This window comes from Sturnira hondurensis, unplaced genomic scaffold (genome assembly GCF_014824575.4).
Source record: "Sturnira hondurensis isolate 20B ecotype Veracruz unplaced genomic scaffold, ASM1482457v3 Scaffold0022319, whole genome shotgun sequence".
Lineage (NCBI taxonomy): Eukaryota > Metazoa > Chordata > Mammalia > Chiroptera > Phyllostomidae > Sturnira > Sturnira hondurensis.
The window spans coordinates 2,903,767-2,967,499 of NW_028094950.1; the positions used below are offsets into that span (position 1 = coordinate 2,903,767).

The following is a 63,733-nucleotide window of genomic DNA, read 5'->3' on the forward strand; positions in this document are numbered from 1 at the left end:
CTGCCTCCCGCCCTTCCCCAGGACCTGGTTTGGCTGGATTCCCAGCACTCTCAGGCTTGGTACTGGGACCACGGGGACAGAGGCTGGGGGACACGGAGGACATTTCCTCAAGCTCTGGCTGACTCAGGAACTTCAAAAGCAAAATCACCGCCAGCTTTTGTCTGCGTGAAAAAAGCTAGTGTGGGGCGGATTTAAGTTTTGTCTGCTGCCGGACAGGGTCAAGGGCATGCAGGATTTCCAGTGAATGGATCTGTTCCAGAGGTGACCAGGCCTTCCCACTCACATGCCCTGGCAGCTTTGCTGGTCACAGCATGGCTGCAAATTGCATGTTGTTGGAACAGTCTGAATGATGAAGTCACTGCTGCCCTAATCCTATTTATTTCAACGACAGCTTTGGAGGAGCAGTTAATCTTGCTTCCAGCTGGGTCCCTGGTGGCTGGTTCCCCAGTGAGTCTACAGGGAAGGGCCGTTGTTAGGGCCTCAGTTTACCACTTGTTGATTGTCCCCTTCAAATGAAAAGTTCTTCCTGGAAAGCCTGCCATGTGGCCGGCCGTGTTTTTTCAAAGAAGGTTTATCCTACATCACATGCTCTTCTTGACCCTCTCCCGTAGGGTAGTGGTCTGCGCCCCCTCTCCTTGAACTGGGTGGGGCTTTGTGACTGCCTGGATGAGCAGAAGTCACTGCACCAGCAGCTCTGTGTGAATTCCAAAGTCAGGTCGGAAACATGCCACTCACTTCCACCCTATTTTGGGGGGACTCTTGTTCTTGGAGTCCAGCCACCACGCTGAGAGGAAGCCCAGGCCACACGAACAGGCCATCATAGGTGTTCTCATCATAGGTGGCCCGTAGCTCCCCGAGGTCCTGGCTGACCACCAGGACCATCCAGCAGCTGGGGGAGCCACGAGGCTCTGCCGGTGACTCTGGCCCCAGCCAGCATCTTACTGCAGCTACGTGAAGGACCCCTGGGGAGGTCTGCCTGGCTGAGCCCAGCCAGCCCCCAGAGCTGCGAGAGATAATGATACATCGATGGCAGTTGTTATCGGCCACCAAGACCTGCAGTGGTTGGTTGCATGGCAGTAGATCCCCAGAACAGCCCAGGATGACGGCCACGGACAGTCTTTGCCTCGCAGGTCTCTCTGCTATTGGAAAGCGGGAGTGCACTCCTTCCTCTCCGACTCTCTTCCCCGAGTTCTTCTGAGACTATAAAACCTGGGTGATTCAGTCTCTCGGGGCAGGATTGGGGAGTGGGAATTCCAGTTTCCAGAAGCTGAAAGACTCCTTCCTACCCACTTTCCCAAGGAAGTTTTCTGGAACACTCCTGCCGAGAGGGGGCAGGAGTGACTCAGATGTCAGCTAGGCCCCGTGTCTTAGTCTGCCCAGGCTGACACAGCAACACACCGGTGGCTGAGAGGCCTGCACACAACAGACGTTTCTTTCTCACAGTTCCGGGGGCTGGGAAGTCCACGGTCACGGTGCCACAGATCTGCTGTCTGGCGAGGGCCCACCTCCTTGCTACCCTCTCACAGGTATAAGAGACAGTGAGGCCTCTGGGGTCTCGTTCATGGCCACTACTCCCGATGATGAGGGCAGAGCCTTTGTGACCTAAGCACTTCCCCCAGGATCCCCTTCCTAATGCCCCATCTTGGTGGGGAGTGGGGCACAGACATTCAGAGCATAGCACCAAGTTCAAATCCCAATTCTGCCGCCTCCTGGCACTCGGTCCTCGAGTCAGTCACTTCTCCGTGCTTCAGGAGCCTGAGCTACAAAATGGGAAATCTCACACCTTCCTCATTAGTTGGTATGACAATTCGAGATCCCTCGTAACCAGACTTATTCTTTAAAAAAAAAAAGATTTATTTAAAGGGTTTTATTTCTTTTTTTTCTCTAAAAGGGCAAGGGAGGGAGAAAGAGAGGGAAAGAAACATCAATGTGAGGTTGCCTCTCATGTGCCCCTTGTTGGGAACCTGGCCTACAACCAGGATGTTCCCTGACTGGGAATTGAACCGGCGACCCTTTGGTTTGCAGGCTGGCACTCAACCACTGAGACACACCAGCCAGACCAAAAAAAAAGGGCTTGAGACAGGTTACGGAGACGATCCATGTGAATCGCCTGCATTAGCAGTAACAACTGGTATTTGCTGGGGGCTCACTGAGTGTCAGGCACTTGTGGACTTACTTGACGCCAAACAACTCTGTGAGTGTAACCAGTGCTATGCCGGCATTTTCCAGGTGGGAAAACCAAGGCACAGAGAGATTAAGGAACTGTCCTAAGGCTACACAGTTAGTAGGTAGCACAGCCAGAATTTGACCCTGGAGCCCACTGTCCTGCACTGCCTCCCTGTAACTGGCCAGCCCTGGGTCAGGGGGGCCGAAGGCATCCGTTCCCAGCCCACACCCTCCGTGAAGGACAAGTCCGGAGAGATCCAGGGCTCGAACCAATGTGCTATCAATGGCTGAGGTGTGCTAATGGGGGAGACTCAGAAAAGGTGAAAGTCACACTCGGCAGCCCTGGGCTGCATGGGGAGGGGCATCTGACCCGGAGGGAAAGCAACAGCTGAGAAAAGAGGACGTTCTGCAACATCAGGACCGTACTGCCTGTCTGGAATTCTCGGGGTTCTGGGGGGTACAAATCATCCCGGAGAGAGGCAGCCGTGGGGAAGTGGAGCTGGTGGAGGGCGCAAGGCCCCCTGACATCGAGACTTGCCCTCTTACTTAGGCCCTGGGACCCTTGGTGACTCACTGGCCCTCCTGTCTAAAGTGCTGGCAAAGTGCGCAGCCTCCCAGATGAGTGCTTGTGCGCTGGGGACGCCAGAGACGAATGGAGCCGCCACTCAGTGTTCTAGTTAGCAGAGCATGGATCCGTTTACGCTTCCTCTAATAAATCTGAACCGCTTTGGAGGGAAACTCACTGAAAATGAATAAGGTGCTTCCTGAACTACTTAAACAGAGTCTTGAACGTCACTAAACTTTCTTCGTGACTCAGGGTGAACCCACACTTAGCTGCCAAGCGACACGGGCTCAGAGGGCACTGCCTTGTCTAGGTGTGGCTCCGTGCCCCAAGCCAGTGCCTGCAGCAGGCTGCTGGGCTCTCCTAGTCCTTACAGAATCTGTCCCTTGCGGAGGCCATCAGCTGTCACCTCTCTGAGCTGTCAGAATGTCGGCCAGAGCAGTTTAACGACACTGATTTGTTGCTCCTAATCTGCTGCGGATTTGCGGACCAGATGCCTGCCTTTGTTAGAAATGTTCATAAAGGCGAGGGCGGGGGTTCCGGAGTCCATAGGCCTGAGGGTTCAACTCTGGGTAAAGTGCATGGGGTGTGCGACATCCGTCTTGGCTGCTCCGAGACAACTTTCATGATCCCTTTGAGGGTTTCGACAGCCCCAGGGCCGGGAAGCATCGCTGCAGCTGGGGACCCGCTTTTATTTAAATTATTTATCAGCGATCCTCTTTTCTCAGTTATTTATTTTTATTTTTTACGTAGAACTGTTTCCTTTTCTTCCTGCAATTGGTGTTAATTGTCATTCGCAGCAACTCCATGGCCACCACTGCTCCCACAGGCCCACCGCTCGGCCCCCGGCACTCAGTGGGACTGCCAGGGCTCGCTCTGGCTGAGGAGGGAAGGTCCACGTGAGGGAACTGCTGGGGGACACACAGGAAGGCCAAGAGCAGGGGCTGGCTAGGACCCTGTGTCACCAGTGCATTTGTGCTGGGGCAGCTGGGAGGGCAGGCTGCAGGGAGACCTCCAGTGACACATGTTGCAGGGACAGCTAATCCTGAGCAAATGCCCAGGTTCCAAAACAGGCTGACAGGCATGAGGTGCAGGCCACGCCCACCCGGGGCCCCTGAGAGACATGAGCAGGTTGGGGGGCACGCTGGGAGCCCCTCGGGATCACTGGCTGATGGAGACCTTGTGGGCAACGTGGGCACTGTCCACAGCCCCCCTTCAGGGGAGTTGGGGTGAGGAGAACACCAGGAGACGAAGAGCAGCGTGGAGCAGGTGGGAGACAGGAGGGCAGAGATCCAGTACGAGGACTGTATGGGGGTGGGCAGGAGGGAGCTGCCCTGTTGGGGAGGCTGCCCCAGCTTCCCCAGCACCCCAGGGTTTGGCTGTGGTGCCCACCACTCAGCTTGTTTTACTTTTAAGTATATTTTATTGATTATGCTATTACAGCTGACCCAATTTTTCCTCCTCTTTATACCCCTCTGCCCTGCATCCCCCCACCCTCCAGCATTCACCCCTCCCCCAACCCTTAGTTCAGTCCATGGGTTGCACATATAAGTTCTTTGGCTTCTCCATTTCCTATACTATTGTTAACCTCCCCCTGTCTACTTTGTACCTACCAATTATGCTTCTTATTCCCTGTACCTTTTCCCCCATTCTCTCCCCTCTCCCTCCCCACTGATAACCCTCCATGTGATCTCCATTTCTGTGATTCTGTTCCTGTTCTAGTTGTTTGCTTAGTTTTTGTTTTTTAGGTTCCATTGTTGATAGTTATGAATTTGTTGTCATTTTACTGTTCATGGTTTTGATGTTCTTCTTTTTCTTAGATAAGTCCCTTTAACTTTTCGTATAATAATGGCTTGGTGATGATGAACTCTTTTAACTTGACCTTATCTGGGAGGCACTTTATCTGTCATTCCATGGTAAATGATAGCTTTGTCCAGCTTGTTTTAATAGGCACTTATCAAGGTGAAATGTAAACCGGAAGCCTCTCATTCCGTCACCTCAAAATTGCTTTCAAGCAACGCTACTGAGAACAGACACGCTCCCTGGCACACCTCATCCGTGAACACCGCAGCCAGAGAAAGTTTTCTTCTTTCCAAATTCACAAGTGATGGGAGCCCTCTTCCAAGGAGGGCAGTGAGGCCATCCCCCTCGCTCCTCCTCCATCAAAGCAGTGGGTTTGAGGGCAGAGGTGACCCAGGAAATACGGTCCTCAAAGGTCCCACGGGAGGCCCTGGGAGGGTTTCAGGAGGTGCCTGACACAGTCCTGACTGTGTTGGAACTCAGGTTGTCAGTCAGGGCCCCTGAGGCCTGGGCTTGCCCATCATGCCAGGCGCCCACCCACAGTGCTCTGAGATCCTATGGGGCGACACACTCCAAGTGTGGAGTTGGGGTCCCAGTGGGGCCTCTGGGAAGGCAGGGCCGGCAGGGGATTCTGACCTTCGCTCCAGAGACCACATTGCGCCCACACCCCCATCACCTTCTATTAAATCCTCTGGGCAGACAGTTGCATCTCTGCTTTGCTCACACGTGGCCCTCTAGCCCCCCAGTGGTACGGCCTCCACAAGGTGCAAGGGCCTCTGGTCATCCTGCATGTCCGTCTCTGGGTCCCATCCAGGGAGGACTGCCTTCCCAGGGATTATGCCTCTCTTCCCTACCCTTGGCCCCCTGCTTTCTCAAGACAGCCCCTTGCCAGGGGAGGTACCCTGGACTGGCGGGACACACGGAGAGGTCTGCGGCGCTTACGGAGCCCGGAGCAGAGCCCGGTGCCCCACCGTGCGGCTGGAGCAGGAACTGCGGGCCAGCGGGTGCGCCCTCGCCTCTCTGCTGGCTCCGCAGTGCCCGGCTGCACCGACCTCTCCCTGTGTTGACCTCTCCACTCCGCAGACCTCATCTTCGCAGAGCACCACCTGGTGCCAGGAATCGGGCTTCCTCCCAGCTGCGCATGGCAGAATGGGCCGCAGAGGGAGCGATGCCAAATAGGGACAAGGACAGGCGTGTTGGGGGGAGGGTACCGCAGAAACCTGGGAGGACCCATCCCCATCGGACAAGAGCCTCCCTGGAGAGAGATCAAGAATGGGGCCAGAGATCGGAGGGGCGAGGCCCCCGGAATCCAGGACAGGGAGGAGTCAGGGAGGTCAATCAGTGCCTTGTGGAGATCGGTGTTTCTCAAAAAAAAGGGGGGTGTAGAACCCCTGCTTCTAGCAACGTGTGTAGAACACATGCTTTGCCGTGCCTGGCTGTGCCTGCAGTCCACACTGCCTGAAAGCTGGGGGCTTGGGCTTGGTCGTTCTCAGGGGCCAGTGGCAGTTTGGGGGTTGGGGAGCCAGCCTGGGGCGGGGGATTTCACCAGGCCCCCTCTTCCACTACATACACTTTCATCTGTACCTTGGTGTCCCCATCTGGGGACAGGAGGACTCTGCCGAAGACCAAACAGTCTTACTTTATAAACTTACTACACTTCAAAGAGGTTCTCAGTGTGAAGACTTTGCTTGGATCGCAGTAGCTCATTCGTTGCTCACGTGTTTAAATCAAATGGTCTACAAACTGGTTTTCAAACAAACAAAGAGACGACACGCAAGGAAATCCAAATGTCCCAGGATAACCATGACTTGCCTTTTTTGAGTTTGCTCGAGTCCGTGATTAAACACGTGAATTTAAGTTTTAAGAAATGGCGATGTTAGGCAACCTACAATGCAAAATCCCCGTGAGCTTGAAGCAGAAGCAGGAGACTCCCACGCCACGCTCACTGAGCTGGGCTGCCTCAGGGTGTGTCCCACGGAGGGGACCCATCCTCTCTGCCTTGCAGAGAGGTGTTTGGGGAAATACCAGCAAAGCCCCGGAAGTGCAGGGGGGAGGGGTCAGGTGACCTTTGACAGATCACGCATGCGCCTCCAATGGAGGGGAAGGCCAGGAGTCGAGGAAAGGGTCACAGGGATGTTCCCCCGGGCCAGGGACTAGGTTAACAGACAAGGGGCCTCTGTTTTAGTCTCAGGGCTCCCTGAGAAGGTCGTGGGGACTCTCAAGAGGCCCGGACCACCTTGAGAACTGCTGAATTAAGAATATGGTCACCTGAGCCATGGGCCAGGTTATAAATCTGGAACCTAAACTTTTTAAAAAATGGTTGCCTTAGGAGCTCAGGGTCCCCTTTCTCCGCTCATTCAACTGACCCGCAGCGCTGCACGCAGATGGCCAGGGGTGTGCTCCTGGGACGCCCCTCAGGTTGAGACTGTGACGGGGCTCCTCATCGCTGTGTTCAGCAATTCTTCAAGTGCAGGCAGACGGACTATGTGCAGATTCCATTTTGTTCTCACTTACAAGCCATTTTCCAACGCAGGGGCATAAACAGAGTGATGAGACATTAGAGCGAGTCAGACCCTGAGAATTCTAGTCCACCCCCCTCATTTTAAAAATGGAAAAAGCGTAGCCATGATAACCCAAATTCAACCCAATTCGAAGATCATGGAGCACCTATCATGTGGCCCAGTAGAATCAACCAGAGTTGGATACCAGGGAGCGAGGACAGCCTCCTGGGAATCTCAGCTGAGGCTGCCCTGGGACCAGCCCCTGGGGACGAGGACTGTGGTGGACACACCCCAAAGTCCCCTGCCCTAAAGTGCCCCCTTTGGCAGCTCTTCCATCCGTCTGCAATCCCCATCACTAGAGGGGTAAGGCATTGCAGGCCACTGTGTGGCACGTGAAAAGAGTGACACATTGAATCCTGGTGAAGTGGAGGGTGCAAGGAGTCCGCAGGGCCCCTGGAGGAGGGGCGCAGAATGCAGAGCACCTGGGCAGAGCCCTCTGAGCGGTGCTTTCGGGTATCAAGGGTTGGCTCAGGGACAGGTCTGTGTCTTGGGACAATCCAGAAAATCTTCCCAGCGTTCTTGTTTTAGAGGAAAAAGTGGCTGTCCCCACTTCTGCTCCAGGGTCCAGGCGTGGCTCGAACCAAAGGCAGGGCTCTCTGACAGTGTCAGGCCCCGGTGCTTTGCGTGTATTATCTTGAAATTTCCAGGCTCCAAGAAGCAGCCCAGCAGAAGATGGCTGAGCAACACTGTGAGAAGTGCTCAGACTGAGATGGTAGTGGAGCGTCCCTGGAAGGCTCACCCTTCTGCCGGGGACAGGCCTGCAGGCCAGGACCTCACCGAAAAGGGAGGGCCCATTTGGGGCCATTTCCTCCCTGCTCCTGCAGCCAGAACGCCGCTGCAGGAGCATGAACCCTGCCCGTCCCAGTGCCAGGCTCGCTCTCTGGACAGCAGAGGAAAGGGAACCCGCCCGTCAAAGGGTTTGGGTTCTAGATCTGTACCCAGGCCCGTGGGTAGTTCCTGGGACCCTGTTCTCAAGCCAGCAGTTCACAGAGTCGTCTGGGGACCCTGGGGGGTTCCCAAGACCCTTTCAGGGGGTCATTGAGGTCCAAGTGTCTTCATCTCAGGGCTAAGATGGCGCATGCCCCTTCCACTCACTGTCTCACGAGTGTCCAGTGCTTTTCCGAGGCTGTGTGGCGCGGCGAGGGGCCAGATGTGGAAGCCAATGTAAGAATCCAGCTCTGTTCTACTCAGCCAGGCACAAAAAAGATTTGCCAACGTGTAAAACAATGCCGCCCTTTTTACTGCTTTTGGTTTTTGTTTTTAAAAGTCTAGTTATTTTTCATTAAAATGTTGTATTATTATGGGTTTCTGATTGTTATTTTAAATGGATTAATCCATATCCTTAAAACTCTCAGCTTTAGCTTCTAATATGAAACAATGGGTAGCACCCACACAAACATATCAGGATCCTAGGTAATTTCCAGGGTATCACCGGGTGTGGACTGTAACGGGACAAACCTTCGGTCTGCCAGAGGGGCTCTCTCGCCCGCAGCCGGCTGCTGCTCCGACCCGAGTTTCTCAGAGCACGCAAAGTGGTGTAACAGGCCAGTGGGAAGGAGACAATGACAAATGCAGGGAGGAGACCAGCCCCAGGGGAGTTATTACCGCTATGAAGCCCCAGCTGACATTGCGCTGCAGTGACACACGAGGGCGCCATTACCAACTGGCAGATTCCCTGTAAAGATGGATAGGTACAGGGATTACCCACACAAATAACAGTTTTCTCCACATTTAAAGAAATGTAGTCAAACAATCAATGGCAAGGGTAGAACAAAGACTTTTCCTACCACTACACTGTACACCTGAAACTAATATAATATCGAATGTAAACCGTAATGGAAAAAAGAAGATTTTTGCAGATATCCGAGTGCCAAACAGTTTGCCTCAAACGTTCCTTGTCTCCGGATGCTACTAAGGGATGCGCTCCAACAAAATGTGGGGAGACACAAGAGAAGAGGGAGGCAGGGGAGAGCTCACCCAGGAGAGAGGGGCGCCAGGGGAATCTTCCAGATGCGAGCAGGGCTTCAGGAAGGACTCCCAGGAATCCCGGGAATCCTGGGAAGATCAAACTTGTAGGATGCAACAGGCTTCGGAGCATCTCATACTTGACAAAAAACTTTGAAGTTTAATCAGTGATAAGTACTTTGAAACCTAAACAAAGCAAATCAACCAGCCAACCGACCAAACAAACCCAAAAAAGATTAATTTCAGGGAAAGCACTCAAAGAAAAGCAAGAAAGAAAAACTTGCCCCAGCACACTGTATCACTCAGTTGTGAATATCATTGAACAGTAATAATAATAATAATAATAATGTAAATGCAAAATAATGGTCTAACTGCAATTATAATGGAACTATATTGGAAGGGATAGGAAAAATGTTTATGCATAGTGGAAAGGTGTGAAAGCCTCGTCTTCTGTAGTGGAAATTCAGTGAATGACATTCAAAATCAGAAAATCAAATAGTAGTGATATAAGTGTAATACTTAGAGCTACGGAGGAAAACACTGAAAGAACCAGCTGGAAGTGTGGGGAGGAGGTGAGGGTGTGAGCTGGGACCAGGGACCAGGGTCTCTACACTCTAAACATGTGTCTCTCTCCATAACTCAGTCTGAAGTTAGACACACATCCCGCTCTGTCGGGCATTCAGTGTTCTTTACGATCTGGCCAAAAGCTGCTTTTCTAAGCTTATTTTCCACTGCCCTCAGCCTTACTCACATCCTTACGCTGTTCCAGCCTTCATTGTATCTCCTACCCAGACGCCAGCACCTCTGTGTACAATGCATTTCCCGGTCCATCTCCTGCCAGATTCCTTACCAGAGACGGCTTAAACCCAGCCTCATCCAGGAAACTTTCTAAGATGCCATCGGTTCGCCCCGCCCCCCAACACAGGAATCAACTTTTTGGACTTCCTTATCCACAAGTCGGGTTGTCCTGCCCATCACAGCCTGTGAGTCAGTGCACGGGGCTGCCTCCCGCCAGGCTGTGGATCCTGAGAGACCATCTGTCTTCTAGGGCCCAGCGCATCTGTCTGGCCCCCACTGGACTTGTTCAATCTCAGCACTTGGCATTGGGGGCAGACGTACGTCTATGTGGGGTGATCCAGGAGCCACAGAAGCCCCAACCTCTGGGCTGGGTGAGCAGCTGACTGTGACTTCCTCCTGCCCCTCCTTCCCTTGAACTGCCCAACAAGCTCCCCGCACGTCCCCCCATCTACTGACCACCCCCAGTGCTCCCCCTCAGCTCTGGCCCTACACCTCCAGACTCGCCCTTGTTAGGAAGCAGGCTGGTAGAGCATGAGGCAGATTTCCTAGGAAAAGGCAGGTGGACAGCGTTAGTACGTATTCTCCCAGCGTGTCCTTTTCCCAATACCAGCAAGTAGCCAGACCCATGGCATGTTCTTCCCTGAGAGGATTTTGCAAAGCAGGCCTGATGCGTCTCGAATAATAGCCCAAGCTCACGGACGAGATTGTGTCCATGTCCTGCAGGGGAGCTCTTGAGGGCAGTACCCACCCAGCCTGAGGAAAATCACAGTGAGGCTCGTGGGAACGAAAGGCTGGCCTCAAGGTACAACGGGCCTCCTGGCCCCGAGGTCCTGCGGCTTCGGCTCTGCCAGGGTTCCTGCGCCGGGAAGATCACACAGAGCACAGAGCCACCTGACCCGGAGGGTCCGTGGTGGACTGCCTACGTCAGTGGGTGTGTGTCCCAGTGGTGCACAGAGGGGGCACGTGACTGAGGACAGCAGGGAGTTCCTGAGTTCCCACGCAGACCCTGTGGGGGTGTGAGAGTACTTGGGGTAGATTAAAGTTGATTTGGAAGGATTAAAGATATGAGTCAGTGGAGCCATACATACCCACCACACAGACCTCGAGGCCTCCCTGTGGGGAAGGCTTGAACTCCAGGGATGGCTGGGCCCAAGATGATGGCTGGGCCAGACCAGAGACTGGAGCCCAGGAGTCCCGAGACCATGGGCAAGGGGAAAGGACTTACCACAAATGTTTTAAGCTAGTTAAGGTTCATTTGTTGAGTCTGGGGCAGGGTCCTTGACTTCATGGCCACCTGATACCTGACCAAGACAGAAAGGTGGGCAGGCGGGCTGTTGGGCAGGAAGCCGCCATGTCCGCTCACAGCTGTTGGCCTGCGCTCCACCGTGAGACTTTCTGGAGTTGGTTGTATGTTGCCATTTAGCCTGGAAGGAAGGGAGGAAGGCAAGAGGCCCAACCTGGTCTTTGTGCTTATAAAAGTAACACAGGAGGGAGGAGCGCGGCCGTCCTCAGGCTGGGAGCAGCTGTGTGCGTGCGCCTTTCTGGGCCACTAGTAGAGAGGGCCCTGGGACGCTGTCTGGGGCACCGAGGAGCCTCTGGGGAAGGGCTCAAACCTGAGACAGAGCCCGTGCTCGAGAAGACAACCCAGACACGACGAGCTTGAGTCAGCACGAGTCCCCCTGTCCCTGAAGAGAAGGGACGACCGATGGTCAGCAGAGTATTCCCTTGCCCAGCACCCCCTGTCCCCAACAGTGAAGTCAATCCCACAGTTGAGTTAAAACAGGACGCGAGGCCCTGGCTGGTGTGGTTTAGTTGTTGGGGTGTCGTCCGTAACTGAGAGGCCCTGGGTTCCATTTCCCATCAGGGCACGTGCCCACTGAGGCGCACGCAGCAGGCTGCCAACCCGTGTTTCTCTCACACATGGGTGTTCCCCCCCCTCTGGTCCCCTCTCTCTAAAATCAACATGCATGTCCTTGGGCAAGGGTTAAAAAAGTAACAGAGAAGGAAATAGCATGTGGGGATCACTAAAGCTGAGTAACTGAGGCCCAGGATTTGACATCACGTGGTAAAGGGTAGCACTTTTCCTTGGATAATGTGGCTTTGAGGATCCCAGAGAAGACAGGGCCACGGTGGCAGCTCATGGAGAGCCTGCTCATTGTCACCTGGTGCCCTGGAGGGATGGCAGGGGACCTGGCAAAGGCCGCTCAGCCCGTTGGGATTTGACAGCATGTCCCAGGAGTGGCCGCCTGGCCTCGGCTAGCACGTGCAGTACCTTCGGAAGAATTCGAGGTGGGCGCCTCGTCTGGGCAGAGCAGTGATGGGAAGGCTCCCTTCCTTTGCTCTGGAGCGTGGCTGCACCAGGGGGCTCAGGCTGAACCCAGCCTCGAGACCAGGCGCCCTTGAACAATGACCCTGGACATCAGGGAAACACCGTGGGAGAGCCAGATGTGCAGAGCAGAGAGAATGGGGGCTGGTGAAACACCCCGATTAGAGCAAAACGTCTCTGAAATCCAGAAAAGTCTGAAGAAGAACATTGAAATCACCCAGCAGTTCCATATTCGATGTTCGAGTGTCAGAAAGTGGATGCAGAGCTACATCGGGTCCAGAGGGTCCTTTAATGCCCTTCCTTCGGGCACTGATGTTCGGTTCGGCGGGCTAAACCAGGGTGTTTGCTGGGGGCTGGACCCAGCCATTCGCACGCCAGGCGGGGGCCCAGCCGTGGGGACAGACAAGTCGTGCTGTGAACTCTTTCCGCCTCCTTGTCAGCCCAGACTCAGGAATTCCATTTCTCATCTTAAGATTCTACTTGTTGGAGCCCTGGGCTTCCCAACTCCTGGCACTCCCCAGCTTCTGGAAAACGATTCACCGATTCCCTGAATTCAGGAAAAACAATCACAGTGTGTGGACCGGCCCACAGAGACCCTGCCCTCTGGCTGCGTGGACAGCGGCGCCCCTTCCTTGGCGCTGCCCCTCCTGCGCAGTGCCAGACCTCCCAGCAGAGGGGGGTGTTTTGGCACAGAGGGCCCATGGGCGGAGCAGATGGGTGCTCCCGACACACCGGTGTAACCCTGCACCCTGCTTCAGCACACGTAACATCACGTGCCTGCTAACGTCAGCCCCTGCAAGCCCATGCCTGTGTGCGGGGCTCCCCGCTAAGGCCACACCCTGGTCGCTTCATACTTTTACAGTGGCACCGGGGGAAAGTCGCTTCTGACATCAGAGGTGACACCTTCAATTAGCCTTTAGGGTAGATCTTTCTTCTCCCTTCCTTTCCCCCTTCCCTTTCTCCTTTCCTCCTTATCTTCCTCCCTTGCTTATCCAAAAGAATGAGTCCCACATATGTACTACAACCACTCGTCTTGGGGAAAACAGTAACATTATTAACTTATAAAGGGTTACACGTGGATGTGTCTGGACTGCGTCCCCACGGCTGCTGGCAACGTGTGTGGGGGTGAAGGGGTGCAGAAGGAAGGGAAGAGAAAGTTTCTAGAAGCAGGTAGAACAGATGACAACACTGTACCTTGTTTGTTCCCAAGGAAATAGGGGATATATTATGCCAGACATCCTGTGATATTTTTTAAGTATTTTGGGGGGATATAAAAATTCAAAATCTATAAATACACACAAGCTGACGGGTAATTGCCTAGCATTGTTTTGAACTAAAAGAACGGTTTCTAAAAAATAAAAATATTATGCAAGGTGCACCACCCACAAGCATAAATCGATAGCTGATATGTACGTTAGAGGTTTAACCTCTCCCCAAACTGGTGCTGTGGCGTGTGTAGGGGGAACAGCTGGCACCCCCGAGGGCTGCTGAGCAGAGGGAAGAGGCCCCACAGAGGGCCCGCAGTGGACACCAGAGCACAGCAGCCTCCGTACTGTTTAGAAGAACCAGCCAGGGGCCCACGTTAAGAACAGCAAAAACTAAGGAAAATGCTTTCTTCCGTGGAAAAAGCACATAAATCATTTGAGTCAGCAAGGCCTTGTAAGAAAAAAAAAAACAGTAACGGTGTTTGGAAATCTTGATCTTAATTTAAGAATTAAACCTTATATTGAAAGTTCCTCCTGCTCAAAGGCTAGCATGTCCTAGGGGAAGCGGTGGAGAACGCAGAGGAGTCCAAACACCCACCAGAGGGGTCCTCCCTGTACCAGGACAGGGCATGGGTCTTCGGTCCCATGGATGCCCCCAGCTGCAGCAGGAATTTCTTTCACCAGAGTAGATTCAACAAAGACTTACTGGGAAACAATGTAAACAAAGCCAGGTTATCTGATCCCAAAGCTTGTGTTTCTGTGTGTCTTTTTTTCATGGTGCCGCAAGTACCCAATCAGGCAGATCTTTAGCTGTTTAATAACTGTGATTAAATTGTTGTACTGTAATCAAAGGATATAATTTAAAAAGAAAATCATGGGGTTTACATTCCCAGGGCTCTGCTGAAGGGAAAGTGTAGAAAAAGAACTTTGTATTCTGGTCAGGGAAGAGGGACTCCGGGAGACAGGCAGCAAGTGGGGACAAGGCATCTGTGATGAAAGGGGTGAACCAAAGCTGAGCCGTCGGCTGAGAAGACGGGGGTCGGTACCCTTAAAAGCCAGGGAGGGTTGATGGGCTGGAGAAATGGCCTAGAGAATGTCTTTCCTCGGGCCAAGCCTGAAGTTCCCTTTATGGCCCATAGGGGGCGCAAACAGATTCCCATGAGGACCTTTCTCCGTCTGTAAATTCCAAGGCTGCCCAAAGGGAAGAGCACAGGCAAAGCTCCAGTGGGTGGATTCAGCCACAATGGAGTCATTGTTCTCCCAAGAATCCTGCCTGCTCACCTTGGAGACGTGTTTCAGGGGAAGAGAGGGGAGACTCCTTGAATGCGGGAAATTAAAGTTGGTGCCGTAGGCCGTGGGAGCCATTGTGGGTCCGGAGGGAAGTAATAGTAAAATGAATCTGAGACGCTGAGGATGCGTGAGAAGTGGACAGAAATCTGTGAGCCACGGTGGATTATTTTCTGCCCCTCTGCCTGGCCCTGTGCCGAGGCTCCCCAGATGATGGCATTGAGGGGTTCCCTTGCTAGAGGGAGGAACGGCAGGAGATCAGAGGTCGGGAGAGAATGAGATGGGGTGTTTACATGTCCCCCCACCCCACCCCACCCCACCCCCACCCCCACCCCCACCCCCGCACCCCTCTGCCCATTCCCCTCCCTGTCTTGCTGAACTCTGGCGCTGGCTGGCTGCGTTTCTCTGCCCACGGGAAGCTCCAGCTCCACCAGATCCTGGAGGGGACAGTCCTCCACCCCCCCGCCCCCCCACCCCCGGCCAATCCTCTCACCAACCTCCCACTGTGTACTGTCCTTGGGTGTTCTTACCTTACTGTTGCCAGAAAAAATTACAAGATGCTCGACTAGATTTGCCTGTTAGATCAATAATAAACAACTTTTGGTATAAGTAGGTGTCAAATATTATAGCTAAAAATTGGGTTTTGTTTAGATAAAAATCAAATTTATCTGGTCACCCTGTATCTTTATGGGCTCAATCTGGTGACCCCATTTTTATCCTCCCAATCCCGTTCACATGCCATAATGGTTCTTTCATGAAACCGTTCCAGGGAAACCCTTCGGTGGGATCCTCCATTTCCTGCCATTTCTGGCCCCCACCAAGGTGGAGCCTCTGCCAGGCCCTGAGCCCCGGTTCTCGGGTCTGCCATCATGCACCCCCTTTTCCCGCTGCTTGTCGAAGTGCAGGATGCAAGAAGTCCCTGAGGGAGCCCCAATATGTGACTCAGGAGACCCCAGTGACCTGCACAGGCCGGGCCCACACTGGCCTGTGCCTGAGAACAACAGCCAGCCAGCTGGCCTCCGGCACAGGACTGGGCCACCCAGAGGAGACCCCACAGTGCCTGAAGCATTGTGGCAGGAGGAGATGCAGGCGGTGGGGGGCTGCCAGGTGCCTCCACTCACTGGCTGGGTGGCCCTGACCATGCTGAGCCTCAGTTTCCCCGTCCATAACTTGAAGATAGACTCACCCCTCAAGGTGGTCAGGAGGAATAGAGACACTACATGTCAAAATGTTGGCACATAGAAAGCATTCCCCAAACAGTAATCATTGGAACTGTCCCTGGCCGGACACATCCGCCTCCCCTTGTGAGACCTGGAGAAGAGGGTGTCCGTCAGCAGCACCTGCCCGGGGCCTGCAGAGGGTCGTGCTCAGGAATGTCGACCGGGTGTGAGTCAAGCTGCATTAACCGCCTGGCAAAGGTTAGACGGTTGGTGCGCACAGCAAGTGCGGGCCAGGCTTCTGAGAAGGGAGAGCTTATACGGAGGGGCCAGGTTTGGCCCTTTCAAGGCCCTGAAGCCTCGTGTAGAAGAGTTGTAAGGTCATTTTGATGATTTTTGTCAGCTACGGATGCCTCTCATCATCTTTTTGTGTGCAGGTGACCTAGCTCTGCTGATGCACCAAGTGCAAGATTCACGTACGACTGTGATTACAGGGAGGGAGGCCGGGGGCAGGGTGTTTCTGGGGCCGCAGCTTCGTCCCAGGCTCTCAGGCGCGGCGGGCAGTCAGGCCCACCCACAGCCCTCTGGCTCAGACTGTTTCAGCAGAGGCAGGATTTCTCCCCCCAAGCCCCTACCCCCACCCGGGGCCACAGCCTGGCAGCATCAGTCTAATCTCGCTGGTTTCTCCTTGGCCACAGCCACTGACCAGCTCTGGGAGGCCCTGGGACAGGAGCCCAGGGTTCTGAGGTGGAGCTGAAGGGGTCCATTTAGGAAGTCCAGAGGCACAGCTCACACACCCTATTCCAGGTGACAGTGGGGCTCTGAGGGCCGACTCCTGGTTTGATGTGGGGCTGGGTGTGGGCTCTGTCACAGACCACCCAGCACAGGCCTCCTCTGGGCTTTTCAAAATAAACACATTAGCAACAGCCGGCCACACAAAGGCAGAGCCCTCCTGGACCCAGACCTCCAGAGCTCCACAGGTGGCCACCTCCCTGAAATCACATGCTTGGAGCCAGGCCAGCCCAGGCCAGAGGTAAACCTGTGGACACCAGGGAGGATCAGAGCCAGCTGGCCCACCCCAGGGCCCACCCCTCTGCGGTGGTATACAAACCACAGACCCACCCCTCCGTGTCCCAGATGCCATTCTGTAGAGGCCCGTGGAAGCTGAGGCCCAGCTGCCTGGCGGACACCCCAGAGGGGTGATGTAAGGGCGTGTGTCGGGTAACCTGCCTGGAATGGATGAGAGGAGTTTGCATCGCTTTCTGCTTGGGGTGGGGGTGGGGGGGTAGCTTGTTAGGAAGATTAGATCTACCCTGTACAAAATTTACCAACTTGTTTTCTCTGCAAGTCCGAGTTGGGCTACAGATGTCCTATGGAGCCTGTGGCAAGTGGAGAAAACCTTTGATAAAGTCAAGCGTTAGAGTCTGTAGGCCACCGAGGGCACCGGGAGTGACTCGAGGACAAGGTTGTGGCTGACCTCCAGGGCAGCAGACTGTGCATCTGTTACCAAGTGGACATGAGCCATGACGGAGAAATCGTCTGGGTTCTTCTCCCGCGGTTGTTTCAGCGACTAGCTGTCTCTCCACGGCAGCGAGTCAGGGCCAGAGGGCCTGGGCTGTGACTTCCAGCGGCTGCAGCTCTGAGGGTGCCGGCACCTGGGTGTGGCTATAGACCCACTGCGGACCCGGAGAGCATCCTGCTGACCACTGCGGAGACCCTGGGCCTGTGTGGGTGTCTGGCAGGATCTCTGAGAGAGATGCGTCATCCTCTTTCAAAGAATGGAAAGACTCTTACACAGAACTCTGGGCTGTTCTTGGGAAGGACCTTGGAGATCATGTGGTATCTGCCCCCGCCCCCCACCAGTTCGCAAGCTCTCTCACTCAACAGTGGCTTCCCCTCCCAACCTTCCCCATTCTCACTCTTACATCCCATGTGCCACCCCTCTCTGCCCTGATCTGCCCAGGAAGGCTGACGAACAGAATTGGGTCACCTGTGTGCCTTGCTTTCTGGCTCCCAGTCGGCTTTGGTCAAGGAGCTGGGCAGGAGGAGAGGAAAAGCTGGGTGTGCATCCCCATTCCTGCACACACATGGCCCTTCCTCGCAGGTAACACAATTCTCTCCCCTGGTCCCTTCACTTTCTCTGATGCTGCTTCCAGGGCGCTTTGACATCCTTCAGCTTCCTTAACTCTGCCTGCACTGCAGGCCCTGGTCCAGTCCTTTCATAATTCTCCATTAAACCGTTATGAGCTGTTCCTGGGAAGACGGCCTCAGAGAGCTCCTCACCCCTCCCCGAACACACGGGACACCCCAAGGCCTCCACAATGGTCCTGGAGAAGCTCCAGGCTGAAGATCGGGTCTCGGGTGCTGGGTGACGTCAACGCCTGTGGCAGTTCTCAGATTCCCCTCACCCCGCCACCCAAGGGCTTTTGTAGAAGTCTGAGGATCTGAGAAGATTTGGGACTTGCAGTGTCGGTTTGGGCCTTTCTGCACAGGGGGGTCACCTTCGTTCTAGTTCTAAGACCCTCCTGGTCACTGGATGCTGTCGTAGAAACCCTCACAACGGTCTAGGAGACAGACCCGCCGCATCTTAGCCCAGGGCCCTGGGGGGATTCGCACCACCTTTATAGTCACCAGCCCCACTGCTGCCTCCCCAGTGTGACTAGCCCAGCACTGGGGTCAAATTTGGGTCGCGGGTGGCTGAGGCCAGGGTGAACCCAACCCCAGAACAACCGAGGGAACCTTACACCCTGGGCACCTGTCAATTGGAAGCTGAGACTTTGCTCACTTTCCACCCTACAAAATTGTTGTAGGCCCAGCTCAGTTCTCCAATGTCAGCTCCCCTGTGAGGTCTCCTTCCATCAACAGCGTTAGTTAGGGATTGTGCTCCCGGGTGTTTGGGGGTGTACCGCACGGGGTCAGGCATTTGCCTGCCAGTCCTCACCTCTCCCCCCAGCACCATCCCCAGCGAGACCGGGAGCTCCTCAAGGGTAGAGCTCATCTGGTTTGTTCCTCGATATTAGTCATATGAAACAATGAGGTCATGAATGACTAGTTTCCGAGTAAAACTTATGCTAATGCTTAGGACCAAGCAAGACAGCATTTTCTAGATGGCCACTGAATAGATATGACCAAATAGGCCTCAGATATAATTTCCCCAGGATCAAGAATAAGAAATTTACCCCATCGGGGCCACTCGCCTCCCCTGAAGACCAGTGGGAAGCAGAGACAATCCTAGGATTTTTGATGGTTGGGAAAGCGACTCACTTCACAGGCATCTCCTTTGCTGAGATTATTTAAATGAGTGGAAGGAACACTTCGCTTCAAGACAGGAGACTTCAGCTAAAGCCCAGGCTCTACCCTTGTAGCTGGGTAACCTCAGCAATGACCTCAGCTCTCTGCCCCTCCATCTTCTCATGGCAAGAACTGAATACCCTCATGGATTCAGAAACCTCTGGCCCTGGCTGGTGTGGCTCAGTGAATTGAGAGCCGGCCTGCAATCTGAAAGTTCACTGGTTGGATTCCCAGTCAGGGCACATGCCTGGGTTTCGGGCCAGGTCCCCAGTTGGGGGGCACGTGACAGATAATCAATCAATGTATGTCTCACGCATTGATGTTTCTCTCCCTCTCTTTCTCTTTCCGTCCCCCTCTCTCTAAAAACAAAACAAACAAACAAAAAATACAAACCCTGGAGTTGGAGAGCGCGCCCGTGAGGAATCCTGGCAGGACGGGAGTCCAGTTGGGTGAGTCCTAGTGTCAAGCGCTGCAGAAGCTGCAAGACCAGCAGGGAGCGGTGGCCCTGCAGGGATAAGTTTGGCGAAAAGTAGGTGGACTCTGTGGTCTGGTTTTGGATTTGCTGAGTGGCGTGCATAAGTGGCCCTGGATTTGGAGAGAGAAGGTTGGAGGAGGGTGCCTGAGCTGTTCAGTTTGAGAAACCACATAAGGAGCTCCGGGGAGCAGAGAGAGAGAAGGAAGAAGCAGCTGTTCTAGGGTGAAGACCTCTGGGGAAAGAATAGATGTCTAGTGGGTTTTCTGGGTGAGTGCAAATAGCATTGTTTCTCCACAAAGTCCTCAGTGCCTTGGGGTGGATGTGAAGGGCTACTGTGATCACTGAGCAGGTCACTAGGCAAATGTGGTGAAGGGCACAACGATCCCAAAGGGCCCAGTTACACCGGGCTCCACAGGGCTGGGCTGATCGGGAAAGGAGCAGATAACCGAGGGCATAGCAGCCCTCCCTCCGTGTATTCGAAGCCTGGCCACTGGGCCCATGCTCTCCCTGAAGCGTAGCTGTGGTTTCCCTGGAGACACCTAGATTTTCATGCACCAGGAGACCCCGTGCAAGTTCACTAGGAATTAACTGTGAGGTGCAGAATTGAGACCTAAGTGTGTAGCTGGTACAAATTGCCCCGGAAACATGATAAGCCAATTTCAGAAAAAATAGAGCTGATCCAAGAGTAATTAACCATTGGTAGCTCTCAGAGGAGGGAGGATGAAGACATGTCATTCTCTGAAGGTCCCTAAAACATGAGTTCATAACAGGTTAATCAGTCAGATGATTGCTGACTTGAGCTGTAAGAAAATGGTTAATAATACAGATTTCATTTCCATAGGCGCTTAGGTAAGTGCCTTGACACGGAAATACGAATTCACAATATTTGTTTTCCTGGGCCTGGTCTTGCCTCACCTCCGATGGAGAAGTGACCCAGTGTGGACCCACAGGGAAGAGGCCGCCCTGCAGCGCCGTGGCTTCCTACCCCCCCAGGGCACGCAGGGGCCAGACGGCACCATCTCTCAGATGGGCTTTTTGGTTTTGTTTTTTTTTAAAGATTTTATTTTATTTATTTTTAGAGAGGGGGAAGGAAGAGAGAAAGAGAGGGAGAGAGAAACGCCGGTCGATTGCCTCTGGCACAGGTCCTGGCCGGAGACCAGACCGCTCACTCAGCCTTAGCCATGGGAGGCAGCTACAACTCCTGAAACCAGGCAGGGCGGTTCCCAACGTTAAATGTCTTTCACGCGGCAGGCACTGTGCTAGGTAATTTGGACGTGTTCTATGTATTGTTTGAGAAGACGGTCTATTGTCTACAGTTTGGTGCAAAGCTCTGTGCATCAAGAACTATGAGGGCTTTAATATTTTGTTCTACTTGTGCTCCAACAACTTAGCTTGCTACGGTTTCATGGATGCTGACGGAATACATGAGACTCCTGGATCAAAGACAAAGGACTTTATTACTCACAGCACAGCAGGCGGCAGGATCTTCATCCTCGGGCCGATTCTTCCTGCCCCTCAAGTCCCACAGGGTGAGATGGAGGGGCCCAGGTGGATGCTGGGCATGCGGAGGGTTTGTTTCAGGGCTGAAGAAACTCAACCTTAGGAAGCCCCCCAATCTTTCGTAATGGGCCGCAAGCAAACCTGCTTAAACTTTCCCTGGAGAGATGTTTGTTTCTATTGTATTGGACAGCACACAAATTTTCCTCTGCTCCAGAGGGACACTGTCTCTCTATTCCAAGGCTGTTTACTACACAAACCTCCTAGAGCAGATATTGGGGGGGGGGGGAGGAAAGCTGCACTTTCAAGATGTGCCAACGCCTGAGAGATCAATGAGAAATTGTCTTCCGGCCCTGACTGGTGTGGCTCAGTGGTTTGGGCATCATCCCACAAAGGGAAAGGTCTCTAGCTCGATTCCTGGTCAGGGCACATGCCTGGGTTGTAGGTTTGGCCCAGACAGCACACGTACGAGAGGCAACTGATTGATATTTCTCTCTGCTCTGATGTGTCACTTCCTCTCCTTCTCCTTCCTTTTCTCTCTCTCTAAACATAAATGAACAAAATCTTTAAAAAAAATAAAGGGGGAGACAGACAACAGACAAGTGCATAGACGTGCTGATTTCTGCATGTGATAAGCAGCATAAATAAAGAGGCTGATAGTAGAGAGACCGGGGTCAGGGTGGAGGAAGCTACTTCAAGGGCACGGTGAGGCTCAGTTTCTCTGAGCTGAGATCTGCAGGAGGGGAAGAGGTGGTCATGGGAAGGGTCAGGAGGAGGAGAGGGAGGTGGAGCAGGCAGCAGCCACAGCAGGCCATGAGCTCAGAGAGAGAAGGAAACTTGGTCCTACTGAGGGTAGGAGGCAGGCAAGGTGGCCTCTACTGGGAAGGGATGGGGCCGAGAGTGTCCAAGAGCAGGAGCAGATAAACAGGGAGGGAGGAGTGTGGCAGAGGCTGGCCAGCAGGGTCTGCCTGTTGTGACTCAAGACGAGAACAAATGCACAGGCTACAGGAATCCTGCGGAGAAAAGAGGGACGGCAGGGCCACTCTCTCTAGGGCAGAGCACCTCTGAGTGTCTCGACCACTGTCTCAAGAGGAGAGCGCCCTGGCCCTTGACTAGACGAGCTTTTATTGTTTTTCTCGGGTCTTACATCAAAGAAGGATTTATTACCCATTACGTAGAATATTATTGTCTATATTTTAGGTACAATCAAGGAAATGAAAATAATATATGCAGAAGGGAAAGGCAGTGAGCTGATTAGCTCTGTCCTGGGCAAAATTCACACAGGCTTTGGAAATTACCTTGAAGGTAGATAATACATATCTACTGTTTCAGATTAGGGTGAGGGAGTTTTAGCAAGAGCAAGCCATAACAGTCTGTACGCATTTTCGAGGCCTGATTCCCACAGGAAAACCCAGTTTGAGGGCCTGGCTCCTGCCCACCACTTCGCTTCTGTAGGTTTTCTTTCTTTTTTTTTTTTAATTTTTATTTATTTATCTTTAGAGGGGAAGGGAAGGAGAGAAGGAGAGAAGTATCAATGTATGGTTGCCTCTTGTGAGTCCCCTACTGGGAACCGGCCTGCAACTCAGGCATGTGCCCTGATTGGGAATCGAACTTCGATCCTGTGGTTCGCAGGCCCATGCTCAATCCACTACACCAGAGCTACACCAGAGCTGAGTCACATTTGCCAGACCAAAACGAACCGGTTCTCTACAGAAGAGAAATACAGATCACAGAGGGCTTAGAGGTCCTGGGTAGGGATTCAGATTTGAGTAAGAAATGTAACATGATCTGATTTTGTTTTTAATTTACCATTTTGTAGAAGAAACTTTGAATAGGGTAAACAACCCACTCCAGATTGCTTTTTAGAGCTAATGAGTCCCACGTCCTGGGAGACTTCCTCAGGCCTGAGCAAACTGGGACAACGGGTCACCCTAAGCCTATCGTAAGTATGAATCTCGGTCTACATTTGGGTCATCAAAAAACATAATTTTACTTCCGGTAGCTCAGCCTAATTCTGCCTTAAGTCCCTTCCTTCATGACGGGTCGTTACTGAGACCCCACGCCCTTTCAGGACCACAGGGGAATCACTAAGCACTGAGAGAACTGGGCAAGGACCTCCAGTTGTCATGGTTACAGCGAGAGCCGTGATGGTTAAGAGGAGGGTGGTTCCTTCAATGACTCTCTGCCCCAGTCGTGGGTAGAGTCCCCCTTCCTCGGCACCCCAGGCTGCCACACTGTTCATCTGCTGACCTTCCCCCCGAGAACTCTGGCTGGCCCCTCACTGCTCCCAGGAACCACAGAATCCTCTCTCGTCCCCCAACCTGGAAAACCTCATCTCTGGCTCTGCTGCAGGGTCCAGGCACACTCTCGCCGCACACCGTCCAGGGGCATCTACAAAAATCCATCTCTTCTGTAAACAGAGACATCACTGGGCTGTTTACAGCCTTTCTGTGATTTCAGGACCATCAGATTACAAGATCCATCTACCTGCTTGAAGTGTCAAACGGAGGGCGGGGGAGGGAAGCAAAGAAGGAAAAAGTAGGGAACTGATAGATATTTGTTTTCTGCCCCAAGCAAAAGCTAAGCGACAGATTAGAAAGCTAGGGAATGTTCCAGGTGATAGAAAACGGTGGCTTGGAGTAGAGTCGGGGCATTGGGTGCGGAGAGAAGGGGACACATATTTTGGAGGTAGGACCAACAGGACATACTAAGGAAGGTGGGAGAGGAGGGAACAGGGACCCAAGGGTCATGCCTTGAGTAATCCTTTTGGCTTAAGCTCTCGGCATAAATAACTCCTGTGTGATTCGGAGACCAGGGGCGTGTGTCGGCATGCCGGACCGTGTGCGGAGCAGGCACTGTGTGTCTGCCTTGAGTAGGAACGCTCTGGCGGAGGGTGTGAAGTGGGAACGTTCATCTGAGGGACAGGTCTGTGACGGGAACAGAGGGTGGCACTTACAGGAATGGAAGGGAGCCGCCAACGCAGGGTTTTGTGTTAGAAGCTCTCAGAGGCCTGGGTTAGATATTTGTCTTTCGGAATCTGGTGCCCGACACACGTGATGAAAGACAGTGAAGAATACAAGTTGTACTTTTCTCAGAAAAATGCACAAGAATGTGCTTAGACATCTTAAAAGAATTCAGGAAGTAAATAAGATTTTAGTTATAATTTACACTAGAAAAAAAACCAATCCATACATTTTGAAAGACAGCTTGGCTGGGGAAAAACTCCTTTTGTCCGTAGATTTTACTGGGACTTACAGTTGATTCTTGACAGGGTCCTGAGCCAGGAAATGCTGGTTTTCTGGAAAGAAAGAAAAAAGAAAAAAGTCTATTAAAAAATTCCCATCCCCCACCTCCCCAAAGAAACTCCAACAGAACAAAAACCCAAAACTGTACCATGTGCTCTTTGGTCCACTAAGTGTGTGGCAGTGGAGGCGGGAGTCTGTCCACTGCTTTGAACACATGGGACAGAAGGGTGGGCTGGGAGGTCAGGATGAGACAGGGACGTAGGGGATCAAGCGGCCTAGAGTTTGGGGGGAGACTGGGGGAGGTGGGACAGGGGAAGAGGAGAGAGGGCTGGAAGAATTTGGAACCGCAATGCAAACGACAGCACGCTATTAACTACTACCATATGTTGACGGTGAATTTGCAACACATGCTTGATTTTTTTTAAAAGCAAAACCCTATTTTTGTGGAGTGTGAATTTTAAAGAGCTGGCATAGCAGAAGGCTTAAATGTCCACCCCATGCAGGGATTTATTGTCTCCAGGCCCCCTGTGAGGAGGGGCTCTCTTTACATGATTTAGTTATCCCCAAATGTCAGGGCAGAGTCTGGTTTGCCCTGTAACCAGAAAGAGATCTCTTGGGGGGTGGGTGTTAAAGACCTCTGGACCTGTGTCCTGGGACCAAAAAGTGAGCAGGCCACACTTCACCGCAAAGCAAAAGGCACTGTGTGCTGGGGCCTGTGGCACTTCTTGGTGACTGGGCTTCATCCTGGCTCTCCCAGGTGCCCCCAGGCCCCAGCCCTGTCTTCCCCAGTCCCTGGCCTGGGCCATCCACCCCACAGGATCTGCCATCTTGGATACTGTCTGCTCAGGAGCACACTCTGGCCTCAGCCCTGCCCACCCCACCTTGCCATCACTTTTGATGTAAGGTTGCCCTGTGCCTGCAGCTCTCACAGGGGAAGGCTGGGATGCATACTATCCACGGAGCTGGGATTTAAAGCCAAGCACAGGACATACAATGTCAACAATATGCAAGGATACAGAGTAAAAATAAAAGTCTTTCCTCCCTATTCCTTGACCACCCAGTTCCCCTCTTCAAAGAGGGGAACTTCCATCAAGAGGGGAACTTCCCCTCCTGTTCCTTCTACTTCATACCAATATCTTGTATGTCCTCTAAGATGTATATCATGCATCCACTATCATAACCACATACATATTTCTATTTTTTATAATGATAGCATGTTTGATATACTGTCTGTATCTTGATTTTTCCACTTAATATATCTTGGAATAAATTTATTTCAGTACATGTAGAGCTGCCTTTCTTTTTCTAAAAAATTTTTTTCAATTTTTTTTAGAGAAAAGGGAAGGGAGGGAGAAAGAGAGGGAGAGAAACATAGTGATGTGAGAAAGAAACATCACCTAGTTGCCTCTCACATGTGCCCTGACCAGGACTGGGCTGTAACCCAGGGATGTGCCCTGACTGGGAATCGAACCAGCAACCTTTCGCTTATTTTAGGAGGATGCCCGACCATCTGAGCCATACCAACCAGGGCATGCCTTTCCTCTTTAATGGCTGTGTGGTATTCCATTCATAGCTATGACGGCTGATTTTATGTGTCAACCTGGCTGGGCCACACAGTGCCCCGAGAGTTGGCTGAGTGTTATTCTTGATATTTCTGGGGTGAGATTTACATTTAAATTGGTGGTATTGAGGAAGCAGATTACCTTTATAATGTGAGTGGGCCTCATCTAATCAGTTGAAGGCCTAATTACAACAAAAGCTGACCACCTGTGAGCAAGAGGATTACAAACAGACGGCTTTTGAACTTGAACTGCAACTCTTTTTTGAGTCTGCAGCTTGCTGGCTACATCATCAGATGTTTGATTCACCAAACCGCCGCAATTTTATGAGTCAAGTCCTTAAAATCTATCTGTCTATCTGTCTGTCTCTCCATCCATCCTACGGTTCTGTTTCTCTGGAGAACATGACTAATATGATAATACAATTTATTCCACCAGGCCTCTATTAATGAATACTTAGGTTTTCTATTCTTCTGTTATTAAAAATGATGCTACAAGGAACATTCTTGTATATTGCTATTATGCACATGCCAAGCCCCTTGTTTTAACCACTATGGTATTTTGCTTCAGTATAAAGGAATTGAGGAAACCCTCACCCCAAGCAATGGCCAGGCTAGCTTGGGTGACGTCTTTCTACATTTGTACTTTGAATGCATTAGCTGATGCAGCAGTACAAAGCGTGTCATATGAAGCACCCCTATACACCCGGGGCAACAGCGGAAATTCTCATACCCTGCTGGTGGGGGTATAATATATTGCACCTCTTTGGCAAAATGGTTTGACAATTTCTTGAAAGGTAAGAATACAGTGATGTTATGACCCAGCCATTGCATCATCAGGACTCTTCCCTGGAGAACCAGAAGCACGTACATGCATAAGGCCTGGGCACAAAGCCATTTCCAGCGGCTTTCTTTGTAATTGCTCAAAACTAGAAACAACCGAATGCTCACCAAGGGCTAAATAAACGTGTTGTGGGGTATCCATGCAATGAACTATTACTTGGCAATAAAAAGGAATGACCTCCTTTCCATGTACCACCAAGGATGCGTCCCAAAATAATATGCAGAGTGAATGAAACCGGGTAAAACATGTAAATATTTCATGTACCCCAAATTCTAGAAAATAACAAACTAAACCGTAGTGACAGAAAGTCAGGGGTTGCCTGGGCGCCGAGTGAGGGAGCTAGGACATTCCTGGGGCGACAAATATGCTCTCTGTCCTGACTGTGGTGACTGTTCCACAGGTGTCTACACGACACGGGGAAAGTCGCATTCATGCTGCCTGTCACTGCCAGAACCAATCAGTAGAGAAAAGGATAGGACCTTCACGGGCGCTCTATTCAGGTGGGCGGCGGTGTGAGAAGACGGCAGGTCACGCACCCTCAAAAACTGTCTTTGCATCTCGTTTCAAGCTGACCTTTCTATATGGAGAAGAAAGAGTAGGTAAGGGGTTTGGGGAAAATTTAATCAGGTAAGAGTCGCAGTCCAGTGATTTTCCTGGTACTTCTTTATCTGTTGATCGGCATTTCTCTGTCTGCATCGCTGGCATTCCTCATAGCTCAGATGCCGGCTCCAGGCCTGCCGACCCCTGGGGCACAGAGTCTGAATTGCTTGTGGACGTTTTAGAGTCATGTGGTCGTGCATGCCAGCCCCTGGAATAACAGCTTTCCACCTGCGTAGATCACGTAAGCCTATCGACTATAGCAAAGGCTAAAGTTTTTAACTCTGGACTTCCCCTATCATACGTATGTCAACACTCATCAAACTGCGTGCCATTCTTGTACTTCAATCACATAGCCACGAAGCTATACAAATCTTATTTTGAGTGTCAAAAGTTGAATGTAAGGTGTTTTTTTTCCCTTATATTCCTTCTAGAACAAGCTTAATCTCCCCCATGTAAATGAATGTCTCGGGAGGACTAGAAGGTATCACACACTCAAAAAGACAAAAAGGAAAAGCACATTAATATCTTTCCAAAGCATCACCCCGGTGAGTTATAATTTGTATTGTCATTATGCCCCGTACCCAACCTCCCCCGAAGCCCCTGCCACTGCTCTTCGGCCTCATCCCTTATCACATCCAAAATGTCAGGCTACACACCCCCTGAACTGTCAGTTCCCCAGGTACACCAGCCGTGGTCACTGTGACCTGTGGAGTGGGCATAGCCGAGGCCAGCTGCAAAATCTCCAGAGCAGGAGCTCGCTGCCACCCCAAGGGCAGAAGCCTTGCGAGGGTGTCTGAGGGGCTGGTGCCCGTGCCTGCCCTGAGCGGAGCCATGCTGGCTTGGCTGTAAACTGTGGGAGGGGAAAGATGAGTCAGTGCCACAGTGCAGCCCGAGACAGGCCAGCTGGGAGGCTGGGGCAGCCCCCGCACTTGGCAGCCCCGAGAGGCCCAGATGGGCCCTCAGCAGCTGCCCGAGATCTAGGGCTGGAGGAGTAATCAGCAGCTCCTGTGGTGAAGCAGCCAGCCCGCTCCTGTGTCAGCACAGGCCGGGAACAAGAAAATGGATGCACACCGAGTGACGGGGGAAGCGCTGTGTGCTGCAGGCAGGGCCCAAAAGGGTTCTACAGGAGCTGGTCCAACCCTCCTTCGAGGCTGCATACCGAGAGGGCCGGCGGCCTTCTCAGTCTCACGTTCACTGTAATTTGCAAGCCCTGCACCCCACAGCCTGGGATTGTCTGAAAGCGGGAGACTCTGGTACACTTTGCTTGTGTCCCATGTAATTTTCACTGTCTGTTGTTAGTGCAAGGAAACCCCTCGCTCCCCATCCCAGCCCCCCAAACCCCGGAAGAAGGGTCTGCTGGTCTCCTGTTTCTCTTGGGCTTCAGAGGACAATATTCTCCATTTTATGAGCTGTAGGAAAAAGGTCAACACAGCCTGCCCATCCCCTGCTCACCCAGAAGGGACAAACACGAAAGGAATCTGCGTTGTTTTGTGATTTTTAAAATTATGGCCCAGGTGTTTGGCAAGTTTGTATACACAGGATGAAGAGAGAGATGCTTAAAAGCTCGGTTCCTGAAAATAAAAAGGCAAAGGACTCAGCCCTTTGGTTTCACTTTTCCGAGATCCCTTTCCAGCCCTGATTCCATGACTCTTCTCATTTGCAGGATTGCTTCAGCTCAGACACAGCTTCCTGTGTTCTCTGGACACCCACATGCTCAGTTAACTTGGCTAATTGTCTTCATTTCAGATGTGCAAGAAGAGCTGAATTAAACGGTGAGAGTGTGGAATGTTCCATTCTCAGGAAGAGGTAGTTACAAGAATCTGCCGTTAAAAGCAGTACTATTGGGTAGTTCTGGCCAGGTAGATCAGTTGGTCGGGGTGTTGTCCCCACACGCCAAGGTTGCAGGTTTGATCCCCAGTCAGGGCACATACCAGAATCAGCCAACGAATGCATCAGTAATTGGAACGACAAATTTCAATCTTCCCCACTCCTCTCTTCCTCCCTCCCCCTTTCTCTCGCTAAAGATCAACTTTTAAGCAAAGTAACATCAGGTAAATGAAGTATACAAAGAATCCCAAGATCAAGTACTCATGAGTCAGTAAAAACCCAGCAAAAGCAAAAGAGTTCAAGAGCCTCATTTGCTTCGGCCAGAATGGGGCTCTCTACCTAGGCAGGAAATGTTTGACGCACATTGTCAAGGTCATGAGGGTAGGCACTGGACAACTAGGGAACTGGGAACTCGAGAACTGGTGGGCCAGAGGGTGAGTGACAGCTGAGGCATCTGAGAGATGAGGGCCCCACCCAGATGACGCAGCGCCACCCTGCTGCGCACCCTCTGGGTTTTTCCACACCGACTTCCCAGAAGATGAGAGCATCAGAGATGGGCAAGCCCTCGGAGACTCTTTGCCAAATTCCTCTACTGTTCATTTAGAAAACTGGGGCTCTGATCATGAAATAGCAAAGACCAGGCAGAAAAAGAATCGAGATCTCCCATCTGCAAGAGTGGGGAATGTGAAGACTGAGAGGATAAGAAAGGAAGACTAAAAGCCCAATGGAGAAGGAGAGGCAAACAGATCCTCTGTGCTCGGAGCTGAGCTACCAAAGCCCACCCCCCTCGTCGTACATGTGGGGAACTGAGGTCACTCTGCGACTTAAAAGTGGACCTGGAACTGAAGCCAGACCTCTGCCTCCTGGGACAGTGCTGGGTCCCCACTGCCCACCGGCCCCCTGCCCTCCTGGGGATCTGGGGACGAGAAAGGCTGCCCCTCTCACCCTCAGGCCTTTGGGGTTTGGTGGACTCGACAAAGAACACTCGATTCATTCTTCTTGATAATTCTTTGAGAAACCAGAGGGCTGGGGGACTGTGCCAGGAGAACAATTCCAAATTCAGTCTCGGCCCTAAAAAAAATTGAACCAACTTTGTCCTGGTTCACAGGCAACATCCCCACGTTGGCCATCCAATTCCAGGGCACCAGGGAAGGGCTGAGCACCCCCTGCAGGCCACCCCTTTCCTGCCCGCCCCTGTTTTTATCCCCAGAGGAACATGGGGCTCTGGACGGGTGCCCCGTGGATGGCGGGCCAGAGACGCCTTCCCCTTGTTCCTCTCCTGCATCTTACAAAGGGCAAAGGGGAAACACAGACATACTCAGCCTGAGGCCCCCAACAGGCTGCTGACTGAAACTCCAGTCCTCCCATCCTCAGTCATTGTTTTCACTCCTGGTTTTTTCCCCTCCCGGTTTTCACTTTTTTTCAACGGATCGCAGCCGTGTAGCCGACATAGAGACAACGCCACGGGAGAGTTCCGACGGCGCGTGAGTGGCCAGATGGAAGGTAGGCAGGCTTTTGAATGCCCAATAAGGTAGAATTTAGCTCCTCAAATGATTACGTTAAGGGAGAAGTATTCAAGTATGGTTTTGATGATTCATGCTTCAAAACAACCACACGGAGCAACAGTGTGGGCCTCCGGGAGAAATGTGAGCCTCGGCCCAATCTGAGGCTGCATGAACAGCGGCTATGACCGTGACTAATCCAAACCAGTTCTGGGTTTTGCAGGGTCTGTCACTTCTCCCTGTGGCTCACAAAACCCCTGCTTAAAACTGAACCCTGTTAGGGAATAGGAAAAGCACCCTGGTAGCAGGGACAGAAAGCCGCCACAGGTCGAGTCACACTGCTGCTCAGAGACGCCTGGTGTCACGAAAGGTCACATTTCTAAACAACTGATGTAAACGCCAGATGCCAAAGCTGGGCAGAATCAGGTTTGCAGAGCTCTGAAATAGATGCTCTTGCCGGATGAAAGAATCCATTTATCTGTGATTCAGGGTCAATGACCCTGTTTCTGGTCTGCCCATCCATCAGCAAATATTTATCAGGCTGGGCTTGGTGCTAGGTGGGTTTGGTATATTAAAAGATTTATAAACACGTCCTGGCCGACCAGCAGCTGTCTGGCCGAGGCAGTAAGACAAATTCACACACAGATGCTGCAGAAAACCAGCCAGGGTGAGCAGGGAGGGTGGCCTTTGTGGGGTCAAGGCTGGGTGCTCAGAGGAGGGGCAGGTCCCAGTGCGCAGGGCGGGGCAGGGAAGCCGGCTGCCAGTGCCCACATCCTTCATCTCCCTTTGTCCTGCTGGCAGTCACTGGCGGGGCCTTTGGCCAGCGACAGAGGGTGGAGCCGCAGAAGGGCACCAGCCGGATGGGGGCGGCCCACTGACATGCCATGTTCTCCTTCCATGCAGGTCTCCTTGTGCTTGTCCCCAGCATCAGCCTGTCATTGGCTGCTGGCCTCTCACCCACTCCCCCAGCCCCTTGGCCAGTGCCCGACCGCAGGGTTACCCAGGCAGCCCTCCACTGTGCTGGTGCAGGCCACTTGCCAGTCCCCAGTTTTCTAGCCTTCCCAAATACCTCCCCGAATGCCTTTCCAGAGCGGAAGTTTTGCCTAAAAATTGTACCATTATGTTACAGAGCAGATACACACGTACTGGGCCAAGGAGGGTTACGATACACTATTACCAAAAGGACCTCCTACCAGGTTCATCATGTCTGCCACCTTATAGGAAAGACATTGCTCAATGCCAGAGATTTGTGAAAAGGAAAGGAAAGGTTTATTTAAAGCTATACAGACTTAAAATAGTGACCTAATGTCTTCATTAAAGTATCAGAGTCCTTTTGGATACCCACCTACGCCCACAGTGCTTCCTTCTCTCCCTGCCCTAATTCAGGGTGCCGTGTCTCAGGAAGAGAAGCAAACGTTCATGACTCAGGGTCCTGACACCGTCAGCTGTGATGCCACCCAGGCAGGATCTCCAATTAATCCAAAGCCATGTGGCATCTTCTCATGGCCTACTGGCAAGAATTCTTTCACCCTTCTCCCAGGCAAAATCCCTCCTGCTTCCCAGGCCATGTGGCAAGAGGGAGCACCCCAAAGCCACGTGGTCCTCATTCTCACCAAAGCTGCGTGGTGATTCTCTACACTGCCACAGCCACGTGGTCTCTCCCAGTGGCTACTGTGTCTGGGTTTAAATTCCCTCACCAATCTTCCTCTGTACCCCCATTTCCGACCCCCCCACAATCAGCTACACTTGCCAGCACTCTGGTATCCTTCCAGCTTTACTGGGCTGCCATTGTGAGTCTGGGCAGTGTGGCCCCATGGTGTGGAGCCAATCTTGTCCAAACTGTCAGAAAGGTGCTGTCACCTGGGGGAACCTGCCCCCAGTTACATATTTTAGGGGAAGTCCCTTTCTATCCCCCTGGCTCAGAGCAGGATCACAGCTATTTAACATATCTATGCAACCAGTTAAAGGTTATAGATATGTTAAATGACCATGACAGAGGTTAGCTGCAAAGTTGTTGCTGTACAAAACAGCTCTCAATGACCTTGCTCCATTTGTCCCTTCCCCCAACTCACACCTGTGAGGGGAAAGGGTGAGGATATCCTAATATTTGCTGGACACCTTGAGTTCTGAATCCCATTCCAAATCCCTATTTGGGGCCTCCCTCTTGGCTGCACCCTGTATCAATTTGAGCTGAATTCTGCTGGAGTTAAGTGGCACCCTCCCAGCCTCCTCTTCTGAAACACCTCTAGGGAGGCGGGGGTACTGAAGTTGCTATTACCTGGGTGCGAACTGCATGTTCAGGTTGGCCGTGTCAGTAGAAACAGGGTCTCCAGAAAGACAGACGGTCACCCCGGTGGGCCTGCCTTGCCTGGATCACACTGGGAAGTGTACCTTCCCAGAGAAAGAGAGGAAACCAGGAGGCAGGGAGGCTGGAATCTTCTCCTCCGAGGACAGGCGGGAGGAAATTGGTTTTAATTTTGAACCTGGTGAATGTATTTCCTGATTTAGGAAATTACATTTGAAACTATTTTGAGACAAAGAAATGTTGTTCCAATCACAATTATGTTGTAATGACCGGAACCATATGACCAAACCAGGCCCTTCGCAGACAAGAGAAGCGTGGGAGCCCGCGGAGGCAGGACAGTGGGACCAGTTCACGTCACACCCCATCACCAGACTCCAGGGAGATGGACACGGGGAGGTAAGGTTGGTGGAGGGACCGGCAGGACTCTATCAGAGAGCTGCTATGAAAATGAGTTTCCCATTTTGGCCCTCCAGAGGTGTGCTGGGGTCTGGCTGGGCTCAGGTTCCCTCAGTGGTCTGTCCTGTCCAGTCTAGTCCACTCCAACAGGTGGACTCTTTGCCATGAAGACCCGGAGGCGAATGATGTGCGTGTGAATGGGTGGGCTCAGCCCACCTTCTCCAGGGGCTTCCATGGGGCCACCTCCCACCTCCCATGGTGGCGCCGCCTCTCACAGCTCAGAGGAGTTTGACTCCACTCGCGTGACACAAGTTTGCAACGCTGAGCTTTTATCACTTTGCCTCTGCCTCAGGTGGACTCAGGTGCAGCCAGATCACACCGGTTACTTGTCCTTCTAAAGGAAAGTGTGGAGTCAGATGCTGACAAATCATTGATGAAATAAGCTTTCAGACTTTTGTGTTTTTATATTTTCAGGTAGGTGATGCGTTCACATTGTCCAACCCCCAGAACACTATAAAAGTACTCGGTGAAAAGTCTTTCTCCCGTACGTCCAGTATCCTACGCTCCACCCCCTCCCAGCTTACTAGTTATTAGTTTTGTCTTTTTTGCAGAATATACCTATGCAAATACACATAAAAACAAGTGTATATTTCCCCCCTTATTTTTGGTTTACAAAATGGTATGATATGTTGTTCCATGCATGTGTCCTAATATCTTGGAGATCTTTCCAGCAAAAGGACACAGCACTGTTCATTGAACCAGTGCCCACGGGCGGCCATCTAACCAGCTCGGGTGGTCTCTGAGTGTTGCTGTCACTAATGTTATCCAAATGATGAATAGCATTGTTTGTACGTCACTTCACAGCAGCACAAGGGCATCCACGCTGTATAAGTTCCCAGAAGTTGGACTGCTGAGCCGAAAAGCGTGAGTTCATTTGAAATTCGAGGCATTTAATCACATCGCCTTCCGCCAGGGTTGACGGTCCTACTAGAAGCAGACGAGGGGGCTGTCTTCCCACAGCCTCGTCGAGAGTGTGTATTCCCATTGTTTCGGGCTTTTGCCAAGCTGTTAAGTCAAAAATGGAATTTCAGTTTAATTTTGGGGGGAGGGGCTTTTGATTTTGATATAATTTAAAACTGACAAAATTGGTAACAACACACAATAACTTCCTGTATATTCTTGGTTGAGCTTAATTTGCATTTTTTTCTCATTGAGAGCGAAGTTGTGAGTAAAGCCTAAGAACCAATGGGTGACGTCATCCACAAAATTAGATGCAAGGTGTTCCTGTGGATGCCAAAAATGCAGGCAGGTGGGACAAATCCCTGAGAGCAGCGAGACCCATGTGGGACGGGTTACTGGGGGGGGTAGGGCCGAGGGACTGCTAAGGTGCTGCTGGCTCCAGAGCCCACACTCACCAGCAGGTAGGCACAGGAAACTCGGCAGGCCAACCTGAGTTCAGCCCCCAAACTGGGAGGGTGCTTTGCAGGCTCCAATTGTAGGAAAGTGTCTGACAAGGCTGGATGGCGCTGGTACAACCTGGGCCCTAGTAACTCTTGGAGACAAGGGGGTGTCTCCTGGGCACCCCCTTGGAGACAAAGCCCCGTGTTAAAGGGAATGGCTAGGACAGTATCCAGATCAAACGGAGCAGGGGCGCAAGGGGCAGAGAAGCCTGAGTTCTGATGAAGGGCAGAAACAGAGCCAGCAGAAGGCACGGGGCCATGTTTTTCAACACTTGGTGATAATGTGGGAGAGGAAGCCTNAGGGCCGAGGGACTGCTAAGGTGCTGCTGGCTCCAGAGCCCACACTCACCAGCAAGTAGGCACAGGAAACTCGGCAGGCCAACCTGAGTTCAGCCCCCAAACTGGGAGGGTGCTTTGCAGGCTCCAGTTGTAGGAAAGTGTCTGACAAGGCTGGATGGCGCTGGTACAACCTGGGCCCTAGTAACTCTTGGAGTTGACCAACCCAGCACCCCCTTGGAGACAAAGCCCCGTGCTAAAGGGAATGGCTAGGACAGTATCCAGATCAAACGGAGCAGGGGCGCAAGGGGCAGAGAAGCCTGAGTTCTGATGAAGGGCAGAAACAGAGCCAGCAGAAGGCACGGGGCCATGTTTTTCAACACTTGGTGATAATGTGGGAGAGGAAGCCTGAAGACATACCAGCAAAAGTACAAAAAACGCATCTGCAAGGACAGTCATTGTGGCTCTATTTGTAACAGCAAAAGCTGGCAATAAATCCCAAAAAACCATCAATAAGAGGCTGGTTGAATCAACCACGGCACATCCACACAGTGGACTCCTGAGCAGCTACAAAAAAACCCAGCGATATCTCAGTTTACTAGCGTGTGGTCTCTGAATATACCACTAACTGGAAAAAAGAAAGTGGGAAGAGTTGACTATGCACCTATTTGTTCAATAAATGGGGCTGTTGGACACTTTAGTACATATGTGCTTAGGTTAAAACTCTTAATTAAAATATATATACCTATGAAGGGGAGAGGGGGTGGTATATTGGAACAGGAATAAACGCTGGATAACTATGAATATATTTTGTTTTGTAGATTAGACTTAGAAACATGTCAGTTGTACTCAATTATTTTTAAAAATCAAAATAAAAAAGCAGTTCTTAAAAGTTGAAAAAGCTATATGACCCAACGATTCCACCTCTGGGAATTCATCCAAAGAAACCCGAAAGAACACTAATTCAAAAGAACATATGCACCCCAGCGTTCACTGCAGTGTTGTTTACGGTAGACAAGATTTGGAAGCAGCCCAAGTGTCCATCAGTAGAGGAGTGGATAAAAGAGCCATGGTGCGTTTACACAATGGAATACTACTCAGCCATAAGAAAGAAGAAAATTTTACCCTTTGCAACAGCATGAATGGACCTGGAGAACATCATGCTAAGTGAAATAAGCCAGTCAGAGAAAGACAGATATCATTTGATCTCACGAACATGTGGAGTCTAATGAACAAACTGAACTAACAAGCAACATGGGGACAGACTCATAGACAGAGAGCAGGATGACAGCTCTGGGGGGTGGGAATTGGCGGGTGGAGGGATTGAGCGAAAAGGAAAGAGGACTCTTGGACACAGTTTACAGTGTGGTGATTGCTGGTGGGGGCAGAGGGCACTGGGTGGAGGCGGAAGAGCGTAGAAGGGGGATAAATAGCAGTGGAAAAATACAATAAAAAGGATTTAAATAAAATAAATAAAAATTAAAAATACTACTAAAAGAAAGTTGAAGAAGTCAATAAATGTAGCTGTACTTTCAGCTGATGACATACTATGCAGAGAGGAATTGCTTCGCGTCACTTTAAAACAGTGACTGGACTGTGGGGAGAGGCCCCAGGCAGCCCTGCAGGTTGCCTGATGGCTCTCCTCTGCTATCGAATCCACAGGCTGCTGCCCAAATGTGTGGTGTTACGAGCTAAAATGTGTATTACCCAAATTCAAATGTTGAAATCCAACCCCCCAGCATCTCAGCACGTGAATTTATTTAGGAACTGGGTTATTGCAGAGGTAATCATTTGAGTTAAGAAGAGATCATTAGGATGGGTCTTCATCCAAAAGGCCCTGCCTCCTCTTCCCAAGGGGAGATCTGGACACAGGCATGCGCACAGGGAGAATGCCATGCGAAGATGAAGGCAGAGATTGAGGTGGGGCTTCTACAAGCCGAGAAATGCTAAAGATTGTCAGGAAAGCACCAGAAGCTAGGCAAGAGGCATGGAACAGACTGTCACAGCTCTCAGAAGGAACCCACCCTTCTGAGGGTCATGGTTACCAAACTAAAGAAGTTTGTTCCCCTGGACGGATCAAAGCCCAATCCAACTCAACACAGGCATTTTGCTGAAATGGCGCCACAACCGAGTTCCGGATGAGCTAAGGCTCAGAGACTGGGCTCCCCGATGGCTTGAGGGGGATGGGTCATGTAGGGAAAATTCACTAACCATGGCAGACTGAGGGCTGTGGTCTCTAAGGATGGGTCAGTGCGAGGGTAGAGGGCAGTTGATTGCGTCAGCCATGGGGCTGCTCTCTGGTTTGGCAAGGACATGGTCTGCAGGGCCGGTTAGCTTTCGTGGGCACGGGGCTGAAACACCACTGTAGTCCAGATGTTATCTTCAGTTTGACCAAAACCCTGTTTCTGTGGTCAACGGGATTGAGGCTTTGTTCTTAAGGCAGGTTGCTGTTAACCAGTATCTGATGTCCTAAGGGCTCACTGATGAAGGAAGAGGGTGGGCGGGCAGAAAACAGAAATGGCGTTCGCGTGGGTGATGCCACCTTGATCTCAGACTTCTGAGACCAGAAGTGTAAGACACATATCTGTTGGGTAAGCCACCCAGTTTGGGAGCCCTGGTTTATGATTTCTCTATTTAATTATTTGTGCAGACCACTTCCTCAACGACTTTATAGTGGATCAAGTTGTCCCAGAGGGCTACTGCCACCCTTCCTGCTCGCCAAAACCCATCGACATGAGGAAGCACACACCCTCCCTTCAAGGGGAGTCCCTCACCTTAGGAAACACGTTTGCTGACGCATTTTAGACTCTGCTGTCGCTGCAGCCTTTCGTTCTTCCCCACTTCCTCCTTTATGGCTTCTGTCTAACCTCAGCTGCTCTTAGCAGCCCGGATTTGTACTGTGAAGGTCATGGCTATTCACTCCCACTTTTGCTGAACATCAAGTTCACTGACTTGTCATTCTTCTTTATGTTTTTGTAAGATTCAAAGCAGAAGAAACAGGAAGGTACTAAATCTATGTTAGCATGTTCATACCAGAAGTCTTTAGGGTTAAAATTTAATTCTATACAGCCCCAGTAGTGATTTCAGCCAAGTGTATGGAAAGTAGTCTTCCCATGGTGATAATTACAGGGTGCTTTTCATCTTCAAGGTACTTGGACAACACTTACTAATTACTCCTTCCAATACCTTGGAACAATTAAAAACAAAAACCACATGTTTATTTTGTCTAAAGGAGATAATTACCAATATCAGCAGATAAGAAATACCTTAAGGAGCTGGAGATGAGTAATTCAATTATGAAATATTTAGTAGAAATATTTCAAGGCATGATTGCCTTCTGCTTTCATCAGAGCAAAGAGATTAAAGCTTCATTGGGAAGCACATCTTCATGTCCATTTTACAGGTGAAAAAACAGATCCTGACAAGAGGCAAACATGGATTAGCCAGCAATCTAAACTGTTAATGTGAGAGTTGTATAAACCTTCAGTATTAAGAATTTTGAAAATCCTAAATACATTTTCCTTTTCCGTTAAAAAAAATCTGCTGAGGGCGGACCTTAGGATTTCCAAATCTCTATTTCAAATATCATAACCATTGTCCACGGCGGTGGTTTAGAAAGTTTAGGTTTAGACTTTTTGGTCTCAGAACCCTTTACACTTTCAAAAACTAGAGGGGACACCAAAGAGCTTTTATTATATGGGTTATAGCTATGAATAGTTATCATATTAGAAAATAAAATTAATTTTAAAATAGTTATAAGTTGATTTCATAGCAATAATAGATCTATTATCTGTTAACATGGCATACTCTTAGAAAAATAACTACATTTTCTAAAATTTACAAGAGTAATAAAATGGTATTATTTTATATTTACATGAAATCATATATGGAAATCTCTTTAATGTTTGGCTGAATTCTCACACCTGCTTTTGCATTCAGTCTGTTGTGCTACGTTCTTTGGTTGAAATAAACCAGGAAAACTTAGCACCCAGACATGTAGTTGGAAAAAGGAGGGGTCTTTGACTGGCACTTTAAGATATTTGAAGGCTTCCTTCTTTGGATCTACCTGAAAACTTAGTAAGTGGTTGTTCCTCAAAAGTCAGTTACAATGTAGACTAGGAAACCATACCAATGAACTTTTCATACTGTTACACAAAAAGTTATTGGTCTGTCTTATATTTTGACTGGCTCTTTTACTACCCATAATTTTGTGACATTAGGCATTGTTTATCTGGGAAACGTTGGTTCACTGTGTCAGGCAGATGTTCAAATGTTGACATTACACAACATCAAAAAAAATCACAGTTTATTTCACTTCCATTCTCATCAGAAAAATCTGTTACCATCGAGCTCACAGTGGTGGATATAATTTTTCTTTAAAAGCCCACTTTTATCACTGGCAACAAATATTCCAGTTAGAACAGGCTTAATTTCATTTGTTTTCAAGAAATTGAATACCAAATAGCACGCCTGTATTGTATTATTTGCTGGTCAGTCATTCTTGCAAGTAAAAATGGTGCTATGTGAAAAAAGCGGAGAGTTAAGTTCTCAGATCTTGAAAGCCCTGACTCGGTTGTGGTACCTATCATTTCTGCTCATATTTAATTGGTAATGACTATTCCTATAGCCATCTGATGTAAGGGATCCTGGGAAATGTAGTCCCTGACAAGAAAGGCACCATTTCTGCCATATACAACACCCCCCTCAACACACACACACACACACACTCTCTCTCTCTCTCTCTCTCTCTTTTATGCTACTCCATACTATTCCCTCTGCCTCAACTCACCCTTTCTCTTCTTGTTTTTTTCTCCCTACTATCGGCTTAGGCGTCACTTCCTCTGGGAACCCTAACCTGATAGGCCCTGTATTCTTGTTCTGTGCTCCGAACACACTTTATTACCTGTGATAGCAGCTGCTATCTCTACCATAACGGCTGGTTAACATCCCTCCCTTCTAGGCTATGAAAACTACAAGGGATGCTGCAGGTCTGTCTCGTTCATGCTTGTATCCCATTACATGGTGTAGAGTAAACCCTCAAGAAAAACTTGCTGAACTAATGTGAATAAGACTAAGCCTTTAGTGGAAGAGAAAAGTAGGTTAAACTATGCTACTTGAAGAACTCACCCTAATTTCTTTTCCTGTGGAAGTTTCTAAGTTATTTTCTTCTAGAAATACTGCCCACTTCCCAACAAAAAAAAGCTCTTTGCTAATAGCACCTTATTTCCCCCCAAAATGGTGAGTACATTTGATGAAAACTATCCAGATAAAACTCCATAATATTGCTCCCTTTAATCCACAGCTGTGTACACTTTCCTGTAATTGACCCTTAGCCACAGTCCCCCATCCCGTTCCTGGAACAGACCATCTTAGCCCAGGAAAACCTTAAGAGCTGATCTGATGCCACGTTAAACATACCTGACTTAGAATATGGATTGATTTTGGCTTTTAGAGAAACCAGATAACTTTCCCCATCTTATCAGTCTCGTTATTTTTTATTGTATTGTACTAATTTTTGTCGGCCACATTTTATATCAAGACGGAATTACAGTGCTGCACATTAGCATAACCTGGAGAACTTAAAAAAAATCCCCATGCCCAGGTCTGATTCCATAACAACTAAACCAGAACGTCTGGGGGAGTAGCCCCAGGTGTCAGTGCTTTTCTAAATATCCTCCTGTAACCCCACCACGCGGCAGTTTGGAAGCCACTCGTGTGGTAGGTTTTAATCTCAGTTCCGACACTTGCTGCCCTTGTAAGCTTGGCCATGTAATTTAACTTCTCTATGGAATTAATACAAAAGCACTGTTTTGCCCTGGCTGATGTGGCTCAGCAGACTGAGCACCAGCTTGGGTCCCGGGCCAGGTCCCTCAGTTGGGGGCGTGCAAAAGGCAACCGATCAACCTCTCTCTCCCACATTGATGTTTCTCCCCCTCCCTTTCTAAAAATAAATAAGTAAAATCTTTTTTAAAAAAGTACCTGCCTTATAGGGTTGTTGTTATCAGGATGTAATGATTCAAAGTCAACAGTGGTCCATGCATTGAACATAGTGAGGGCCACGTGCTTTTTTTTCTTGGGGGGAGGGGATGTTATTATAGTGTACTCGTTGATAAGTGGAAAAGCGCCCACATTCATTATGAATTAAATTACTACCACCCCATCCTTTAGCGTAGTTTGCTTTAATGATGGCCTCCCAGGTATTTTGAAATATTATCCAAACTGGGAAAACTGTCCACGGGTAATTCTTTCACTGTTGTGGGAAAAAAAGTCTCTGCTTTTCCAGAATTCACATTTTAGTAGGTGAGGAAGATAATCAACAAATCAATCTATAATTTCAGGCAGTGTTCATGGAAGCTGTACCAATGCAATCTTTACTCTGAATTCATTGTGGTCTCTCCAGGTAAGAATACATTTGGCAGAGGAGGCGGCCTTTCTATTCCCTAAGAAAAAGTACTTCCAAAGTGTTATAGTGTGGATAAAAAAGGGTTCTAGGAAGAGTAACCCCCGTGTGTCATAAATTTCTTACTGGGAAGGTGTTGGTGGGTAATTCCCACCCAGGCATATACCTTTTTAAAAAAAAAATTTAGAGAGAAATCCATTTGTTGTTCCACTTATTTATGCATTTATTGGTTGCTTCATGTATGTGCCCTGACCCAGGATGGAACTCACAGCTTTGGTTTGTCCGAATGCACAGCCACAGTCAGCATGGAACTTAAGTAAAAGGTTTCTTTGCATTAAGCAAGCCTTGTCCATTGTTTTCATGCATCTCGGTTAACCCACCTTTGAAATCAGTGTAACTACCCTCGAGAGAACAGTCTCTACTATCCTGTAATCCAATCTCAGCCTTGCTTTCTCCCACCTTTATATAATCTTTACATTCCTTCCTTAATTTAAAAATCATAAAAGAAACTGCAAAACTCCGGATCATTTGAGATCCTGCTTTCCAGCGGTGTCATCAGTTTGGCTCAAATAAAATATTATAAAAATTCCTTACGTGTTTGGACATTTCTTAATTCAATAGTACACTTTTTAAAAGGAAAAAGTCTTAAATCTCTTACCAATACAAAATCAACACGTGTCAAAGATTTTATTTACTCATTAATTGAGACCACTAAGATGTAGCACAAGTTTACAGGACAATTACCCACTTATTTGTCCTATAAAAATCACTCTGATGACCTGTAAACATCCAGCACCCAAATCCTAAGCAGTTCTCTTTGCCTTTCCGGTTTTACCCTCGATCCTCTTGCCTCTTAGTTGCTTTCGGCAGAGTTGAACAGTCCTGAGGAACAAAGGAAACCTGATCTTTTACCCCTCCAGGAAGCCAATTTCCGCCCTAGCAGAGAGAGCCCAGGAACAGACATTAGCCCCGCCCCCAGCCAGCCCAATAATGAGCTGTGCGCAAAAGTCACGTGAGCAGCCGCCCCCGAAGCACTTCTTGGCAAAGGTGTCGCTCAGAAAAGTCCTTCGGCCCTTTCTGCCAGCTTTGCGTCCTGTCTCTCTCCTTTTTTTCTATTAAATGCCTGTTTTGTGGTTGCGGAGATAGTGACCTACCAAGCTACACCCAACTCCAACCACCCTAGGCCTCCGCAGCAGTCCTCACCCTCACGAGCTGAGGCGAGTTGAACTTCTGATTGGGCCTGACGTCTTGTCAATCTCCAAGTTTTTCCAATCAGAAGTAGAGTCCTCCCAGCTTCCAGCTCTCCATTGGCTTGTGTTCAGGGAAGGAGGAGAAAGAAGGGTAAAGCGAGGTCGCGCGAGAGCGGCGCTCGGTTCTCAGTGCGCAGGTGCGAAGTCTCTGGCTGGGACCCGGGCCGGGGGCGGGCTTGAAGACGCGTCTTTTGGTTTTGGACACTCTGACAGAGCTAGCTGGGTTCACCGCTTGGGCTCAAAGCCTTTGTCAGGGTCCCGGCCAAGAACAAGGCCCGCGAGATTCCCAATGGTGTCCATGACTTTCAAACGGAGCCGCAGCGACCGGTTCTACAGCACCCGGTGCTGCGGCTGCTGCCATGTCCGCACTGGGACGATCATCCTGGGGACCTGGTACATGGTAAGGACGGGTGGGGCGGGAGGGTAGGGCCCGGGGGGAATGCGCATGAGCGGGTGATGGGGCGTCCCAGTCTGAAAGGAAGGGAGTGTTTCATGTGTGCGTGTGTGTGTGTGTGTGTGTGTGTGGCGGGCGGGGGGGTTGGGACTGAAAACGGGGTATTGGGTGGGGCGAGAAGGTGTGGGGGAGCTTCTTTCCAGGGTGCTCCAGTTTGAGGGAGGGGACTGTGTCCAGGAATCAGAGTGCGGGTGGGACTAGGGAGATTGTTTCTTGGCTAGAGTTAGAGGAAAACTGGGGGTTGGGAAAGGCAGAGGCGTTGTGGGCGGACGGGGGGCGGGGGAAAATGAGAGCGTTGGGTTTTGGTGGGAAGTTCTGGAAATTACCAGATTTCAGCTCTTTTTTACTTCCGTGATCTGAAGCACCACCCCCTCCCCCAACCCTTTTTTGCTCCCTGGATTTGTTTCCCCCCAACGAAACAATTAGAAACGGACCTAAATAAATGCTAAATGCAGCCCATTCGATGTTCTGTTTAGCCTGAAGGGAAGGGAAAAGGTCCAGTTTGCAACGCAGTCTGGTTCCTTGACCTTATTTGTTAGAATGTTTGTAATTTCGGCAGGAAGGCTTCTCTCAGCGGCAGTACCATTTGTCGGGATTTACACTCCATCTGCTTCGGTGTAGCGCTACCCCGACTCTTTTCCTATCAGACCCAATCCGTTTCTTTAAGAATCCTTTTTTGAGAGCCTGTTCTATCTATTCTGACTGCATAGACTAGCATTCCCTGGGTTTCAAGGCCTATGTGATTCTATGTCATAATCAAGTTGGCAACGTTATTGATGCATGGTTCGCTAGTAATATTTTTCGTTATTTCTTACTATCATCTCCAGTATGCGTACTTTTTGAAGCTAGTAACTTGTGACTTTTAAATACGTGGTTTTGTTTAGGCAGCTTTAGGCTGTGATGGCTTTTCAGAGGCTTTTGACAAACTTCTCTCATGATCTACGTGGCCACTTTCCCTAATGACTTTGTGATTTATTTTTTGGTGTGGGAGGTTGTGGCATTAGTGACACTGCACAGTTTCTGAGGACTTCAGTTTAAAAGGGAGAGAGCTTTATCACAGACATTCTTTTTGCCTTTCTCTGTTCCCATTACTTCCCTACCCAGTGCCTTGAAATCATTACTGTTTGGACAAACACCAGATGAGAATCATCTTCAGTTAGGCAGATAGTGATGCCTGCCCCCTCCCTCCGCCCAGGGGACTGTCTGATCTTGTTATTTCTTCCTGCCCTGTTTTTACAGCCTTGCTGCATTGGCGAATATTAGAAAAAAACAACAAAAGTTGAATGCGCAGACTTATTTGCTTGTTTCTAAGTTTAATATTTCCTGTACCTTTATATCCAGAATTACCATCTTATTGGTGTAGTTAATATCGAATTTCCCTGAAAAAACTTTATTCTGTATTTTAACTGATTTGTAATACTGGACATTGATCAGTAAATGACAATAGCAGCCATTGGATTTCTTTCTTTTATTTCGAATCAGTTTTTCTATGGGTATGAGACTTAATTCCTTTGTTTGCTCTTACGTCTGCCTTTGTTCCCCTAGAAGAATAATTCAAGTCTTCAGAGTACTCAAGCCTCTTATTACCCAACCCTGCCTCCCCCATGCCTAGAAGATGGCCTTCCCTCCTCCTCTAACTGAGAAGAGAGGAGGGGTGTCCAGTAGTCTAGGTCTCTTGCTTGCAAATGGAGACTTTCTCTTCTTTGCTCCATTCGCAGAACAAAGGATTTTTAACTTCTCAAGAGGAAATAGCCATCATCCCAATTTCAACTCTCTGAATGTACTTGGCTGGTTTTCTTTCTAGGGCAGATTTTTTTGATGCTATGGGCTCAGCTCATAAAAATGTAAGGGATCGCAGGGAAAAGTAGGAATTAACAAACAGCAAAACTCAGGGTTCAGGGAGGGAAAACTTGACAGAGTGCATTTATTTTTCCCAAAATAGGGAATGAGGTGTTTAAATCTCTTCCCCTCGGAAGCACTTGATGTAGAAACTTGTCACACCTGCAATTTTTCTCGTGCTTTAGCTATAGCTGCTCTTACTGTGCACGGACTTTTCTGGTTAGTAGAACTTACAAGTTGCTTACATTAGTTAATGTTAAATTAAGAAATTTATTGGTCATGTACAGTGGACAGAGGGCTGTGGCGGGTATTGAAGAAGAGTAAATCTTAGGTCACCAATCTTTTGTATTCTTTTTACCCGCCACATGTTGCTCACAGATGTTTCTTGGCTTGAACATGACGCCTGTCCTCAAGATTTTTATGGTATTACAAAGAACTTTGGAGCACACCTGCAAAATTAAACTTAAGCCACATTAACAAAGGGGAAGGATAAAGTGGTGAGATTCTAATCAGATTAAGGACTGGAAAAGGCCATTGTTTTCTTGGTTGCAATACTGCTGGTGACTTTGGAAAGTGTGGCTTCAGTGTCCTAGTAATACAGGGACTATTTGGGGAGGCGCGTAACATTTAGAAAATGAGACTAGCTAGAGAAAAGTGTAATATGATACACTAAGCAAAGGAGGTGTTCACACAGTGCATTTTGTTGCCAGAAGCTCCTTTACTAAGACGAGAAAAAACTCGGGCATAGCGAGGTGGAGTGTTATCTTCTCTCTCCAACCTCCTTGTCCCGATAATCCCCTGTATTTAAGGTGGGAGGATATTTATGATTCTCTTCAGGTTGCCTCTGTGTTGTTTGGAACCCAGAGTTGCAGCCCCTCCCACCTGCTGAGTCCAGACAGCATATCAGTGACTTAGTATCTGATATCCAGTCGTTGCTTTCTAGCAACTGCTTCTCCTGGCCTGGTGTTAAAGCACCTGTAACACTATATACATATAAAGTATTAAGTGTATGGTACTGAGTAGTGCAGTGGGACGTAGAGAAGCCAGAGTCAGTGATGTGCACTGGGCTCGAGGTGTTAGTCTTGGGCATTTTAGATTTGAATGCGGCGTGCCTGACTTAATACTTGGTTAAGTGATATGTGAAGTTTCAGGATGAGCTCCAGTTTAAATCTTGGCATTTCTAAAACTGTTTTCTCCCCCATTTATTAAAGAACTTGAAGACATGACTATTAAACAACAGTTGCTTGTGTGGTATATTCACCGAGTAATGTCGTGTATTGAATGATTGGAGATGGGCTGAAAATCCCTCCGAGGCGCCCCCTCCATTGTTGACAGTGTGCTACGAGAGGGCGTTTTGAGCATTTGGAATGATTTTAGGTCTTGGAAAGATTTCACGTATGACTGATTTTATTTCATTTGGCAACGTACTTGATTTTGAAATGATCTGTCTTTCCCTGGGAAAGGGTGAACTCTATCGTCTGTGTAACATGAGGCCCATTTTTTTGTGAGTGTCTCCAACATAAACCATCTCAAGTCAGGTAGCAGGGGGAGAAGTGAAGACAGGTTTCCTGAAGCTGCATTCCTTTCCGGCCCTCACCCTGGTCCTTGACATACTTACTAATGGCTTGTTTGTGTTGCAGAGATAGTCCCTCTCCTCGCAGACGCTGCTCCGTGCCTCTGGGCTTTGCAGATGCCGTTTCTTCTCCCCAAAATGTTCTTCCCCCCAACTCTTAAAAAACCTCATGAAGGAAAATTTCAAAAATGTGAAATAGTATAAAAATCTCCCATTACTCATCACCCACCTTCAGCCATGAACATTTTGCCAATTTGGGTTAACTTATTTTCATTGTTAGCTAAATGGTTAACATTTTCAAAATGTTTTCTTGGTGAAACTTTCTTTGCTTCCCAGCCAGAGGGATCTGGTTTTCCTCACTGGTACCTGGAAAGGTTTCCTACATGTACTTTTAAAAAGTGCTTAGTACACATTAGTATAGTTAGCTTTTTCTCATTTTCCCCCCACTCCAGATGTTCTCCCCGAAGGAGGAAGCTGATATGTTCTACTGCGTAAAATGACGGTGGTAGTTAACTTGTTCACAGAACCCTCCAAGTAATCACTAGACCTTTGTTAAATGAATCATTGTTTTGTAATATTCTTACCAAAAAACCCAGTAAGAATAACTCATTTGTAATTGTACGAGAGCAGACAACAAAAACATACCCTATAGTGTACATTTCATTATAATATAAATTTTATAATTAAACATTTTGTGGTAGTTTTTTCTATTTTATTTTTGAATTTATTGGGATGACCTTGGTTAATAAAATTATATAAGTTTCAGAGGGTCAAATTTTATAACACATCATCCGTATATTGTACTGTCTGCTCACCACCCCGAGTCAAGCCTCCTTCCCTCACCATTGGTCCCCATTTTACCCTCTTCTCCCTCGCCCCTCCCCCTTCCCTCTGGAAGTCACCTTGATTTGTCTATATGAGTTTTTTCCTTAATCCCTTCACTAGTTAGGAATTTAAAGATAGTTACTTTTGATCTTTATCTGATGAGGTTTTTTGCCCACATGGGGAGTTGTAGCCTTGGCACCCCATGGATCCCCCCTCTTTGCCTGCGTGACCCTTATTGGGGTGCCCTGAAGCCAGCACATCACTTTAATTATAGTCTCGTGGCAAAGTACGCTGGGGGAATAGTAAAGAATAATAATTAAAAAACATACACCAGTCCACAGAGTGATCTCCTGTGTGGATGTGGCGGTGAAATGAGAAAGCAAAGAGGAGTAACTCTCCAGGCCTAGTGCTTGTGGATCCGGTGTTGTTTCTTTGAAACAAGTGAAAGCTAATACGCTGGCATTTCCAGTTTGTTTACTTATATAAGGCAAAAGGCTTTCAGAAATAATGCAGACCCTGTTGTTTGACCCACCAAGTGTGTAGCACCATTCCCACGTTAAGTGGTGTGTCCGGTGTGTCGTTGCCCATGGTGTTAACACAAGTGCATAGTTGCTGTGTCCTGTAACTTTACGTATTACACTAGATTTAGAAGTAGTTTTAATTACATTTTTGTTGATTTTCTTCATTAAATACAATAAAAGGAAAAGTGAATTGGGAAAAAATATTCTGGAATTGTACATACTTGCTATTTTCAGAGAAGTTTTATACCTAAGACTATAAAATTAGTTTTATGTACTTTCTGAAAAATGCTATATGGAACTTAGAGATACCAACTGAAATCAAAAGTGAACAGCGCAGGGCCTATATTTGAGCACAGGATAGGTGTGTGCTGGTGAATCTTTAAGGTCACAAGGGTGGGTTTTTCAGATTAGTGTTTTAAACTGTGAGTTGGGTCCTAATGAAATGTGGTGGCCTAATGGAGGGTAAGGAACTCAAGATTTGAAAAATTGTGTGAGCTTTTAATGAAGGAACACTGATACTTATTTTACCGTTTCTTGGTCCTTTTGATTAGACCTATGATTTGTTTTATTATTTAGGGGTACGGCTCACACTGAAATTTGAGGTGTCATAAATACTAGAAGATAATAATAGTGGATGATTCTGACTTATCCATGGAAGAGAAGACATTTTTATAAGTCCCACATGTGAGACAAATATTTAAGAAGGGAATTGGACTTCTAAGTATTTTGAGTGTGTTATTTCCTTCATTTAGGAATTGAGTTTGCATGTTTTTCTTGACATGAGATTGTTTCTTTGTTCAGAGCTTTCTAACTGTGACTATATTGTGCTTAACAAAGTTTGCTGAATTGATTCCAAGCTGATTTCCTTAAACAGAATGTATAACCTCAGTAGATGCATCTGATTGTTCAGTAATGAAGTCATCTACTCATATGAACTCATACCCTTAACACCATATACACTGGTCACACCATTGCAATGACAACGGACAATTAAAAAGTCAGCCTTCACCTGGGGGCCATCTTCTGCAAACGTGATTTTCCCTTTTAAGGCCTTTCAGGAGTTGAGGGGTAAGTACCTCGCCTTTGAGTGGTGCAAGGGGGAAAGGCATGTTACCAAACATTTACTTGGAGAGTTAAGTATACATATTTTATATCCTTGAATAATGGGTTTGCTTTTGGAGAGACCCCCGAACGGAGTTGCTTAGGAATGTAGTGCGAAGAGGCAGGCTGTCTTCTGAAGTATCAGATTCGTGTACTGGCTGCATCCTCTCCACTTAGTGAACTCACGTGGATTACTGCGCCGCTGTGAACCTTCGTTTCCCCACCTGCAACGTAAATAAGTCACTTCACTTACGTAAATAAGTGACGTATGTCATTGTACTTGGTATATAGCGTATCTTCAGAAATATTAGTTGATTCTGTACTTGATATTGTGACATTGTTTAGATCACCTAACCTTATCTTCCTTAAAGATAAAAACTTGGATTTGCTCATCTAGAATGTGTAATTCCTTCAACTGGTAAACACCTCCAGGAAAATTTAAGCCCTGATAAAACTTATCATTCAGGGTGGACAGGAAAGAGTTCGTTTAAAATACTACTGATAAGACTCACACATTTCTTGAAAGTATCAAATGTTCAGATTTTCCGAAAAGGGGAAGAGGACAGTTTCTGTGAACTTGAGATAGGGAAGCCTGACTCCAGTTCTAGGGGTTCTCTGTGAAATCATTAACATCACTGTTTTAAGCACTTAAAGGAAAGGAAAGGAAACTGGAGCTGAAAACTAGAGGCATGAATATTTCCTTTTCAAGTGGAGTTGCGGACCCCACTCCACCACCCGGGAAATTCACCAGATTATTATGATGGGCTTTCAGCGAGGTTATTGACAGAGTCTGAAGTTGTTCCTCTGGATCAGATAAAGAATTGTCTTCAAGTGTAGCTTTGTCCTCCCCCTGTTCTCTTGCTGGTGATGCAGAGGGAAATGCTGATTATATCTTCACACGCAGGGTGCTGCGAGATGGGAAGTCTTAGGGTGTCAGTAAGTTGAAAAAATCTCAATAGGCAAGAGTGTGATAAGATGACATTCGATTGCAGATGTATGTGAGGCCTTATGTTTGGACCTCTGAAGGCCACAGTACAGGCACAGGTGGTTGCTTAGTGGAATCGACCGAGGGTGAAAAGGAATGAGGGATTTTAGGGAGTTAACTCCATTCAGGAAGTTTGGGCCAGTGTGATTTCATGCTGTATAAATTGAAACTGGTAGCTGGATGTGGGAGCTGAGACCCCCCATGTAGTCCTCTCCAGGCTTGGCTTAGTTCATTTTAATGGTGTGCCCAGTACACTGGGGCAGTGTATAGGCAGGAGAGCCAAGAGGAGCTAGCGGGGCAGTGTGCTGGGAGGGACAACAGCAGGTTGAGTGCCTGAGTGTTTATTCTGGAAAAGACGTGTTTGGAGGCATGTGTCAGCTGCTGCTGGGTGTTGGAGGGGCACTTATCCCAAAGGGGGAGCAGATTATCTCCCAGGGTAGAATTTAGACCAGTCAGTGCTAGTTCAGTGACACAGGCAGAGCTCGGAAAGTCTTTAAAGCTTTTTAGTCTTTAATAGTCAAGAACGAGTAGTTCTTTATCTCTGGATGGGAGTATTTTGAAGGGGTTTCACAGGCCTGTCTGACACAGAGGTCAGCAAAAGTAGATTTATAGTTGTGAGTGGCGTTCTTTTGCATTAATTAAGCTCTTATAATAATATTAATCTCCATGTCTTTTTCCAAATGAACAACTGTAAACCCACCACTTCTGCCCACCCCTCTGGTTATCTGCCCATCCCTCCTGGATAAGTATATTAGCTGAAATAGCTTCTTCAAAACCAGAAATTCTGAGATTAGTATATAAATATGTGAATACGAACGATTTATAATGATCCCTTATTTTTAGTTTCTATTGTGTTGAATCAGATCAATCCATTATCTTTGATATGTAACAATTAAGTTAATACTTTAACTTTATGAAATATTCATCTAAAACTATAAGAGTGGTATTGCATATTTTATCTCACAGGTAGTCTCCAGTTTTATGTCTTTAATTAAAAAATTTTGCGTATGGACAACATCTCAAGATTGTGCTGAAGACTGGCTGCTTCCTGACTAATAATATAATTGATAAAATAATGTCTTTTGTAGGTGGTAAACCTGTTGATGGCAATTTTGCTGACCGTGGAGGTAACTCACCCAAACTCGATGCCGTCTGTCAACATTCAGTATGAAGTCATTGGCAATTACTATTCAACTGAGAGAATGGCGGGTATGTTTTCAGTTGGCAGTGTCTCCTGCTAATGGCGTATATGCACACACACAGACACAACTTGTTATTTAGAAGAGGATTAATCATGTTTGAGTTACTCTTATTGCTGAGGCAGAGAAGTGTTTTGTGGGTTTTTCAAAGATAATCAGTGAGGGTTATAATTGAGCATTTTAGCCAGAAAGTGTAGCAGGCCACTGGGAGATTGTTGAGGGGTGGGTGTTGTGAACTTGGGCTCCTGTTGGGTGCCGTGGGGTCAGAGGGAGGGAGGAGTTACAGGAAGACACAGGAACATACAAGGAGGAATTGTTGGAATCCTTGGTGGTATCTTTTGCTTAGGGTCACAATTCTAAATTTGTTTCTTTTAGATGAAGAAATACTAAACAGTGGAATTAAAAGAGTAACCCTAGGACATTTATAGAAATTATCTTTTTAAACCTGTTTATTCCCTGATAGCAGTATTTTCATTATTTATTTTCCTCTATAATCTGGGTGTAGAAAAATTGTAGTTAGAATTTTATATTATTATAAATTATGTTAGAAATTTAATATTTGAACAGAAAAGTATGCCTCAGACTTTTCAGTGTGAATAATTCCTGTATGTTGATTTTAAAAAATTTTTCATTTCAGAAGAATATTCCCAGTTCACCTGAATATGTTACGTACATACTATTACAGGATCTTAGTGCTTCTTTTTAGAATTATTGGCTTTTTCGTTACGTTTATGACCTCACCATTTATGAAGTCGCTTTTTAAAAAATTCAGTGGTTGATTTAAATGACCCGTGGCCCACAGGGCTGACTCTGTTTCGGGGTGTCCCATGGCATCGCGTGGGCATCCGTCAGCCACTGAAAACACTAGGACTGTTCACAGCTTTCAAAGTTCCTCTTGGAAAAAATAAGTGTCCTGGTTGTCTTCTCAAAGATGCAGTGTAATCTTTTAATTTTGCCATCAAATGCGATAGAAGCACTACCAGGAACTTTGGAAACATCCCTTCAGACTCTTCTTTTGAGTGTAGTCTGTTTCCACTAAAAAGCCAGGCTAGAATGGTAAATAAAATGTTAGCTTCTAACGGCCGTCCTTGGTATTTACAAAATCGTACTTGAGGCTGTCAGATGTCACTGAACCTACTTGTGCCAGGCTGTTCCCTTGTCACGCGTGTTTCTCGCAAAGTCAGGGAGTAGGAAAAGCCAGGGTTAGCGGGGTTCCTGCAGGTCGTCCCGCAGGCTCCAAGCCACGGCCCGGGCTACGGGGGCGAGGTCGCAAGTGTGTGCGTGTTGCATGAGTGTTGCACCTGCTGTGAAGGGAATCAGATGTATTCGTCACCAGTTTTTATTATTTCTTCAATAGCCCTTTTTGTTGAGACAATGAAAAATGCATAGTTTTTGGTCATGTGATAGTTTGTTCCTTTGGAAGTTGAAATTTGACTTAACTACAGAGCCAGTGTTAAATGGCAGTTAATTTCTGATGGGTGGCCTGATGATCAATTTTAAATAATAGGGTTTGTGGTTAGTTTTTTATCAACTGAACAGGTTTTGTACACAGTGTATCTGGAATACTGCTGCAACATATGCAAGCTGTTTTTCAGGTGCAAATGTTATCCTTATTTTTACTGACCTTGCGCATGGGTAAACACTTATTTTTAGTGGCGTCTTTACTCCCTGAAGGAGGTTCCTGAATGCGTGATGAGTGGAAACTGAGGTTCGTATGTGGGCATCTGGCCTTCATACTTGTTTGCTTTATTGATTCACAAATACCAGAGTATCTCTTGTTTGGGCTTTAAATGCATTTCCCATCTGCCACTTGATTTCTCCCCATTTTGCTGTTTGTTGCTCCAATAGAAGGCCTGGAACTTCACTTTATTTTAATGCTGTAAGAAACCAAAATAAGTGGGTAGTCTTCCATGATAGATTCTTAAAAGCGGATTATTTGAATATCTAGGTTTTCTTCTAGGTTCTTACCAAACTGTCCCCTCTAAGTGCCATTTTGCACACTGCGGCAGGGAGCCCTTTAAACCCTTAACATCTAGGCCCCCTCCCCATCCTCCAGGAAAGGTTAGTGTAGTGCCAGGTACTGGTGACGTTTGTACTGCCGAGTGACAGGATGGTGAGTGACATGCATCCAGGAACATGATATTCAGCAGTGACTCTAGTCATTGGTCGTTAGTGCCTTCACGTTCTTGATATCGATCCAGAGTCTCAGAATCAACATTAGGTTTGTAGTAAGAAACTCACCAAGTTACGTGTGCTTTAGTATTTTTATAAACTACTTGGATGTTTTATGAGAAAATTCGTGGATGTGATTAATGTGGAGAAAGGGAACAATCTGAGAAGGAGTTGAACAGAGAACTTTTTATTCTAAGTAAAATATTTAAGTTGATACTCAGAGTCGGTTTTAGGTACTATTTTTACTGTAACTAACCCTGTTTATTTTTAAAGTGTTCTAAAATAATGTCACTATTCTTATTACCATGTTTGAAACTAGTAAGAGGAAAATAGAATTTTCTTACCATACCATGTGGATATGTTAATATTAAAAGTCCCTTAAAATTGCCGTTGTAAAATGTAAGTAGTGTGAGTTTTGTTTTGAGTAAACAAAAGAATGATAATTTGGCACTCGTTACAGTATTAGCAACGAAGCCAAGGTGAAGGGATACAGAGCAGTGAGTTTGGGTGTTGGGATGGAGAAGAGGGGGTTAATCAGTGGACAGCCTTGAAGTTCAGGTTGTGTGTTCTACCTAAGCCAAGAGGGGGCATCTGTAGCCCTTTCTTTGCTTGATACGTGTGTCTTTGAAGCAAATATACCAAATAAGTCAAATCACCAAGTTCATCTTGCCCTTCAGATGAACCCTGCTCATCTCACAAGATCCAATGTGTGCTATTTATGTTATATAGTTTTTCCTGATTCTCCAGGCAAAGCTGATTTTTTCGGCTTCCATTGTCGCACCTGCCACATTGGATTGTAATGATCTGCCCTCTTAGACCCCCTGCCAGGGATCTGTCTCCCCAGCAGGGTACCTGGTTCACATGCCAACTTAGTAAGTGTCAGTGAGTTGTAGCAGTTCAACAAACAAGAAAACAAAGGTATGAATTTCTTAGGCTTCATTACTTAATGCTGAGGCAGATTTTTTTTAACCCTCTTGGCCTTAGATTTCTTTCATAGCCAATCTTAAAAATTCTTAGATGTTTGTAAGCTAGCTTCAAAATGTTACTTGTCGTGAGGAGTTTTGTTCTTTTTATATGATAGCTTAATTAGATTTTGGCTTTTGTTTTCTTAGATAATGCCTGTGTTCTTTTTGCTGTCTCCGTTCTTATGTTCATAATCAGTTCAATGCTGGTATATGGAGCAATTTCTGTAAGTATTCTGTGTGTTCAACTTTCGGAGTCTGAGCTTTACTGAGCAGTACTCAGTGCTTTCCAGGATGTGATGCGATGTCGCGGTCACTTTTCTCCTTCAGTACCAAGTGGGCTGGCTCATTCCCTTCTTCTGTTACCGGCTGTTCGACTTCGTCCTCAGCTGCCTGGTCGCCATCAGCTCTCTCACTTACTTGCCGAGAATCAAAGAATATCTGGATCAATTGGTAAGTGCGGATGCGAGTTAACCTTTTTTTATTCTAAGTAAGACATTTAAGTTGATATTCTGAGTCAGTTTTAGGTACTATTTTTATTTTAACCAACCCTCTTTATTTTTAAAGTGTTCTGAAATAACATCACTGTTCCTAACCATCATGTTGAAACTGGTATGAAAATAGAGTATCTTCTTGCCATACCATTGGGACAATCCAATAGTAAAAGTCCCTTAAAATGGTCACTGTAAAATTTAAGGAGTAGCTTGATTTTTATTTTGCGTAAACTAAAAGACTGATAATTTGACTTAGTTGGCACTCATTAAAATATTAGCTTTCTGTTTTGTAGGTATTCGTAACAAGTAGTCGAATGCCTCCTAGATCCTTTATTTCGTTTCAGGCTAACTGTTGGTGAATGGTATAGATATAAAAATACCCTCCCCCACCTATGTGCAGCAGTAAGTTAACCGTGAATTTGGGGAGTCAAGACAGGAGCGTGTGACCTATTAATGAACTCTGTCACAGCTCAGTGATAAATGAGGAGCTCAGATTAAGTGCTGTGTGGTGGAGGGGCAGGGGACACTCGGGGCCAGAGGAGGGTCTACAAGGAACTGTGGGGTCCAGATAAATGCAAGTCCGTTTTTAGAATTCTATCTTTTAAGAATGTTCTCCCCACTTTCAGATTTTTAGCCTGGTCCATTTTGCATACCACCAGATTTGTTGTTCATTCAGAAAAAATTTGTCGATGGCTTCTTGTGTGTGTGTGGGGGGGGGCTCTGCTTGGTCCTGGGGATTCGTCGGTAGAATGCACTTTTTTTTCCGTGAGGGAATTGGGAAATTGACTGGAAGTCGACTGAATTAGAATTGGATGGAAGCGTGCAGGACGCTCTGTGAGTGGTGTTACACAGGTGTAAAAACCCAGCTCCTCCTGGGCTGGGGAGCGAGGCTAAATTCCGCGTAGGAACAAAGATAGGGAAGGGACAGGAGAGGTGTTCCAGGTGAGAGAGACGCCTGGGAGTGGGAGGATCGGGCTCCCAGGGGACTTAGCGGTGACCGGTGGCAGGCACACAGCGGGTGGTGAGGCTGCAGAGGGTCCGCCAGGGCCCGGCCGTCTGGTAGCAGCTTCTAAGGGCGGTTTTCGCTGATCGTGGCATCTCGGGCTGGGACATTGCACGTCTTCTGAATAAAATCATAGCATTTCCCCCCGTGAGCTGGTTCCCTTTTTGTGTTTGCCCTTTTTATTTATAGAGGAAGGCTTAAACAACAATTTTGTCCCCAAGGAACACTTGGCTAGGGTTTGGGGTTGGTGTGTGGATATTTCTTTCTTCTCTCTCCTTTTTTTAAAAGTCCTTTGAGATTTCTTTGTACTGTTTTTTTTTATGAAAATGGAAGATTATTGGAGTTGACATGCCCATTAAGAACGTGTAAATTTAAAACAATTAAATGAGCTATGTAGAGGAACATAAAAACGAATTTTCTACTCTCCTTTCACAGGCCTCTTTGGCTTCTCCTTGTTTCACTCAGTTGGTCTCTCAGCCTGGAAGGTGCTTCCTCCGTCGGCCAGCCTGTAAATCCTGAATGAACTGGCCCATGGAACAGATACAAACATCAGCCCTTGCCGACTCAGTGACCCAGGGACAAATTTGGAGTTCTATACAGGAGATAGTATTTTTCCAAAGGCCAGAAAGATGTTTAAAATAGAAGAAACTGAGCTTAATTTAGTCCCTTACGAATATTCTGAGTATTCAAACAAATGTATTTTAAGTGATCAAAAACATGCATTAATGAGGAGGCTTTTAAAAGAACGTTGAATTAAATTGTTTATTGTAAGTTTTTATTAGAATATCAGTTCTGACTTTGTTGCCCTTTTTGTGTTCATATCATGCTCTTCTAGGTCACCTCAAAATGCAAGTGCTATGGCTGAGTTAACATGTGTGTATGTGTTTAATAAACTTCATTTCTTAAAGCAGTTCTAAGTTCACAGCAAAACAGAACACAGTACAGAGAGTTCCCATATATGCCCTGCCCCCACCCCCATGGCCTCCCTCACTGGCCCCATCCCAAACCACAGTGGTACATTGGTCATAGTTGTGAACGTCACTGTCACCTAAAGGTTACAGTTTACATTAGGTTTCATACTTGGTGGACACTCTCTTGATTTGGACACATGAATAATGATGGGTATTCATAGTATTGTACAGAACAGGTTCACTGTCCTAAAAATCCTCTCTGTTCTGTCTCTTTATCCCCTTCATTTTTTTCTTAATAGCCTGATTTTCCGTATAAAGATGACCTCCTGGCATTGGACTCCAGCTGCCTCGTGTCCATTGTTCTTCTGTTCCTTGTCTCCTTCATTATTTTTAAGGTGAGTTTCTGGCTGAACATTTGGGGGCCTGTAGGACTGTGACTCTGCCCATCTAAACCTCCCATTGCTTTATCCCCGTAGAGTTCACAGTAAGTGGCAGTGTTGATTTTGACACAAAGTAGGGAGGGTGTCTGGGGAATGTCCTCCCTCTTGTGTTCAGAGAGTGGTTGGAAACGCTGGAACCCTTACTAAGTAAGGGTCACCGTATTTTTTGAAGTGGTTTATGATCTGGATTGAAAGTCGGCTCAAATCCCCGCGGTTCAGAAACGGACCGTCTTCAGCACACTGGTTTCAGACCTGAAGCCCCAGCTCTGGTGTTCTGTGATATGGTGATGATGGACCTTGTGACATCAGCCCTGGCTGGTGTGGTTGGAGCATCATCCGGTGACCGAAGGGTTGTGGGCTCCATTGCCGGTGGGCACAGACTTGGGTTGTGGGATCCACTCCCCAGGCTGGGCGCATCTGGGAGGCAGCCAGTCGATGCTTCTCTCCAGTGTCGATGTTTCTCTTCCTCCCTCCCTCAGATGAGGATTTAAAAAAACAAACCCTAAAACTTGTGACGTTTAGGTGGGAGCAAGTGGGGATGGTGCCTGGCCTGTGCTAGGCCCAGGTGGATGTCAGTTTCCTTCTCTGTAGAAGAATGTGGGGGGAGCATTAGAAGTGCCCTGCCTTAGAACATGTGGTCTGTTGCATTCTAGTGTTTGTAAATTCTGTTTGAATTCTTTTAGGCTTATCTAATCAACTGTGTTTGGAACTGCTATAAATACATCAACAACAGAAACACACCGGAGATTGCTGTGTACCCTGCCTTCGAAGCACCTCCGCAGGTGACCGACCTCCTACTGGGTTTAAACTTGGCTAGCCATTATTGAGCATTCTCGAGAACCTAGGTCTTGACTTTCACTTTAATGCCATGACCGGTTTAAGGCATGAACAGTCTAAATCCACAAAGATTGAGCATTTTCTGCTTGAAATCCTGGGTATATGGTCAAGAGACAGCCTGCAGTATTGATCTCATTCACGTTGGGTGTTAGGTTGGAGTCATAAGTGGTTTCCAAGAGTATTGCATTCTGGGGGGAGATTAGACAGGAAGCAACAGTGTGACCCATGCCAGGGTTGTGGCTTCTGGAGCTTCTGAGGACAGAGGTACCATTAATTGGTTTTGCTTTCAGAAACCATGTGTGTAACCCTAAAGAGAAGCTGATTGTCTCTGGGGATGTGAATGAATGGGTTCCATGAATCTTTGGGGGATGCTTAACTCTTGGGGCCCTCTGGTTGCTGCTCTACTCTGGCCAGGTTTTTAGCATGTAGAGTGGACGTGGCCCATGCAGGGCTAGCCTGTCACGCTGAGAATCAGGTTAGAATGCTATTCTACATAGACGTTCCCTTTCCCCGGGAGAAATGATACGAGTACTTGATGCTTTGACTGTAGATGGTGGTGAACTCAGGATCCAGCCTCTGATTGGTGACTTCCTTTAGCGTGGGTCAGCGGGACCCTTATACTGGGCTCTCTACTGCCTGGGGTGTAGTTGGCACCACTGGTTACTGTATTAGTCACGTGGGGAGGGCAGGGGAAGCAGAGGCACATGCTTCCTCTCAGGGTGTTTTGGTAGCCCCTCAGGGTCAGTTCAGAAGCAATATATTGCCCTTCCTTTCCTCCCTCCATCCCTCCTTCCTTCCCTTCACTGTCTCTAGCAGTCTTAGACCAGGTGTCGCAGTGGCATGTGAAGCTCCAGGTTACTAGTCAGTCCTCACTCAGGAACTACTTAGCTGACAGTTTCTCCTGCTCTTCTCTCTGGGTTCATATGCCCCCACTTGTAGAAGTCTGACAGCTGAATTATTCCAAGTGGGACTTTAAAGGAGCATTGAGCCTGATAAGAGTTTTTTTCTCTCCTCAGTATGTTTTGCCAACCTACGAAATGGCAGTGAAGATGCCTGAGAAAGAACCGCCGCCTCCTTACATACCTGCCTGAGGACACTCTGCCTTTGTCAATAAACCCTATACCAGCTTTTTGTCTTGTTTATTTTACAGAATGCTGCAATACAGGGCTCTTCAGACTTTTTTGATATAAACTACCTTTTCCTTTGTTTAAGCATTTATTTTCAAACACTAACAAGCTCTTTGGACATCTATTAAAAGTTGGGTTTTTGTTAAGTCTGTTACATTTTAGTAGGTTTTGAAGACAATCCGGGATAAGCAAGAGCAAAGTGCCATTGTTTGCCTTTCACTGGGGGGTGGGAGGGGGTGTTCTCTATACATTTCCTTTTTTAACTTTGCACTTTCTTTATATAATAGCTCGCATTTCGGTTATTGGCTGCCCTGGATACTTTTAGGAGAAATGAGTAAGATATTCAGGGTGAGTGAGTTGGGTATAAGGTCCGAAGTTTTTAGCTATGAAAACAGGAAAAAGACGCAACATTTTAACTTGACTGTGGAAGCTGATAGTTGCATGTTTCCGGTTTGTACGTGTTTTCATCTTTGTGATAAGATGCTTTAATAAATCTCTTAAAATTGACTGTTGTCGTTTTTTAACAAGTCTATTACTCTTTTTTGGTAGGTAAAACCTAACGTTTTCCATTACAATAAACTCAGACTGCTACTGTTTTTGATACTTCGAGACTACCATGCTGTGCTTTTCATTAGAAGGCATTTCTTTAGTTCAGTAACTCAGTGTTGTTTAAAGTTATGGAGAAGATATTACTTGGATCACAGTCCAGAAATGAATGGTTTGATAGAAAAATTATATGGGTGGTCTAGCAAGCTTATGTTTTTATGTTGAGATAGTTGGGTAATGAATTCATGAACAGCTCATGTTAAAATGCACCGTTGGACCTCCAGAGGGGAACCAAAAGAGAAGGCAGAAGCGAACTGCTGGTGACAGACCCCACCACTAAAATTTTCTCCTGAAAATACTCCACTTTGCATCTTGCTAAGAATATAGCAATGAGAATGCTTATCTAGTATGCGGACAAGTGTATTTGATGTGTTTTTAGGAGGGAGAACGGGACTGTTTGGCTGCAGTCTCACTTTCAGGAACGGCTGCCACCATGGCTGCCAAAATTCGAGTGAGCTGTAGGTAGAGGTGTGGCTTCTGGTTGGTGTGGGTGTTTATCTGTCTCAGAGCCGCTGACAGCAGGATGTCTTCAGGAAATGCCGCAGTGGGGCACCTTGTCCCCAGCTTCAAAGCTCCATCGGTTGTGCTAAATGGTCGAAGATACTGTCTGTGTGACTACAGGGAAAGGACGGGCTCTCCCTTTACCCTCCTGACTTTATCTTTGCCCCACGGAGATCCTTGCTTTCAGTGCTCGGGCAGAAGAATTTAAGAAAACGGACTGCCAAGTGGTCAGTGTGTCTGGATTCTGTCACCTAGCATGGATCAACGCCCAAGAAACGAGGACTGGGACCCACGACCATTATCAGACCCCAAGTGCCTTGTTACTCAGGACTGTGGGGTCTTAAAGGCAGATAGGAGCATCATAGTCATTGATGCTAAAGGTTGTCTTCAACAGATCTCCATGAAGGACTTCCCTGCTGGCCACCCTGTGGATGAGACAGACTAGCTCAGGCTCTCCAGTTCACTGGTGCACACAGTGGGAGTGGTGGGTGTCCCGATGGCTGGAAACCTGGCAGTGATGCCATCAAACCTAATGGGCAGAAGTGAGCACTGGGCTACTTTGGGGTCCTGTGACAGAGCTGCCATGAGAACAAAGCCTTTTGCTTAAAACAATCGAGCCCAGATGCAACATGGGACAGGCGAGGCCTTTTCCTCTAGCAGGGTTGTCCAACCTGTGGCCCACAGGCCGCATTCAGTTTTTTTTTTTGCTTGTCTGTGGTGTCGGATACCATGAAAATTATGCACAGACCCTTCTTGGGGGTCAATTTTTGTGTGTTTAATGTGTGGTCCAGAGACGCCAAAAGGTTGGACGCCGGGGGAAATGTCCTGAACGTAGGAAGCAGGCCACCTGATGGTACAGTAACAGAGTATCCCCTTTGGTGTTTTGTAATTTCTGTTGAACTAAGAAAAAAAGAGAAGTATGATAGTATCTGAGAGTATTCCGAGGTTTTGGTAGTGGGAGATGTTTTAGTGACTGGTTCTAGAATATTTCAGAGTCCCGGATGACTTCTGTGGGCCAAGTCTCACTGTTTCTGCACAAAAACTGAAATGGAAGTCTCACGAGAGATCCACCAAGCTTTCTTGTTACTGTTGGTTTAATTCTCTTCTCAACTGAAGATACGCTAAAGCGGCATTTGGGTATTAAGCCAACTGTTAGTCCTTTCCCTTGATCTCATGGGACTCCTTTTAGTGTTGGGGGCAGTGTAGAAGCAAAGGAGTTTGCCCACTACCCACAGCCACGCTTAACAACACTGGATGGTGTTCTCACCTGTGGGGTGGAGGTGATGGGCCCTCAGTACATTGGAAGCAGATGTATCTTCTGGAAAAGGACACTGGCCTTCGACTTAATAGGAAACAGTCACAGTGTTTTCGTCCCAATCATTTCAAGGAAGGGGAGAAATTGTGATTCTAGGGGTCATTTTTCCAGTAGAGGAAAATCTGCTGTTATGTAACAGTTAAATGTCATAGTAAATGTGCCCAAACGGTTTGCCTTGTTAGTGTTTTCCCTTCCGCTGGTGCTAGGGGGAAGCTTTAGTAGGTTACTTAATATATTTGATTTTAAAATTCAGGTAACACATGTTGAAATGTTCAGTCCTTTTTCTTAAAATATATTTTTACTTACTGGTTACTTAATATATTTGATTTTAAAATTCAGGTAACACATGTTGAAATGTTCAGTCCTTTTTCTTAAAATATATTTTTACTTACTGGTTTTAGAGAAGCATTTCTTCCACTAATTTCATTCATTGGTCACTGTAGGGTAACATTGGTTAATTATATAGGTATAAGGTGTACAATTCTGTAATTTGTCAGCCGTATGTTGTATTGTGTGTGCACCACCTCAAGTCATGTCTCTCCATCACCATATCCCCCTGAACACCCTCCTGCCTCCCCCCACTCCCTCTGGTAATCATACTGTTGTCTATGAGGGTTTTTTTTTTTAATCCTTTTACCTTTTCCACTCAAACTGCCCTATCTCCCCACCCCTAGGGGATGTTTATGTTTATGGTTAGAACCTTGTGTATTTTTATTTTTTAAAGACTATTTAGAGAGGGGGAGGGAGGGAGAAAGAGGGAGAGACATCGCGCCTCTGGTGCGCCCCCTACTGGGGACCTGGCCTGCGACCTGACTGGGGATTGAACTGGCAACCCTTTTGGTTGGCAGGCCGGCGCTCAATCCACTGAGCTACACCGGACTGTCGTTAGTATTTTGTTCGTTGGGTTTTGTTTGAGTCCTTAGATAAGTGAAATCATGGTGTTTTTCTTTCTCTGACTGGCTTACTTCCCGCAGCATAATATTCTTCAGGCCCGTCCATGCTTTTGCACAGGGTGCGAGCTCCTTTTTTTGAGCCATGGAGAATTCCAGTGTGCAAATGTGCCACCGCTTCTTTGTTCACGCAACTACTAACGGGCCCTTGGCTGTTCTATCTCGAGCCCTTCCTTCGTTTCACCGTCCTCAGCTTCAATAGGCATACTCTCAAAACAGCCCTAAATCACCTGGACTCCGTGAAATCTTTCCTGCACGAAGTGAAGAACCCACACATTCCAGTCCTTGCCCGAGGCAGACCCGCCTCAGCCTGGTCCCTTTCCCTGAAATTCTGGAGCAGAAGGAGGATGTGGTGGGGAGCCTTTGAAGTCGGTACGGGCTGTCCTGCCTGTCCTTCGGCTAGCAGGGCGCTCCCTGGGGGCCGTGTGTTTGACTTGCTATTCTCGGTGACTACGTCTGCCCACCCCTGTAAGCTCCGTAGTGTTTTGCAGATGTCTGAAGCGGGCATGAAAGCATCGCTATTCATGCTGCCAGAATCTGTGAGGCTTTATTATTATTATTTTTAACCAAGAGCCCACAGCAAAACGTGGGTGCCTTGGCCGGGGAAAGGAATGTAGGTTGAGGAGCGGGATGAAGGCTTGAGGCGGGTGGAGCAGGACGGAGAGGAAAGGAGGAGCCTGGGCCTCATCGCTGAGACCCTGGGGATGGGCCAGAGGGGTCCCTAGGGCTGGGCGCGCGTGTGTGTGTGTGTCTCGGGGCGGGGGTGGGGGTGGGGGTGCGTGCAGGCCAGGCTGGTGTAGGGACGGCTGTGGAGAGTCCCCCAGGCTGGGGCCCAGGGCAGACCCCGCCAGGGGTTGAAACCGAAGCCCACCTTCCTGGCCACAGCACAAGGCGGAAGTCCCGGGGTCCGGGCACCGCAAATAAATATCTGGGCAGCTGGGCCAGCTGCCCAGATATTTATTTGCGACGCTGGAATGCTCTGGGCGGGCTCCTTGTGGCCGGGGGCGGGGATCCACCCTCGTGGCTGCTGGGCGGGGCGGGCCCCAGGCCGCGGGACCTTTAAATCGGCCGCCCTGGCGCTGGCCCTGGCCGGTAACTGACCCAGCCTGCGAGCCACGGCCGGACGCTGGACACCATGCCGCGCCGCCTCCCGGGACTGCTTCTG

General features: G+C 48.2%; 2 protein-coding genes across 2 annotated transcripts in view; both read left to right on the top strand.

The window, feature by feature from the left end:
* The first annotated feature begins 42,871 nt into the window (after positions 1-42,871).
* LAPTM4A (lysosomal protein transmembrane 4 alpha) lies at positions 42,872-59,703 on the top strand. The gene is made up of 7 exons (XM_037035428.1): positions 42,872-43,153; positions 51,140-51,260; positions 54,535-54,611; positions 54,715-54,837; positions 57,092-57,187; positions 57,916-58,014; positions 59,086-59,703. The coding sequence occupies exons 1-7, from the start codon at positions 43,043-43,045 to the stop codon at positions 59,158-59,160; spliced, it is 702 nt and encodes a 233-aa protein (XP_036891323.1). The 5' UTR covers positions 42,872-43,042; the 3' UTR covers positions 59,161-59,703.
* A 3,968-nt stretch (positions 59,704-63,671) lies between these two features.
* MATN3 (matrilin 3) overlaps positions 63,672-63,733 on the top strand; it is a 19,962-nt gene continuing 19,900 nt past the window's right edge. Inside the window, 1 exon segment of the mRNA XM_037035485.1 lies at positions 63,672-63,733. This exon segment is cut by the window's right edge and continues 205 nt beyond it. Within this exon segment, the coding sequence (XP_036891380.1) occupies positions 63,704-63,733 (30 nt within the window). The 5' untranslated portion in view covers positions 63,672-63,703.

Bases quoted from the DNA above. Each gene is read 5' to 3' on its own strand.
- LAPTM4A (XM_037035428.1), top strand. From the start codon at position 43,043: ATGGTGTCCATGACTTTCAAACGGAGCCGCAGCGACCGGTTCTACAGC. The intron at 51,261-54,534 runs GTATGTTTTCAG...TTGTTTTCTTAG, and splicing joins TTCAACTGAGAGAATGGCGG to ATAATGCCTGTGTTCTTTTT. The intron at 54,838-57,091 runs GTAAGTGCGGAT...TTTTCTTAATAG, and splicing joins AAGAATATCTGGATCAATTG to CCTGATTTTCCGTATAAAGA.